Source organism: Sciurus carolinensis, chromosome 15 (genome assembly GCF_902686445.1).
Source record: "Sciurus carolinensis chromosome 15, mSciCar1.2, whole genome shotgun sequence".
NCBI lineage: Eukaryota > Metazoa > Chordata > Mammalia > Rodentia > Sciuridae > Sciurus > Sciurus carolinensis.
In genome coordinates this window covers 859355-931443 of record NC_062227.1, presented here as the reverse complement: position 1 = coordinate 931443, position 72089 = coordinate 859355, and the positions used below count along the sequence as shown (strand labels likewise).

The window sequence follows — 72089 nt, the reverse complement described above, 5'->3', positions numbered from 1 at the left end:
GCCGCTGTGGAAGGCCGCTATTAATATTCTGACCCAACCCTTGTGTTCTTCAGCCGCATGCTTTCTGTTTGGTTCTTTGTTATGGTTTTTGTCTCTTTGCTGAACTTTCAATTTAGTTCATGCTTTGTTTTCCTGAATTTATTTAGTTCTTTATCTTGTTCTTTTGCAGTTCACTTAGCTTCTTAAAGACGTTGATTTTTAAATCTTTGTCCAGAAGTTTGCAGACCTCTGGTTCCCGGGGGTCAGTTTCTGGTGCTCTGTTTCCTTAATGGTGTCATTTTCCCCAGATTATTTGAGATCTTTGTGACAGTGTGTTGTGGTCAGAGCATTTAAAGGCACGGTCTCCTCTTCCGGTCTTTACAGACTGCTTTTGCAGGAAAAGCTTCACCAGTCTGCACGTGCAGAGATTCTGAGCAGGCCAGCTGTGGGTCTGCAGTGGGTGGCCTGCAGCCTGGGTCCACGGGGCCTGGTCCAAAACCTTGGCTCATGATTGAAACCCAGAGCCTGGCACCGTAGGAGCCAGCCTGACGCTGGCCAGCTGAGTCTACGCAGGCAGGCCTCCCTCCTGGGGCTGTGGTGCCCGGCCAGGGTTCACCGTGAGGGGCCTGGTGCTGGGTCCATGGCAAAGTCGGGAGCTCGCTTCCGCTCCCTCCCTCACATGGAGAGCTCCCCACCCCACACATGACATTCACAGGCCTGGGGGTGCAGTAGTGGGCCCCCCACCTTCCTCCGCGCTTGGTTCTCCTTCCTTGGCTGCACTCTCTCGCACACACAGGCCCGGGGTGCACTTGGTTTCATAGGAGCACCACAGTGCTGCAGCAGGGTACCCCTCCCGGTCTTTGTGGCCATCAGTGGTCAGCAGTCCCATTACTGGCTGGCCAGGCCCAGGGCTATGCCCCTGCTGGGAAGCCCTGCTCCAGATGTTAACATCAAGAGCCTCCAGGTGGATCCAGTTCACACACCAGCAGCTTGACCGAGCTGGTGGATGCCGGCCACCCTCTCTGGACGTCTCCGATGAGTGATCCAGAGCGGCAGAGGCGAGCTAGTGCAGCTGGGGCTCCCTAGGCAGAGGCGGGCCGGGCAGGGACCCTCACACTGCATGCAGCCGGAACCCTGTGCAGCCCTAGGGGAGTCCCGAGCCTTCAGAGGGAGGACGTGCAGCAGACCAGAGTGTCGTGAGGAACGGTCTCGGGCCTCCTCCCACCAGGCGACTCCCCAAGCTGTTTTCAAAGGGGGAGGGGGGTGTGTGAAGTAGATGTTTATTCCGAAGGGGGGACTTCCCTCTCTCTCTCTCTCTCTCCTCCTCTCTCTCTCTCCTCCTCCCTCTCTCCCTCTCTCCCTCTCTCTCTCTCTGTACGTGCGTGTGAGAGTGTGCATTTTGGGTTTGTTTTGTCCTGTTTTGTTCTTTTTGGGGGTGCTTTGTTTTGTTGTAACTTTAAAAAGCTTTCAGTGATGTCCCTAAACTGCATGGGAAGGACCAAGACATCAGGGCAGCTGATCGGCTGACCCCCTATTTGCTGTGGGGTCCAGATGGCTACACTCTGGCCCCAGGTCGGAGCCCTGGAAGGAGACCCCAGCCCCACACCCTTGGCTGCTGGGACCCTGCCCTTGGTCAGTTAGGAAGCAGCGGCCCCCACTCACCCAGAATGCCCAGCAGGGACTCCCTCTGCCTGGCTGTGGAGGGCAAAGCCAGGGAAGTCGGCCGGCGCTACCGGCCCCTCCACGTTTGTGTGCGGCCAATGTCCTGAAGGATGGGACATCTGTTCCCAGCCACAGACGCCTCCTCAGGAGCCCCTGCTCCGTGGAAGGAGGCGCTGGCTGCCTCCAGCTGGTACAGGGCCGGCTTCCCAGCAGGCAGGCCTCACGCCAGGGTCAGGCCCACCACGGGCTGGAGGGTGGGCAGAGGATGACCTGGGGGTGCACAGGCAGGGAAGTCCCACACGTCGACCAAGAGGCTCCTTCGGCATTAGCCCCAGAGCCCGAGTCCTCTCAACGGGCTTAACAAATTCCACTTACACCCGCCCGGATGCAGGTGTGCCATTTGGAAGTCATAAAGCCTGCTGGCTAGACAAGACGGTGAAGCCACCTATTTCACCTTCTTGCTGGGACGTGGAAAGGCTGGGTTTGCCTTATTCTCACAGTGGGGCTCTCCCTGCAGGCTGCACATCCCTTCCTGGAATGCCTGGGACCTCAAGCGTTCAGGATTCCGGGTTTGGGGGATCTGAGATACCTGCGTAGACGTAATGAGATTCCCGGGATGGGACCCAAGGCTAAGCGCAAAGCCCGCTTCTGTCCCACACTGGCCTTTTCCAGGAGGGATGCTTGACTGTGGCCTGTCACAGGAGGTGGGGTGGAAGTCTCCTGGGGCTTCACAGCCGCCTTCAGGGTGCAGGATTCTGGACTGTACTGGATTTCTGGCTTTCACATTAGGAATGATTTGTCTGTACCTCCCAAAACTCACACACTACCCCAGCTGGGGCTTCCCTCGGATGGTGGCCCAGGATCCCTGACTCAGTCCTTGGGACCAGGCACAGGGGTGCAAGCCCATTCTCAGATTCCACAGTGTCTCAGCAGAACAGGCCCCTCCCGGGCTGGGGCTGGGGCTCAGTGGCGGGGTGCTTGCCTAGCACACGCGAGGCACCACAAAAAAAATAAATAGACTAAATAAACAAATAAAGGTATTGTGTCCATCAAAGAAATAAAAATGAATTTCCAACACACGCCCCTCCCGCCCACCCCCTGGGGCAGCACTTCTGGCCCACCTGCCCCCTGCTGTCTTCCCAGAGCCACCCCAGTGTGTCCTCGCCCTTCTCAGCAGAGGCCAGACTGAGCCCACAGAGCTCTGCATTGGCCCCGGAGCCAGGCCTGGCTCTGACGCTGAGCTGTGCTTTCACGGAGCAGCCGCCGACTTCCTGGCTCCTGGCCCCACAACAGCCCCTGCTGAGGACCATGCTGAGGACCAGCGGTGCTTGCAAGCAGCCTGGAGCCCCCCACTAGGTGTCACCACCCCACCTGGCCATCGGCCACCGGTCTTCTGGACCTGAGAGTGAGGCCCTCTGTGGGCCAGGTAGCTTAACCTAAAAGCAGCAGCCAGGACACAATCAAGTGCCGGGCACACCCAGCACCCCTGCCAAGAAAGGTGCCCCAGACAAGAGCCATGGGCAGAACAAGAACAAGCACCGACCAGTCCAGTTGGAGCCCTGAATCGGAGTCCGTCGTTAACCCAGCCCCTGGTTCCGGGCAGCCTGGAACGAGGGTGCCATCTACAGCAGCTCTGGTGGCAGCTCTGGTGCCGCCCGGGGGCCACGCAGCACGGGCAGGGCAGCCACCAGGCTCTTCCTGACCCCCACTCGCCCCTGGTCTGAGGCCCACCGGTGCCAGGAGCCGCCCCTCGCCCCAGAGAAGCCCCAGGGCGACTCCAGCCCAGCTCAGTGTGAGGACAGGCGCTCACGCCGTTTCCCCTTGATTTCCAGTCTGCCAAGGACAGAGCAGGCAGAAGAGCAAGACATCCTGAGCAACACGGGCCTCAGAAGCCAAGCCTCCCTCAACACAGGACAGGACTGCGACCGGGCAGGGCGTGCACTGGTGGACGTGGGCTGCCGGGGCCTCCCAGGCCCCCAGGGACTCCGATGCCTGAGCCCGGCGAGGGGCAGAGAAGGCAGGCCGCCAGTCACCCTGCGAGCTCCAGGGAAGGGGCGGAGCCGCAGCCCTCCCAGCCCTGGGCCCTGCCCCGCGAGGCGGCACCGGTACCGATGGATCACCAAAGCCGGCTCCTCCAAACGTCCCTCCCTTCCTCAGTACAAACGGCCCACCCCGTCCTCTGGCGGCCTCCCTCCTTTCACCGGCTTTGACCGCCCGGAAAGCAGGGCCCTGGGCTTCCGCTGAACATCGCAGTGACCGCTGTTGCTGCTGCTCTGGGAGGGGCTGCGACCAGAGGCCCCCGCGCCGGCCCCCGCCAGTGGAGGGCGCGTGGACGTCTCCAGCACCCCAGGCTTCTGCCGCCCCCGTTCACATGTTATGCAGCTTCCTTTGAAAACGCTCAAGGCAACCGCATCTGTTTCCTTTCATTGGGACTTTTATGTTCTTTCAGCCAAAAAAGGAGAGGATAAAGTTCATTAACTTGGCACAGCGATAATTACAACGTCCACATAAATGCTGTTGGTTTTGTGCTTTTGAACATGGAAGTATTTACTGCCCCCTTACCCTCCTCCTTTCTTAGTCAAGAAGCAAAGAAGGCAAGAAAACTGGAAACCCTCAGAGTGAGGCCCCTGAGCTCTGGGTGTGGCCACCGAGAACTGGCCACAGGCTTTCCAAGTGGACGGTGTCTCCCAGCCTGCCACTGGGAGCCGCCAGCGGGCCCAGGGCCACTGTGTGCCTGTGCGGTGGGGGTGAGTCGTGTGCGCTCAGCGAGACTTGGACGCCTCACGTTTTATTCCTTGAAGAACGTAAAAATCTGCCTCTGGTGAGCAGGGACAGGAGATGGCAGAGGAAGAAGGCAGGGAGGGGACGCGAAATCCACCCAAGCTAAGGAGCTCAGACTTCAAGCCACATCCGTGGAATCCACTGAAAACTGCAACCAGGGAGTGACTGAGATTTTCATTTTATTTGGTGCTGGGAATTGAACCCAGGGCTCTGACACTGAGGTGCGTTCCCAGCCCTGTTTGTTTTTATTTTGAGACAGGGTCTCACTGGGTTGCCCAGGCTGGTCTCCAGCTTGCAATCCTCCTCCTCTGCTTCCCAGGTCACTGGGGTTACAGCGTGGGCCGCCACCCCTGGTTTAGACGTGCATTTTTTAAAGACCATCCTAGTGACAACGTGGATAGTGAATTGAAAACTGGCAGTAATAAAGAGAGTCAGGAGCAGGTGCAGTGACCTGGGCAAGGGCTGACCGTGCCTGGGGTGGGTGTCCCAGCAAGCAGACGCCTGGACAGAGTCAACGAGACTTAGGAGACAGAATTCACAGGACTCGGAGATTCATAGGGAAGTACCAGGGAAGGGGAGTCAGAAAAGATGTCAGTCAAGGGCCACCCCAGGATTCTGCACGGGGTCACTGGGTGGAGAGTGGTCCCATTCTCTTGAGATAGGAAATAGATAAGGAAGAGTGAAGTTTAAAAGCTAACCTTCTGAAATTTTGAAACGTTTTTAAATTTTCGATTTTGGACACGCTGAAGTTAAGGTATCACGGGGCTGTGTCCTGATAAACACATGGTAAATTGAAGATAGGTCACGGCACGCTGCGCCTCGCCTGCGGGCACCCCAGCTTGGCCACAGCACACTCTGGGGTGTCTGCAGTTTGCCCTCGTGGTCCAGAGGCTGACTGGGGGCCATAGCTGACCGCTGCCACCATCCCGCGTCAGAGACGGTCAGACACAGTGCTGGCCTGAGAAAAGACCCAATTCAGAATTCCACCTGCAATTTCCACTGGATTTATATCACTTTCACACCGTCCTGAAGCTAAACAAGTGAAACCCCGGATTTCAGAACACCCATGTGGAGAAGAGCATCTGCAGGGGGCACAACTTGCTGGACCACGTGGTCAGTCCCTGGGGGACACAGGTCAGCTTCAAGCTGCTCGTAAGCTGAGCAAAAAAGAGAAGTAGCCCAAAGACTGCAGAGGAGCTGCAGGGGCCGTGTCAAGAGGAGGAAGCGCCAGAGGGGACGGGCGTGGTGCAGAAAGGAAGCTGGGACAGTTTCCCGAGCCAGGGAGGTGGGGGTCCCTGGCTCTGAGGCCGTGGCGAAGCTCTGGTGGCCTGTAGAGAGCCAGGCTGGTGGCAACAGAATCTGGATGAACCAGAGGAGAGGAAAAGCCACGCTCTCAAGACGGCCACCCAGGAAGGGGCAGGGCCAGAGGAGGCGAGGACCCAGGCCCAGGAACCTTGTTTTCAACTTAGGAAAGACACCTACCTGAGTGCATCTGAATGCAGACGGGAAGGAACCTGCAGAGCCAGCAGAAGACATAGGCAGGGGAGGCTGACCCGGAACAGGGTCTCTGGGCAGGAGCCACGTGTGCTGGTGCAGGGGACCCGCTCTGGAGGAGGAGTCAGGGAGGAGTCCTGACAGAGTTCTCCCAGGGACTGTCTTCTCTGCAAGGGAGCAGCGAGGAGGGTGAGGGAGGGCGTCGAAGACCTGGGAAGAGCGTGGACACTTCCACATAACGTAAAGGAGGCACAGCCAACAAGAACCGCCGGTGAGGGAGACAAAAGGAGCAGCAGCCAGGTGGTCTCCAGACTGGACCCCTGCGGTCTGCCTGCCAAGATCCCTTAGAGACCACTGTCCCCTAATGGCTTGCTCTGTGGTTAGGTGGCTCTGCAGAGCCACAGCCCTGAACCAGGCCTACTCAGAGCAGTCCTGGACCAACGGCGTCTGAGGATGCAGGCAGCTACCCACCCCTCTTCAGCCCCAGCCTGGCTCAGCGCCAGCGTTGCAGGATCCCTCCTTCCCTAGGGAACTTGCAGGTGTGTTTTTACTATAACAAAATGCCTGAAGTGAGGCACTGGAAAAGGTTCACTGAGCTCACAGTTCAGCAACCAAAGGCCCAAGACCAAGCAGCTCCACCTGTTTGGACTCTGGTGGAGACCCTCACCCATGCTTCACAGCAGAGTGATGCCACCCCATGCATGGGGGTCCAGGCACGGGCACCTCGCTGCATAACAGCCCCTGGCAGAAAATCAGTGCACCCTGATGCCAGCAGTAACCCCTTCCCAGAGCCATGCCAAACCCCCCTCCACCAGGCAACTCTCGAAGGTCCCTCCACCTCTACAGGCCACGCTGGGGTCCAGCATCCAGCACATGGACCTGTGGGGACAACACATCCAAAGCAGCAGAACTTGTTTTAATGTGCTCATTTAGGCTGAGAAAATCTCTTTCTCCAAATGTGTCAGCTGCTGGAGCCTCCTAGTTGGAATGACACGGACCGACTTCCTGTACTGGGTCTTAAGGCTCAGGATGGTGGTTTGCAAGGCTCTGGACTGAGCAGACACAAAAGAGGCCACCCTGAGCGGCCTCCGGGCTCACCCTCACTGGTGCTGAACTAGAGTTCAGCAAGGCCCACACAGCTGCCTCTCTGGGCAGAATGAATGACCTTCTGTTCCCACAAGTCGGCTGGGGGAGGGCTTCCCACTCGCTGCCCAAGAACGCTGCACTTTGAAGGAAAGACCACCCCGAAGCGAAATTAAACCCCGGGTTGAAAGAAGCCCCGAAACTGAAGATACAAGAGGTAACAGCAGACTCAGGAGGCGGGGGCTGCCGGGTGAAGTCAGGGGCCAGACGTGGCCACGTGCTGGCAGGTGGGCGCAGCGACCCCCTGATCTGCCGTGGCCTGGGGCAGGTCACGTAACCTCCAGGCACCTCTGCTTCCGCATCTGCAAAACGGGTCGAACCGCCCAGCCATCCCTCGGTATCCGAAGGGCTCTGGTTCCGGCCCGCAGCGTCCGAGGACGCGTGAGGCCCACTACGAAGCAGGGCGGATTTGCGCATGACCTCACGCGTCCTCCCGCGCACTCGGAACCGTCCCGGATGAGCTACGCTGCAGACACACGCGAACGCCGCAGAAGCGTCCAGCGGCCGTGTCGAGAGCTCCCTGTGCGTTGGGCACAGATGCCTTTTTTCAGATAATCTCATCCTCGCGGATGCAGGGGGTCAACGGCACCAGCACCCGGACTCACCACGGGCCACGTGAGGAGCGTGGAACAGCGCCGCCACGCGGCCACCCCCAGCTCGCCCTGCCCGCTGGGCAGGCACCGCGTGCCCTCCATCGCTCCACCGGGCGGCCCTTCACACTCGGGAACAGAGGGCCAGAATCACCAGAAGTCCTCGGAAGGCCATTTCCAAACCCAGATGGGGAAACCGAGGCTAACGTCATCAGGAGAGCAGCACCAAGGCTTCTCCCAAGCTGGGATGCACAGCCCGCAGGGGAGGGGGCCTGGCGCCCACTGCGCATCAGGAGCGCAGGAGAACTTTGCCCTGTTCTTTCCAAGGAAAAGCACAGTGCCCCCCCACGTGCCCACAACACCCCAGCTTTCAAATTAATGCAGGGTGTTAGGAAATCTCCCGAAGGCTCAGATCAGGGTTGCATTTGAGCAATCGACTCCCAAAGTGCTCAGCAACGGAGGGCGGGGGTGAGGGTCAGGGCAAGCCCCCTTCACCACGGCTATAGTTGTCCTTGGCTCCAGTTTCTTCCGCGCCTCCTGGAGGGTGGGGCTTGGGTGGGGTTTCTCTGACTGCCCCCCAAGGTCAGCTGGGATTTCCAGTGCTCTGTGTGTCCACGTCTCTGGACGCAGGTTCTACACATCTGTTCTGCATTTTCCGTGCCTTGGATCCTGGATGCTGGGTCAGGTGCAGCGGCAGAGACCAGCGAACATCCATTCCATATCATCACACACATCTGGAGTTCGAGCAAAAACAGACTAGTGACACTTTCATCAGATTAAATAAGCAGCCAGGACTTGGGGCGGGAATAAGGGCAGAGCTTAAAAGGGATAAGCACTTCCCAGGGTCCAGAAGCTGAGCTGTCCTGAGGACCATTTCCTGCTCTTACTGCCTTCTATCTATCTGCCCTGCAATGGCAAAACGGTTCCCGTGAAGACACTTCCTGCCAATTGGAAGGACAAGACTTCATGAGAAGGAAGTTCCTCAAGGTGGCGATGAGCCTCCTGCTATTTTTCAATAATCTCCCTGCAGAAGCCTCTGTCCCTGCGGTTGGGAGGGTGGGTCTTGCTAATCTTGGCTGAGAGCGCTCAAAAACCGCCCCACCAGAGCACCTGTGCCGGGACAGAGACCCCTGGCGTGGCCCTGGGCCTGATTCCTGAGGCCCCTGGAGGCCAGGCAGGGTGTGAAAGTGGATCGTGGCGGGTGGGCGTGGGAGGAAGTCTCTCCTCTCCGCCAGAGTCCACGTGTCCACGGTTGGTTTACCTCCCCCGGCCTTGTGTGCCCAGGGGGCAAGCCTTGGGACCGGTGGCACATCCGCGGCCCCTCCCCAGCTCCGGCTCCAGGGCCCATCCACAAACAGCGGGCTCCTGTCTTTGTGAATGTGAAGAACTGGAAATACAGCTGGGTGTGGTTTTTTCTTCCCTGCGTCTAATAAGCTACGTGGTATGTTAAAAAATAAAAAAAAAAAAGTGGCAGAAATAACACTTTGGACAGTTAAATGTGACCCAATGACAGTGTCCACAATCTGGCCAGCTCCAGACCAAGAAAGTCCCCACGCCGGAGTTCTTTTGGTACAAAACACACCACACCAAGACAGGGTGCTGGGTGAGTGCAGGGGCCACGCGTCAGGTGCACGGGACAGTCTCCGAGGCCTCTCCGGTCTGCTCCTGGGAGCCCCTCAGGCCTGTGGCCCAGGGTGGAGCTGATACTGTGCAGGCCCCCGAGCCTGCTGCCCCGTGTATCCACAGGTCAGACCGCCCAGCAGGACACTCCCAGGCCCGCCCGGGCAGCTGCAGGCGGACCTACGGACAAGCACTCCTGATGAATCTGGCCAAGGGAATGCAGCCAGGCCTGTGGCCCCCGCCTGAGGAGCCAAGAGGGCCCTTTCAAATTCTGCTGGGCCTCCCAGAGGGCAGCACCCAGGGTGGGAAGGCCCACCGGGCCTCCCACTCCTGACCAGTGGGCTCTGGAAGCCACTCACTTCCTCACCTTAGCGGCGGCCTGACGCCCGAGACTGATGTGGCCCAAGCTGGGCCCAGTGAGGGGTCTGCCCGGAGAGACCCTCCACCCTCCCTCTCCAAGTAGACCCGTCACGACCTAAAGGAGGAGACGAGCCAGGAGTGTGGGCCACTATAAATGGGTGATCTGTATCAATAATGATAAGCATCATGTGTAGATATACAGTTTTGTAAATATAAATTGTATTAGGGATTTTACATCTATAATACATGTATATATACTCAAATTACAAATTATGATACGATGATCATGTTACATGTTATATATAAATATATACCGCACAAGCTATATGTAAATTTATGTAAAATAAACAAACTGTGTTTATGAATATTTATTTATGTATAAGCACTTGCTTCGAGCATGTCCTGCGCACCACACTCCTAACAAGCTGTCCCTATCCCCATCTTACAGGTGAGGACACCAAGGAGAGAAACCTGCCTCAAGCCCCACAGCCGTTCCAACCGCGGTGGGATCTGGGAGCAACGCCCCAGCACCCGCGGCGGCCAGCAACCCCAGCTCAGGGCTCCCCAGCGCACCACCATGCAGAGTGGCCCCTCAGGAGCCGGGAGGCCCCACGACCCTGGGTGGAGCCCACCAGTCTCTCCCCTGCCCCCCGCTGGGTGGCATCACCAGCCCCTGCTGATGGTGCAGACAGCAATCTGCCTTCAGCTCCCCAAAGCACGCTCCCAGCTCCCCTGGGATCTCACTGTCCCCGGCCCGTCCCACACTGCATCCCACGCCATGCCCTTTCCCCTGGGCCACCCAGGAACGCCCTCCCTCCTGGCTACTCCTCTGCAGACCTCGGAAGCTCCCCACCCACCCCTCCCTTCCCAGAGCCCGTCATCCTGAGGTCCATCCGCACAGCCGACTTCTCCCACTGCACCCAGTGGCTCAGGGTCCCAAGGCCCTGCTTCCTCTCAGTCACAAACTCAAAGACCCCTTTGTGCTCCTTTGAAACGCCTGACCCCAAGAACTGACCTGTGCTACTCTTCCTACTCTGTGGGGTGTGAATGTCCCCGCACGCCTCCTCCCAGGTGGCTGCTCCAGGAAGCCTCAGCAGCTAGCTCCAGCACTGGGTTCTGCTTTTACTCGACAGCAACACCCCTGCCCCAAGATGAGGCACCCGACCAGGACACAGGGGCTGGGCGACAGGCCTTCGGAGGCCGCGAGGGGGACGGGCGCCGACTCCCAGAGGGTCCTGCTTCCCGTCCTGCACCCCACCCCTCCCAGGTGCCCACGTGGTTCTTCCACCAGGAGGTGCAGGCTGCGCCCCGAGGGGCCGGCCGTGTGGCTGGCCTTACCAGGAGCAATGCTGCAGAAAGAAAGGTGGCCAGCCGGCCAGCCAACCCCACACAGGGTCCCACCAGGGTCCCCGGAGCTGCACCTGGCCCCCAGCTGTCCCCGGGATGCAGGTGTGAACCCAGGCAAGACCAGGAGAACCACCCAGCAGGCCACAGACCTCAGCATTGATAAGGCCATTGCTTTAAGCCCCTGGTTTTGGAGCAATTTGTTGTGTGGCAGCAGGGAAGTGGCGCCCTCTCCTTCGGCCCGAGACTGGAGGGAAGACACGGTCACTGTCCACCCTCCTCACATGGACGGGCCCTCTTTGCTGACTGGAGAGGGTGCTCCCACAGAGAAGCAGAGGGGGGTAAATGCACACATGAATCCCAAAGGAGTTCACACCCGGCAGAAAGTCCCAGCTCGGAATCACCTACTGTGAACCTGCCCAGCCAGTTTCCTCATCTGTGAAACCCGCACAGTGACCCATCTCGCAGGCCCATGGGAGTCGGAAGACGCGTACAGACAGGCGAAGAGACGCTGCTTCTGGCCTACCCAGCGCCTCCAACACCCCTTCCTTGCTTGTTTCTGCTCCGTGTCCATGGAGGCTAAGGGTTTGTGGCCCAGCCTCCCCTGCAGGCAGGAGCTCAGGAGTCATGTGACACAGATCTGGCCAAAAAAGCCCAGATGGGGTCAGCTGCAGGGACACCTGTTCTCCACCCCTGCCTTTCCACACGTGGTGGTGGATGCAGCTGCAGGCCCTCTCATGTCACAAAAGCTGGGTCCTTGTCCCCAAGGTCAATCCAATAATGAGGACACAGTTTTGAGAAAAAGGAAAAAGAAGTTTTATTGCTTGGCTAGCAAAGGAGAAACCCAGGGACTCCTGTCCCAGAGGCCGTGATTCTGCCCATCAGCAGGAACAGGGCTTTTAAGGGAGCTCTTCAAAGGCCACGTTCCAGGTGCACCATGACAGGGGGTCCCAGGGCACCAGAGGCTGTGTTAACACTCACTTGTTAATTTGGGAGATACTCACTTCCCGGATCCCTGGCAGACATCTCCGTCCTGTGGAGCAGGTGCTCAGGGTACTCTTGTTCCCTGCCCCAGGTTAGGGAGGGGGAGAGGGAGAAGAGAAGAAAACAGGTCCCTGTGAAAAATGAGCCTCCGAGCTGTGTTTGAAAGGTGACGTGGACCACTGTCCCACTTAGGCCAAGGGGGAAAGGCCCAGAGAGCCCCTCAAAGGTGGCTCTGCACAGAGTCAAACCCGGGCCAGCAGCTGCCTCCTTCTGACTCGATGCTGCACAGAGAGCAAACTCCAGCGTTGAAAATGTCCGGTAACGCACTTTCCTCACTTGCAACCAAAAGCATTCCCAGTCCATAGATGTCAGTAACATCGTCAGTACGTTCTTCCACCATCAACCAAACAGACGCTGACGGCAGCGTGGGCTAAGTGGATGGAGCCGGAGACCCTCACGCTAAGTGCAATAAGCCAGTCCCCAAAACCAAAGGTCAAATGTCCTCTCTGATATGCAGATGGTGACTCACAAAAGACCAGGGTTGGAGGCCACCTGATCGGACAGGGTGGGGAAACGGGAGGGGCAGGGAATAGGAACAACCCTAGGATGAATCGACGTCACTTTCCTGTGTCCCTACATGAACGAACACAGGACCAGGGTGACTCCACACCACGTCCAAGCACAAGAACGGGAAGCCACTCTCCACCTATGTGTGAAAATAGGTTCTACTGCCAGGTATGACTAAAAAGAACAAATTAAAAATCAAAAATGTATATCCCGTATGTGGAAATTTCTCATTCGGTAATCCACAGTACCTGGTGAGGGTCAACAGGTTGACACCCTGTGACCCTTAGAAGCAGCCAGAATTCTCTAGAAACTCTCCTGCAAACCAGGGTTACCGAGAGTGTCGACCAGGTGTGCCAAGCTGAGTGTTGGGCAGAGCCTGCTTCCTCCTCTGCTGACCTTGAAGTGGAGGATCGTGCCAGGCGATGGTCTGAGATACAGTCCTTTGACATCAGTGCAAAAAAGCTCTACACCCAGTAGAAGCCAGGCTTTGGATTTCCAATGCTGAGGTCCCCAGAGGTCGATTCAGCCCACCCTTTCTGATGCCAGCAGCTCCCACACAGTCCCCCAACCCCAGGGGACACAGGTGTGCCATGCTCCTGGGTAGGATGCTGGGAGGGTCAGCTCCTTCCATGCCTCTTGCACCCCAGGACATTTCCAACTGTGACAGCTTCTCAGGGCCAACCCCAGCCCCGGAGGACGCACACCCGTGGTTCCTACAGGAGCCTCTTTGACAGAAAAGAACCCTGGGGTTAGGGAGGCTGGGGATCTTGCTAATGGTCACATGGTGAGAAAGGGCTAGATCTGACCTTGGGTCCCGGTGACCCCACAACCTTTGCCCTTTCACCCACTGTGCTCTCCCCAGAATGGAAGACCCACTGCGGAAAGGCACGGGAATCAGAAGGTGCATAACCCACCAAGCACGGGAGGCAGGAAGGTCAGACTGACAGAAATTTCCATTAAGGGACAATTCATGCCTCTGGTAGGCTGCTAGGTCATGGCGGAGGAGGCAGAGAGAACGGGGGTCAGGGCTCCGGCCTTGGCCCAGGTGGGCAAGCAGATCTCTAAATCCCAATCTTGCAACAAACGTTTACAGAACTGAGCCCCACGGCAAGAGCAGAATTCAACTTCCCTGACGGCCCCAGGGGGCAGTGGCCTCTGTCCCCCACTAGCCCCAGTGACAGAGGTGACGAGGCACAGTCAACACTCCAAAACCAGGAGTGGGTCTCGCACTCGTCCCAGTTCATCCTCGAGTTTGAAACGTTGAGATATGGAGACGCGGAGACAGGCGTCAGCAGTGCCCCTGGGAAGGATGCCCAGCTGGGCCTCCAACAGCCCGTCCTGGCAAGAGCTGGGGTTCCGACCCGTGGGCTCAGGGGCCCAGCCTCTGGCTTTGGCCCTTCCTGGGCCCCACGGCATCTCTCCAGAGCCCCCAAAGCCCTGTCGGGCAGGCAGGCACCGCAGGGACCCGCACCCAAGGGCGGCCCAGCGGGGCCAGGAGGTCGCTTGGTGATTTCTGCCGCCGGGGAACTCAGGCACCATGGCCCGCTGTGGCGTCTTCAAGGCCTCCTTTCTTTCGTCTCCCTACTACTTTTAGTGCTTATCATTCTAAAAGCTTTATTTTCTCTCCTTTGATGAAGAACAGGTGATCAACACGCTAATAAACCCAAAAACGACAGGAAGAAAGAAAAATCCACCTAAAACCCTACCATCCTGGCAGACACCCCTAGCAGTCCGAAAACTGTCCTTGGGCACGAGCCTCCAAGCCACATGCACGCGCACAGTGCACGCATGAGCAACTGGATCCCACCTGCACACGGCCTGTGACCGAACCTTTCTGGACACAGCTCTGGGTGTCGGGGGCTGTTTTGTTCTTGGATTTTCTTCTTCCTTCTCGTTTCCTGCTCCATCCTAGTCCAATACCATATTTTTTTATTCTGTTGGCTTTCATGCATTCTAATATTTTGGTGAGTCAATCTATATATACAACCTCTTTTTCTTTTTACTTGTTCTTTCAAATTTTTCTTGGATATTCTCACTTTGTTTTCTAAATGTAATTTTGGAAAGACTGAATTCTTATGACCTTAAGTCTTCAGGGAATGCCTTTTTTAAATGTTTTAAATTTGTTTTAATTGGTTATATATGACAGTAGAATGCAGTTTGATACATCATATATAATGGAGCATAATTAGAGGAGAAGAGAGGAGAGGTTATACATGATGTAGAATCCCACCAGTCGTGTAGTTATATGTTACATGGGTAATAATGTCTGATTCATGCTACTATCCTTCCTATCCCCATACCCCCTCCCCTTGCTTCACTTTCCTCTACCTAATCTAAAGTAACTCTATCTTTCCCTAGCACCACCCCCATTGTGAATTAGCATCCACTTATCAGAGAAAACATTCAGCTTTTGTTTTTGGGGGATTGGCTTTTTTCACTTAGCATGATATTCTCCAGCTCCATCCATCTACCAGCAAATACCATAATTTCATTTTTCTTTAAGCCTGAGTAATGTTCCATCATATATATTATATATATATATATACCACATTTTTTTATCCATTCATCTGCTGAGGGGCATCTAGGTTGGTTCCATGGTTCAGCTATTGTGAACTGAGCTGCTATAAACATCGATGTGGCTGTGTCACTGTAGTATGCTGATTTTAAGTTCTTTGCGTATAAAGCAAGGAGTGGGATAACTGAGTCAAATGGTGGTTGCATTCCAAGTTTTCTGAGGAATCTCCATACTGCTTTCCATAATGGTTGCACCAATTTCACCAATTTGTATTCCCACCAGCAATTTATGAGTGTACCTTTTCCCCCACATCCTCACCAGCATTTATTGTTATTTGTATTCTTGATAATTGCCATTCTGATTGGGGTGAGATGAAATATTTGAGTGGCCAAGGCAATCTTTAGCAAGAAAAGTGAAGCAGGAGGCATCACAATACCAGACCTTAAACTACACAACAGAGCTATAGTAATAAAAACAACATGGTATTGGCACCAAAACAGACATGAAGACCAACGGTACAAAATGGAAGACACAGAGACAAACCCACATAATTACAGTTGTCTCATCCTAGACAAAGGTGCCAAAAACATTCACTGGAGAAAAGATAGCCTCTTCAACAGATGGTGTTGGGAACACTGGAAATTCATATGTAACAAAATGAAATTAAATCCCTATCTCTTGCCCTGCACAAAACTCAACTCAAACTGGATCAAAGACTTAGGCAGTAGAACAGAGACCCTGGGACTACTGAAGAAAAAGTAGGCCCACATCTTCACCATGTCTGCTTAGGATCTGACTTCCTTAATAAGACCCCTAAAGCGCAAGAAGTAAAATCAAGAATCAATAAGTGGGATGGATTCAAACTAAAAAGCTTCTTCTCAGCAAAGGAAACAATCAATCACGTGAAGAGAAAGCCTACAGAGTGGGAGGAAATCTTTACCACACACGCCTCATATAGCTCACTAGTCTCCAGGATAGATAAAGAACTCAAGACACTTAACACCAAAAAAACATATAACCCAATCAATAAATGGGTTAAGGCACTAATCAGACACTTCACAGAAGAAGAAATACAGTCTATCAACAAATATATGAAAAAAAATTCATCATCTCTAGCAATTAGAGAAATGCGAATCAAAACTACACTGAGATTCCATCTCACTCCAGTCAGAATGGCAATTAACAAGGGAATGCCTTTTGCAAGGTACTCCAGCATTCTTGTTGATGTCCCTCCTACCCACTGTAGCGTTCTGGCTGCTGTGATGAATACTTTGTTTCTAATGCTATTTGGGAAACATTGGAGCTTTATACACACCGAGTGCAGCTATTGGTTTTTGTACAATAAAACTAATTGATTCATCTTACCAAGTTGCAAATTGCCCTCAAATCCTAACCATTTTTACTAGTGTTTCTTGGATCCTTCTGGGTACGTAACTACCAAAAAAAATTTTAGTTTTCTCAATTTACACCAATTACTTCGACTGCTTGTGTCCACTATTAGGTCCTCCAAAATACTCTTATTAACCAGCAACAGGTGTGCACCCTACTTGTTCCTGTTTTTAATTGAAATGACTTTAGGATTTCATTTTTTAAGATTATATTTGCAATAAGATACGAGTAGGTAAAAGTATTAGTCAAGTGCAGAGGTCAGCAAGCAGTGGCCCATGAGCCCAATCTACCACCCACTTTTGTTAATAAAACTTTATTGAAACACAGGCATGTACGCTCACGTACATGTGACCTGGAAGTGTGGTGCTATCATGACAGAGGCCACGTGAGGCACCAAGTCTCAACACCTGGTCCACTGTAGAAGTGTTCCAGCAAGGGCTGGTCAAGGCAGGCTCCATCACAGTGCCAGGCACTCCCAGATCTCAGCCGCTGACACGCTTGCTCCTCCCTCACACAACCAGCTGTGGTTCCAAACAACCTCCAGGCTTGCTGTTCCCCGTGAGTGGCACAAAGGCTGGGGCTCTGCCATCGCAACCCAGAGTGCCACCACGGTGAGGAAGAGCACGTGGGCTTCTCATACCCACTCTGCATACCTCCATAGCAGCAGGGTCACCTCTCCTCCTGCCCCCTAATCAAAACAGCTCACCCACCTCCACCAGAGAGACTCAGGAAGCCTGGGAGGCACAACCAGCCAGACACCTTGGAAGGAAACAAAAAGCAGACACTGGTAAGCACCACACAAGCTTCAGTATGTTTCAGTAACTTTTTTCCATTCCTATTAAAATGTTTTATGTGTTTTTTAAATTTTCAGCATCTATCACTATGTTCCTGTGGGCTTTCTCCATAGGGAATGTAATGCAATAAATTATGCTCATAAACTTTCTGTGAGGAAATTTTTCATATGTTTGCTTCTAGAATAGTCTATTTAGTCAAAGTCTGTGATTTTTTTATAGTAGTGCATTCTGAATATGAATATTTTTGCAGCTACATTAATGAGTGAGATAAAGTAACTGAACTATTATTTTCCCTTTTTGTGCTCTTGATGTATTTCATGTGAGGGTAGGGCTCAAGCCTGGATCTCATTAGAATCACTAGGAGAATAATCACAGAATGCTGATATCCAGGTCCAACTCCTAACCAAGTGGGTTTTCAGCCTAGATAGCAGTGACTTTTAAAACTCTCTGGTGATTCTAACCATGCAGAACTTACTAAGGTTATATTGATTCATATCATTTTTGTAAGAAGAGAAAATCATTGTGTACCTCAAATTACCATTTTTCATATATAATGTTTGTTATTAAAATTATAGTAATCAAGAAATTGGGGGAAAAAAACAAGAAAACCAACAAAATAGAAACAGTTCCTTTGGATTCCAAATAATTAAGGCATAAGGACAGAATTTTAAGTAACTATCCTTAATGTGTACAAGGAGATAAAAGAAAACATTTTAAATCTGGTCAGATAAGTGGAAACTGTTTTAAAAGGAAGTTGTAGAAATGAAAAGTATAGCACTCAAAATTAAGAACTCAGCATATGGGCTTAAACACAGATTAGATACAGATGAAGAGAGATATGGTAAAGTAGAAAGCAGACCAGAAGAAATTGCCCAAGAATAAATTATAGAAAGACAGTGGAAGTAAATTAGAAAACAGAGGTTAAGACACATAGGGGATAGACAAAATGAGATCTAGTATACAAATAACTGCCTCATCAAGTGAGAAGAAAGAGTAGGGTACAAGCTTTATTTGGAAAGATAATGATGGCAAATTTTCCAAAACTGATGAAAAACATTGTCACAAAGTCTAAAGCCTTTCAATCCCCAAAATGAATAAACAAATAAAACTTATATTTCATTACATTGTACTAAAACTGCTGAAAACCAGAAACAAAGACAATATCCTTTTAAAGCCTTAGAAAAATGGACAAATTCTTTTAGAGGAGCAATAAATAAACTAAAATCTGACTGCTCACATAAACAGTGAAAACCAAAGATAGTAATTTTAAAGGGATGAAGGAAAATACCCAACAAAAACATCCTTCAAGAATCGAGGTGACTAAAAAGAACAAAATTTTAAAAACACATAAAATAAATATATAAATAAAATACATTTTCTTTTCTAATTATTAAAAAAGAATGAAGGTGAATTACTAACAATTTCAGATTTTTAAAATTAAAAAGAAAAGACTAAACAAAGGCAGGTTATGAACCCTCACCCTGCTCTGGTCGAGTTGTCTACAACGGCCTGTGGTGGGTGGCCGGCAGAGTTTGCTCTTCCCTCTCAGCTTGGCCACGGAAGCAGGATGGACACCTGAGATTGACGGCAAGGGGTTGGAAGGACCACAAGAGAAGTGGCGCGAGGTCAAGAGGCTGGGCCTCCTGCAAATGTGAGCATGTGGCCACTGACGTGTTTTCATAAGAGTAAAAGGTTAATCACACTCGTTGGGAAATGGCACGTATGAATCTGCACCACGTAAAATTTAAGGTGTCACTTCAGGAAATCAGGGCTACTGCGTCCCTCACTGGATGTGCAACCTGAAGGAACACAACAGGAACTGACTCAAGAGCTCACGTGTGAGGAGGCTGAGAGCTCTGTGGTCCTCAGTTCCCAGGCTGTGGCCTTCGAACGGCCACAAGAGGTAGAGCCAATCCAAAAAAATAAATAAATAAATGAAAGGAAAGAAGCTCATGGAGAAAGTACTGGAAACTAAAACAGGAACACAAGTCTCCCGGAAGCTCCAGCAGCCGTCCCCCGAGAGTTCAGAAGAGGACCACGTGGCCTCTGCCAGTGCAAAGGAGGCCCCAAAAGTGACTTTTTAGTGTGCAGAGTGCCACCCCAAACAAAAGCCGGTTCCGTCACGAGGGAGGGAGAGCTGGGAGCGGCAGGGGGAGAGGAGCCGCTGCTCAGGCAGATCCCTCCAGGGGATCCATTACACCAATTCCTTATGCAAAAATGGATCCTCATTCCTGCTTGGACTTGCAAGCTGTCTTAAATCTGAGTGGTGAAAGCCTTCTTAGAAATCTCATTACATTCTGTAAAAGTCTGGATGGTGGTTTTTTTTTGTTTGTTTGTTTGTTTTGCTTGCTTGCTTTTTGCAGATGCCTCCAAAATAAATTTGAGGAACATGGTTTGGGCACCACAAAGATTGTTTTATTCTTTATGGTCAATAAAAAATGTTCTCTTAGAAGTCAAAGAAGCCGGGCGCAGTGACACATGCCTGTAATCTCAGCAGCTGTGGAGGCTGAGGGAGGAGGATCAAAGCCAGCCTTAGCCAAAGGGAGGCACTAAAGCAACCCAGTAAGACCCTGTCTCTAAATAAAATACAAATTAGGGCTGGGGGTGTGGGTCAGTGGTCGAGTGCCCCTGAGTTCAATCCCAGTACCAAAAAAAAGGAAGAAAGAAAGAAAGAAAAGAAGTCAAAGAACATCATTAGAAAATGGCATGTTAGGAATAAACATAAAACTATTCTCCCAAAGAAGTTAGTCTTCTTTTCTTTTCTCTCTCCTTCTAGTACCTGGAGGCACTGAGGAAGGCAGTGGAAATGTGTTTATTCCCTCGCCCCAGGCCACGCCATCCAGTGCTGCTCAGGAACTCCACCCAGCCTCTCTGCCTACACACAACTTGGGAGAGGCCGGGCCATCCTCAGTCCACCCGCTGCAGTGCAGGCAGCTCTGGCAGGACCGCCTGGTTCGGGAAGACCGGGGAATTCCCACCCCTCCATTACCTGAGGGAGACACCACGCCCCGCCATGCCTGTGCTGGGACCAGACTGCCAGGCTGGAGACCCCAGCCTCAGGCACTGCACCTGCGAGTAGGTGGACCTGGAGGACAGGCCAGCCTCCGGCCCCAGCTTGCTTCTGCGGCAGACACTTCGGCAAATGGGGCAGCCTGGGTTCTAACAGTCCCTCTAAAGCCCGGCGCTCTGGGGTCTCCAGGCTCATGATCCCGAGGCCACAGAGGGGCAGTGCCTGGCCGTCGGCAGGACTCAAGGCTGAAAAGCAGGTAGGTTGCGATGGGACTTGCAATTTCATTTAGCTGTCAAAGATCCGAAGTCGGAGACTTCCTCTCCTTGCCAGCCCCTGCCAGTCATCATGACTAGGCCAGGGCAGGCCAGGGGCAGGGAGGACAGAGGCCAGACCACAGAGCGCAGCAGGGAGCAGAGCTGGGCAGTAAGGGGACACAGGACCAGAGGACTCTGGGACCCGGGGGGAGGGGAGGGCAGACCCTGGGAGCTACCCAGGCACAAAGGTTTCTTGGTGCTGGCACAGGCTGCACTGCCCGCGGGGAGAGGTGGCCAGCTGCGTGACCCAGCAGAGCCCGAGGCCCTGCGCACCCCACACCAACACCAAGGCCCCGCTCTGCCCAAACCCCTCTGGAGACCCGCCCCACGCACACTCCAGGCCCCGCCCCACGCACACTCCAGGCCCCGCCCACACTGCCTGGCCCCGCCCCAGGGCCCTCCCCAAAGGGGCAGCAGGAAACCTCGGTGCGCAGCGGAATGGGACTGCTGACCCCACCGCCCTCAGGTCGCCTAACGCATGCACCGTCACTGACGCGGTGCAAAGGAGGCGACGAAAACGGTGAGAGGTCATTAACAATAAAATACAGCACCGTGTGAGGGATTTTTAAAAGATTGTTAGCTGAAGCTAAATTTCAAATCACACAGAACCGAAATGAATCTCCCCTCCTCTACCTACCAGGTGAAAAATATCACCGTACGCACAGAGCAAGGAGTTGCACGTTCTCGCTGGTCTGCGCAGGTGTAGACCCGGACCTCCCTCGCAGCGCGGCGCGGCACCGCTTGGTGTCAGGCTCCACTGCCGCTGTCACAGATCACCAGCACGCGGTCATCCTCCTGCAAGCTGGGGATCGCAACTCACACCGGTGTGCCGGGCTAAAGTCCAGGTGTCAGCCGGGCCGGGCCTCTTCTGGAGGCTGCAGAGAATCCACTTCGGCCTTTTACAGATCCTAGCGGCCACTGCGTTCCCTGACCGCTGCCCCATCCTGAAGCCACCACGGCCGGCGAGGTCTTTTCATGCAGTTGCCTCTCTTGCTCCCTCTTGTAACCGGGAGGACCCTTGTAATGCCCGTGGGCCACCCCGGCAATCCACAACTGGCTTCCACCTCCGCCCTTAGGTCCGCTGATTCGTCTCCGCGATACTGCTCGTGAGGCAGGCTCCCCTGCGTTTGGGGAAGAGGTCATTGTTCTGCCGACAGGCCTTGCAAGCCTGCCTTCTCCCCCCGGGGAGGACACAGGGGTGTTGGAAGAGCCACATGAGCTCAGGTGAATGAGCCAACAGTCCCAGAGGCCCACGCAGGCCCCTGCCCCTTCATCTGCCCACCCACTGCCGCCGGCGAGGCTGGGAGACCTTCTCGCCAGGTGCCATTCGGACAGCAGCACTGGGTCCTCTGGGTCCCTGCCCTCAGTGGGGCGCATGTGGAAGCACAGGTGTGGTGCTTTGGTAGCGATTCCGTCGCAGGCTGGGCTAAGCCTGAGGGACATGCCTGCTGACAGCAAGGTTAAAGCCAAATTGCGTTTCCAAAGTACCAAAGTGAATGAGGCTACTCTCATTAGAGTTCTAAGGACAACACATATGTTCTTAGCAAAAAAAAAAAAAAAAAATGCAGAAGCTTTTGCTTTAAATGACAGTTATTGTGAATGAAGCCCTTATTCAAGCTTGCCCCTGGTCAGAGGTTCCCCTTGGCAACTGAGGGACAAGACAGGCCATGTACGTGATAGCCTGGGGGCAGGGGTTATGAGATGTATGGACCCAGAATCCGGCCAATCATTAAATCAAAGTTAGTCAACATGGAGGGAAAGACCAAGATAAACACATAATACCTTACATAATTAAAAGGCACCATAAAAAAATTAATGCAACAAAATAAATTTCACAGATGAAAGTCGGTAATGAAATTAAAGGTGCTATTCTATTGTATCTTTTAATCACAAGGGTTTGCTCACATTAACACTGTAATTAGCCCAATTTTAAATTGGAAAAACAAACTTTGTTTCAACGATCTGATAGCTTTCTTCTAAGGGAGGGGGACGTTTTATATCTATCTTAGGATCAAGTCGAAAGCTTCCTCCCCGTCTGTAATTACAGTTTGATTTTGTTTGAGTTTTGTTTGAGATGTGGGTTTTGAAAGGTGTTTACCTTTGCAAGATGGAACAAGCCATCTTGGGTTGCCTGGGTCAGAAGCTTCCAGAAATGAGATAACACTGCCACCTGGTGGCAAGATCGAGTTTTACAACAACTGGGGTTTTTTTGTTGGTTGGTTGGTTTGTTGTTTTTTTGCCGTGCTGAGGATCGAACCCAGGGCCTTATGCTTCTCTTAGTTTATTTTGATGGACCAGCAGTTAGAGAGAAAAGTGTGTTTTAACTGGGTACAGTTTAACTTCAAGAAAAATGAAAGAATCTGGAGGACCAGGCTTTGGAGGCACTTGATGAAAACAAACTCTTAGTGGCAAGAAAATCCACCAGCCCGATTCCTTCTGCTCAGCCTAAGTCAATGAAGATGGGCCCAGGGATGGAGACCGACACTGGGACCTTCACCCCGGCACTGCCGGCTAGCTCGGTGGAGTGGGGGGCCTGTGAGGTCAGCAAGCCAAGCACAGGTTCAGCAGCTGCCTCGGTGGCCCTTCTTTCAGAGGTTTCAGAAAGGAGCTTACCAGTCTGAATGTTCCAGAAGTAAGCGACTCCTGAGTTTCAAGCTGCCTGCAGTTCTCAGTAGCATGATGAAATCCCACGCTGTTCCGCTCCATCCCGTGTGACCCAGGTCCCCCTGTGTCCAGCACAACCCCACCCTACATGCCGGTGCTGAGGGGCTGTCACACGCGCTGTGGAGGTGCCCATGCTGTGTGTAACCCACTCACTTAACCCGACTGAGTCATGACCCCAAAGCACAAGGGGCGGGCGCTGGCAGTTGGGGTTTGCCCGAGGACAGTCACACGCGTGTGGCAGATACCTTGAGGCCACGTTCACACGTTCACATAGCCTTTATCACAGAACACCTGAGAAAAGGTGACTTAGCAAGCTGCCAACCACGGCTGCGCCAGGAGAGAGGAATGCCAAGCTGTGTGCTCCCTGAAGGCCCCCAAGTGGCCACCTCGAGGGCCACTCTGAGTGTGGCCCATCCACTCAGCCCTTCCCTCAGAGGACTGGAGCTTTACGATCCTAGAAAAACTGAGTAAGGTGGTTCTTATTTGTAAACCAATGAAACTTCCACAGAGCCGTAACTGTAGAATGTTGACCCCGTGATCCAAATTAGGGTCACAGGTGTTTCCAAGCACCACGTGGCGTCCCCAGGGATCCCTGCCTCAACACTCCCACGTCTGCAGCAGATGGCTCTATGGCCAGTGCCTCCGCGCCCGAGGCTCTCACCTGCTGTCGCCTGGGGACAGGTCCTGCAGCTCGTCCCTGCAGCCCCAGCCTTTTCTGCACAACTTCCTAAGCAGAGAGCCGGACTCCTCACAGATGATGGAGCAGTTTCGAGGGTGTCGCTGGGAAGCGCTGCCAGCCCAAGGTCTCCCGGGAGTGCACCCACGACGGTCCTCCCCAAGGCCCCAACCCTGAGCTGAGGCCTTGCTGGCAGGGGCCGCCCTCACCGTCCTCCTGTTGCTTGCCAGGGGGACCAGAGCAGACAAGTCCCCGAGGGCGGGGAGGACCCTCCAGGGCTCTGCCACCCCATCTCCCCTGCGTAAGAGGCCAAGTTCCGCGAGACACAGGCCAATCCCTCCCACCCCAGCTGCCCCAGCTCCCTGTTCTGTCCCCTGGTGCCCAGGCGGTGAGGAGCTCCCTCCTCTCCAGGGTCCAGGCCTTGCCCTCTTTCCAAAGGACCACTTCCCAGGATGACCAGTAGCCACACCAGTACCTTTCCAGAAAGTCACAAGTCCCTGTGGTCCCTACGGTCACCGAGAGCCAGGGTCAGCTCCTCATCTATGTGCCACCACCTCCGCTGCCACCAGAAGACCCAAGCCCAGAGGAGGGAGCCTGCACCCTAGTGCCACTGCTGAGGGACTGCTGTCAAGGGACAGTGGGCGCATCGCATGGAGGCAGGCAGCCAGGAGGAGGCTGTTCTCCAGGGGAGAGGCAGGCTTCTGGGTGAGGAGCTGAGGCCTCAGAGGACATCCTGCACAGCACCTAAGGACGCACACTGGTGGGCGTGGGGGGCGAGGGCACGCTCTGCCCTGTGACCCATCACCGAGGACGGGTGGCTGGAGGAAACGGCCTGGACAGGCAGGAGCCACGCCTGCTCTGCAGCCAGGAGAGAGCAGGCGCAGGAGGAGGCCCAGGCGGGAGGGGCGGCCCTGCAGAGCAGAGCAGAGCGGAGGGCCACAGGGCCGGCTGGGCGTGGTGGACCCCGCGCAAGTGGAGGGGGAGGTTTCGGGTCACCGTGGCGGGTTCTGGAACTCTGGAAACTAGGAAAAGCAGCACGGGGGACGGGCCGGTGGAGGCAGGGCTTTCGCCTTTCCCTCTGGCCACAGCCCATGTGGAGGACGCATCTCCCCCTGCGGCAGCCCACTGTGCGTCCCTCCTCTCAGCTGAGACTCGCTGCGCGCCCACGGTGTGCCGGTGCGGTAGGGACCGGGGCGCATGGACACACCACAGGAGAGGGCTCCGCGGACAGATCTCACTCCGGGGAGAGCGAAGGAGGGGCCGGGGCAGCCGTGCAGAGGCGGAGCCTGTGCAGCGCAGATGACTGTGCGAGGTGTCCCCCAGTGCCCAGGAGCAGCAAGTCGTCCGGGGCACTGGTGGAGGGGGACAAGGAAGGGACCTGCAGAGCGGGCAGAGCGGAGCAGGGCCGGAGACCAGGTCCTGCAGGACTCCGGGAAGTCTCCACTCCACTCGCACTGAAGCGGAGGCTGGGGCATGTGGAGCGCAGGAGTGCTCCAGCTTCGGAGCAGGGCCAGGCTGGCGAGGAGCAAGGAGTCAAGACGAGAAAAAGAGGGGAGCCAAGGGGTCGGTGGGGTGATGGCTCCCTCGTGCACTTTACAAGCAAGTTGTGTTGTGTGGCACTGGGATTGGACCCGGGCACTCTGCATGGGGCCACGCCCCAGCCCCGAGACAGGAGCCTCAGGGAATGGCCCAGGCTGGCCTCCACTTGTGGTCCTCCTGCCCTAGCCTCCCATAGTGGTGGCATTCCTGGCATGTGCCACCATGCCAGGCTCTAACAAAGATGGACATGACTGGCTGTGCCCTGTGAAGGAGTCCGAGTCCAGTTTGGGGCACAGCCACCCTGTGTGGGGGGTATTGGTTCCAGGACCACCTGGACCCCCAAATCGCCAGACCTCAGGTGGCTGAATGAATGTGCATGGCGCTTGCAGGCGACCCTTCACCCCTCCATCATCCGGCGGGTCATCTCCAGGTGCTCGGAGGGGCTGCTGCAGAGGAGACGCTGCAGTGTTAGGGAATGGCCCCCTCCGCAGGGGCCTGGGGAGACCTCCTGACAGTGCACCCTGCACAAGGTGAGCAGGGGTAGCCTCAGAAGAGACGGGTGGCTGGGGCGTTCCCCCGAGTAAGGGAGAGAAGCAGCCCGGGAGTGGGAGGAGAAGGCCCAGCCCGGGCGGCCTGCAGTGGGCTCTGGGGTAGGGGTGAGGAGGCCCCGGGGAGGGACCCAATCCTCAGAGGCAAGGCTGGTTCTGATGCCCACTTGGGCTTTGAATTGAAGGAGACCAAACCAACCGGAGACCGAGTGAGCCAGAAGGACTGGGACCTGCTTGGGGGTGGAGTTTTATTGGGCTTCACTGACGACTTTCCGGTCCCTGAGGCTGGTCTGAGGCTGGTCTGAGGCTGGACTGGCCAGCTTGGATCTGGATCCTCTGCCTCCTCCCCGCTGGACGTGCAGCCCAACACGAAGAAGCTCCAGAGGGGTCCCCGCACCCCGCCCGCACCCCAGACCCGTGGGCAGGAACCTGACGCCACAGCAACTGCAGCTGGATCAAGCCAGGGTCGGAGGTGGGGATGACCCTGTGCCATCGGGGCCAAGTCGCTGTATATAGATAGGAGGGAGGCTGGAGGTCAGAGTCAGAGAAGGCCCGGGAGGGTGGACGCAGCCCTGGAGTCTGAGCGCAGGCCTGGACGCTGGCTGGACAGCCTCTCGTGGCTGGACGAGGAAGGCTCCAGGATTTGTCCCCACGAGTCACTAATGTGTGTGTTTAGTCACTAATGTCCGGTCATCTTCTACAGCTGCAATAGGAGAACCAATCGCTTCCCAGAAGGAAAGCAGAGCAGACTCCGGGAGGAAGAGGGAGCGAACGCGGGCGCCCAGCCCAGCGCCCCACGCCCGCTCGGCTGGCCGCATCCGCTGCTGCAGGGCCAGCCGCTCCCCCTCCAGCTCGCCGTCCAGCTCGCCGCCCTACCGCGCCAGCCTCCGGAGAGCCGCCGGCAGCGCAGGCACGCCCCGCCAGGGGGTGCTCGTGAGCAGGCGGCCGCAATCCTCCAGGACCTGGGGCAGCCACCCTGGGGGTTTTCGGAACACAATCCTCAGGGTGCTGGGCTTCACCCCAGAAAGTTCGACGAATTACGATCACTGCAACTCAAATCCCTTCCCCAGACAGGTCGGCTCCGCCATGAAGAGTCTCTAGAGAATGAGGCGGAGAGGGGAGCCAGACTGCTTTCGGCACTGCCTGTCCTGCACCTGCTCAAATGCTGAAAGCAAGCCTAGGACTCCGCTCCCCCTGCCAGAAAGAAACGAGGAGGAAGGACAGGCAGGTCCTCAAGGGCCAGAGTTCCACACACACACTTGCAAGACCACCTTACGTAACGGGAAACCACATTCTATCTAAACGCCTGGCAGTCACCGTGAAGATGTGGAAGTGGCACCATTATACCATGCTTCACGTATTTTCTACAAATGTTCAAAGGTTTATCTGTTTTACAATCCCTGGGTTCGGAATGAGCGAGTCCTCCGCCACCTGTCAGTACAGCGCCGGCCGGCAAGCACCTCTCCAGGCGGGAGAATTCAGCCCGCGGCGGCAGGGGGCGCCCCGACGGCCTTGGCGCCGTGATCAGGAGAGGTCAGCACTGGTTCTCAGGACCTACCTGCAGGAGCTGAACTACGCCCTGGCCGCGTCTGTTTCTGAGACTTTACCTTCATTTCTCAACGAGAATGGTAGTAAGTGCATCGCCAGGAGAGGAAGGAGGGCAGAGACGGCCAGTTCACATGGTGCTAACCGGTGCCCTGGACATGAATGACCCAGAGTCAGAACACCAACGTCCACCAAGGGTCTGCAGCACACTCGTGAAGCCCCTTCCACAGGTGAGGCGATGTTGAAGGCTATCCCGGCAGGCCTTCAGCCAAGCAGACTGGCTGCATGAGGGGCAGGGAACCTCAGCGTCCAAGACATGATACCCGGAGCAGGACATACCACTTCTGCAAGTAACCCACTGAGGACCAATTCCAGAGTTTAACCAGGAGGAAACACCAAGCCCAACGAGAATCTCCCTATGGCACAGGGCAGGGATGGGAGATGACCATATTCTTCAAAACCACCCATGTGATAAGGCAGAGGGCCAGGTGCAGTAGCCAGCCTGTGATCCCAGGGACTTGAGAGGCTGAGGCAGGAGGACTGCAGATGAGCCTCAGCATCGTAGCGAGATCCTATCTTGAAATAAAAGTCAAAAGCACTGGGGAAGCAGCTCAGTGGGAAAGCGCCCCAGGTTCACTCCCCAGTACACAAAGAACCAGGAAGACGGGCTGAGGAACTGGTTCAGACCAGGCGATCAGAGACGGCCCTGACCGGCTCCTCTATTGCAGGGACAGTGCTGCGAATGGTATCAGTCACCGTGGAAATGGGTGACAGATCTGGGGGCATTTTGTACGGAGGCTGAGCGCTGCTGCTGCCATGGTCAGGAGTAGCCTCCCACAGGAAGGGCAGCCTGAGGTGGCCGGGATGACAGTCGTGCCGCCTGACACAGGAGCACCCGGACGTCCCAAGAGAAGGTGTGCACAGGTACACACACCTGTGTGGGCGTGCGGGCGCACAGACGTGCACACGTGCGTCGGGAGCGGGAGCGTCGGGGCGGGGGACGGCCAGGACCCCTGGACTGCTTGCCCTGGGTCTCAACAATCTCGGGAACTGTTCCAGGTGAAAATGGATTCTTTTAATATCATTTTACTGATGCACAGAAACGACGGCTTTGCTTTCACAGCTGCTCTCTTCACCATGCTGTCCGGTCCGCACCTGGGCCTGCTTAAGGCTGTGGTCGGCTCCGGAGTGGGATGCTGGAACCCTTTCCTGTCATTAACTTCCCACAGCGCCCTCCATTATCCAGGAGGAACGTCCCAAGGCCCCGCGGAAGCCTGAAGGCACTGTGGGTGAGCCTAAGCCCAGAGCTGCTCCCAGCTGCTGGGGTGGCACCCCACCACGCAGTCGACCTCCAGGCACCCTGGCGTGCGCCACTGTGAACACACTCAGGACACCTGTGCTCGCCCGCCTTGGCAAAAGCATCCAACAGGGCCCCTTTAAAATCGAGGGCTAAATGTCTCAGGTACTTTGCTGGCTACTGAACTCCAAAGCACAGCAAATGAGAAACACTCGGGCACCACTGCCAAGTCCAAGGCCACTGGAGTCGAGCCACCCTAGGGCTGTCCGCCCTGCAGCGCTGCCACGGGGCCAGAGCTAACCAGCCTTCCACGGTGAGTGCCCTGGGCCTCTGTCACTGCTCCATGATTAATAAGGGCCGGCTAGGGAAAGCCCAGGGTCACACCTGACCTGGTGACCAAGATGTTCATCAGACAACTCGCATGGGCAGGCAGTGTCCACAGCATGCTGGACAAAGGGGCAGTCACCTCCCAGGTGGGGCAGGGTCACACAGCATGAGATTGCATCATGCTACTCGGAACTCGGCAAACTTTTAACGCTGTCACTTCTAGAATTTTCCATCTCATGTCTTCGCACTCCAGCTGACTGTAGCTGGCACCATGGGAGGTGAATCCATGGCTTAGACCAGACACCTACTAGAAAGACTCAAAAACAAAAGCACATTCTCAACACCAGGCGCCCGACTGCAAGAATGCCTCCACCTCTAAACAGACTGTGACATTTCTAGCTCAAGGTCATCCTTCACTGATAAGCTATCAGGCTTCTAAAATTCTGATCCTGTTCTGATTAAAAGACCAGAGTAAATATGCCATTTTTTCATCTCTCAACTCTTTGAAACCTTACAAGTTTCAAGTGGCGGGGTGGGGAAGTGTGCTTTGGAGAGGTCCATTACTTGGTGACAGGCAGAGTCCAGCACTGAATCCAGTCTGCCAGTCCTCCGAACCTCGAGCTGCTTCTCCTGCTGCCTCTCACAGGTACTCCCAAAAGCCCACTGTGTCAGTACACGCTCTCGGCTGAGGAACCACAACGACGTCAAAACTAAAGCTAGGAGTCCAGAGCCCACTGTCTGTGTATCCTACTTTAACCCAGATAAACTGGACAGTTACGGTTTCCCACTTCATTCATACAGACGTCGAATCTCTGCTTTGTGCGAACACGGACTGACCTACGAGGCGTACGTTGTATGTATGCACTACGGATCAACCCAGGACTCCCCACGGCCAAGGGCACGCTGCACCACTCAGCTGCACCTCTTCAATACCTTCCGTGTCCAGTGAATGAGGGTCGTTACCTGCTGTACAGAGGAGGAAACTGGGACAGAGAAATAAGCTGCCCAAGGTCATGACTAGAAAAGTGATGGCAGAACTGCAACCTAGCTTCACTCCAGACAGGCTTCCCCGCAAGGCGCATGTGCTTAATGACCAGGCCTCCTGCCAACTACCAGGGTAGAGCCTGCTGGCAGGCCAGCTCCACAGCCTCGACCTCAGACACCAGAGCCGGGGAGAGAGCTGCTCGTGTATCCAAGGAGCCTCAGTGCTGCTGCAGGCAACCCGACTCCACTTCCTCAGCCAAAGGCACCAGTGCTACCAGGCTCTCCAGCTGCTGAGGGATGGCAGCCTGGGCCCTCGCCTGGAGGTGCAGACACTGGCGAGCTCTGCAGCTCAGGCTGGAAACCCAAGCAGACTCTCCGGCACGCCTGCTACCGCCCCAGTCCACTCCACCACCTCTTTTTCTCACACAGCATCCACTCAGCAAGAAACCATTTCCTAAAACAACGTAGGGAAACCTCCCCCACCCCACTGAGGAATTCCGAGTCCCAAATCAAAGAGCATTTTTCTTCAGAGGGATGAGAATTCACTTAATTGATACAGTAAACATGATCAATGAACTTTTAAAAGAAAATCTGAACTTGATTCCATGTATCTCATAAAAATTTTTTGATGGCCAAGTACCCTAAGAAATACTTTGCAAAAAGACTTTGGATTCTCAAGTTTATTTATTTGTTCGTTTATCCATACTGGGGATTTAGCCCAGGGGGTGCTCCACCACTGAGCAACATCGCCAGTCCTTTTGCTAAGGCTGGCCTTGAATTTGCAATCCTCCTGCCTCCGCCTCCCAAGTCACTGGGATGTCACCACAACTAGGATTTTTCAAGCGACATTAAGTTTATATTTATCTGTTTTCACAGTTTGATATTCATATCCTTATATACAATTAGTAATACAGGTTGAATTACAATAGCACACAACAGTTTGCCCTGGCTGTATTAAAACTTCCTAACAGACTTCTACTTATTGAAACAAGGAATGCACGAAAATTAAGAAGGCATACTGCTCCAGAAGGTAACACAGATTTCCACTGCCTAACTTGCACTTTTTTTTTTTTTTTTTTTTTTTTTTGCGGTGCTGGGGATCGAACCCAGGGCCTTGTGCTTGCAAGGCAAGCACTCTACTGACTGAGCTATCTCCCCAGCCCTCAACTTTTTTTTAAAGGACTTATATTGTCAGTAACTTTTCTTCCCCAAAATATACATTCCTATGCTGTTGTTCTGAAATGCTATTACCTATCATTTTTTTGTTACTACATGCAGTATCTCAACTGTGAAGACAGCTGTTTAAATATGAGTCACTTGGCTTAAATCGTCGTTAAACCCTGACGGACATGTTCACGTTGGCTTTTTGTTCGGGGCCGAGACTAAGCAGTGCTTTATTCCTGCTCACTACTTCTGGGGAGAAAAGGGGAGAGGGAGTCTGAGAAGTCTAACCCTAAGACATCTTAAAGATGTCACAAGGAAATACCTACTCCTCAATGTAGAAACAAAGGCACTGGTCACCGCACTCCTTCCCTCTGTAGACATCTGCCTTGGACCGCGCACACACAGGACTTCCTTCCTTTGGCAGAGGACCACAGCCCCCACCAGCCCACCTAAATCCTACCCCTTCCCATGACTTACAGCCCTGAAAGTCCCACTCCTGCTGTCCCACCTCCTGAGATCCGGGAAGACCAAGCAAACTGAGCACCTTGAAAACCACCATCAGTACTGAGAAACAGAGAAGCACGCTCAAATTCCTAGGTGGACAGTCACTTCAAACCCAAGTTCACGAACGTTCTCAGAGTGCTTTCTGATTTCACACTTACAACTCACTTAGACCTTTAACACTCCTCCAGGCTGCCGCCTCTGTTGGACTCAGAGCTCAGGTTTGTTGACACAGCAAAAGCCTTTTACCACTGTCCTGGCAATCCCAAGTTCACTGAGGCAGCTTTTACCCTGAGCAATGCATACAGGTGACTCCTCCAATTTCTTTTAAAATAAAAAGTTCCACCACATTATAGGACTTAAAAAGTCTTAGGTGGGTATTACACAGAGTAACAGCTGGAAAACAAGAACTTGAGTCCTAAAAGGAAAGTCAGGTAATAAAGTGATATGTGTGACCAGAAGGTCGGCCAACCCAGGCGGCCACTGTAGAATGTCCCTGACCTTAAGCAAGAAAGTGACTAAAAAGAAAGCAGAGCACTTTCATCATCAGTTACCCTTGGCTTCCAATAAACCGGAAGGACGATTAAGGAGAAAAGGGATCAAGTGGTGTGTAACGTGTGCTTTTGCTCAGTTTAACATTACAGGGCAGTAAGATGCTCACAGCAAAGACACCGGAGGGCAGAACTTGGCCTTTTAAAAATTCACTTTCCAAATTTGCCTAAAACGCACACTACGCTGCAATCCAGCAGGCAGGAAGGCAAAATGCCCTTCCTCAGGGATGGCACCAAGTCCCAGGGGCTGGACATTCCCCAGGTGTCACTGCCCCTGCAGAAAAGTCCCCAGAGCAGAGCTCCCCGCACAGCAGGCCCTCGAATGGGAACTGAAAACTCAGCTGCTCTCACTTCCTACCCAGAAGCACCTCAAGGGCCAGAGCACTTCCGCCCTCAGCCCTCAAGGTCCAGGTGGCGCCTGTCCCTCGACACTTAACAGAACAGATACACAAACCATCATGCTGTGTGGAAGGAAAACCTTGTGTTATGAAAAAGAAAATGACACTTCACACTTTTAAAGTTTATATGTTCACACAACAGTTTACTTTCCCTTGAAAGCTACAAAATAAACTGCTTGCTGACCTGGTTTGTTTCCCATACTGCAGGCACTGATCTGTCTCTTCCCCAACCTGCATAAAGGTCGATCGTTTATGATCTATGCACGCACCAAAATCACCAAGGGAACTGTGTAAAGCTCTGGGAGAGCAACTGGTTCAATGTTCGGATCAAAATCTGGGGATAAGTTCTATAAGATGTTTTTTCACCTTATTATTAAACTTGTTTTCAAAGTGGTATTATTTCTAAAGATTATAGCCCCATACAACTTCAGAACATCTGAAAGAGAAATTAAAAATCACATTTTTTGACCCAAATTCCTAAATTCGACGCTTTTTTTCCTGAAAGGGTCGTATCTTTCGTTTACAGGCCAACACCACACACTCGGAACACAATTCTTACATTTGCTTCTTGTAAATACGAGAAAGGGCGAGTCAGAGCAGGAGAGCAGCAGGGCAGTGCCAGGACCCAAGGCCTTCGTGCTGGCCCTTCCGCACCAGCAAGCAGGGCTCGGAGTCTCACCTGCAGTCACCCCTAACGCAGCTGGACTCCTGCGGAAGGACCACCACTGGCAGTAACCCAACTGACCACTCTTCACAAAGCAAGGACAAGCACGGAAATGAAGGCTCCTGGTCGGCGCTCGGCGAAGGGAGGCCCTGGAGCAGCCCCTGTGGGCTTGAGGACGCAGTGCAGGCTGCAACCCAGCCCAACCAACCACTGCGAAGCGTTATGCAGACTGCAACTGGGAAAGGCTGCCAGCCTGCACGCCGAGTACCCGACGGAGCCCAGGCGGTCTCCCCACAGGAAACCTCCCCACTCACCAGGACAGTCCTCGCAGAGGGACCACTGTTTCCTAGAGCCACCTCAGAAGCCAGCCAGAGCCAGGCGGCCAGATTTCCAGTTACAGCTCTGCCTCTACCTACCTGAGACACAGGGAATCCTCTTAAGCCTGGTAAAGCCCCAGACTCCTCAGCTAGAGGCAAAGGGGCCAAACACCACAGACCCCAAGGAGCAGTCCGACAACATAGGATTTCGCTTAACTGTTGAAAATTTAAAGCCTTTTTAAAGGCACTTGTGAATTATCAAGCTTGAGACTCACCAGCTCTGGGCTGATCACACAGAGCTTTAGGCCAAGGAATGGCCGATGTGCATTTAAAAGATCTTGAAGGTGTCCAAGACTTTTTTCTCAGCACTTTCCCAGTTACCAGAGGGCCTGCGTGTTCACATGACGACCAAGCAGACAGCAGAGGAAGCGTGGCCCCGCACTGCTTGTTTTTAATGGGTCTGGCACACAAGCAAGATGTGTACACAGACACCACAGAGCACAGCGACACGTGACCCAACCACCCAAACACATCTGAAATCAGACAGCCACTTGAGAACCTTTGGCTTTTACAAAACGTACACAGAGACCTGGGCCACCACAGTTCCCCACAGCACATGGAGTCCCGAGCCCCCTTTCCCCTCATGTCACAGCATCTTTTATACCTATTTTCAGGATAAAAATTCACTTGTATTATGCTGTACTCAGTAGGAAGCTGACCATCTTTTCTCTGGTTCCAAAATTTATTTTGGAATAGTACCAAAAAGTGAAGATGTAGGTGCAGAAAGTGTCAGACCTGATAGTGAATGCCCAGACTGAAACCGTGTTTCACGTGGTTAACAGATTTGGCAAAGGAAACTCACTTTTCACGAAGAAAATTCCTGAGGCTTACTTAGTAATACTGACTTTCCACAGCGGAAATCTGCGTGTCAAACTGGGCAGGAAGAAATCCCCCAGCCACTACGATGAAGTCTGTTATAAAGTAACAGGCACTACAAGGCTGGCAGGTACTCCTGAGAGAGACCACCTAGCGAGGGGGTAAAGAAACAAACCTGGCCAGCCACGTGGCACACGCACGCACTCAAGTGATTTCACTTTTATTCTCATGGCATTTGGTTACTTTATTATTCCTGAAAAGATGGCTATCTTCCAAAATATCAAAAGTAGCTTGAAATTTTATCAATTCCTTTCCTTAATAAAACGAAGACTATCAGTTACAAACCCTGCAGTATTGGGAAGGGTTTCAATGCCAGAGAATGAATCTCGTCACCACAGTGGACACTCTGCTCCCCCTTCCAATGACACCACAGACACAAGCAGGCTATCGAGCAAGAATCTGTTAACAGTTTTATTTTTTTTATGTTAAATACCATGGGACAGGATTGTAAGGATGAAAAACTCAGTCAACAACTGCCTCACGAGGGGTAAGAAAAGTTCTGCCATGATATTAGCAAAGGTAGAGGGAAATTTACACTAAGAGGCACCACTTCCCACAGAACACCTCTTGGCGCTTCCTGAACGAGTGGGATTAGCAATCTAAACAGATCATGTTTCAAGAGGCAACAGCAACAGATAAAATTTAAAGGGATTATTAAAATAACATTTACAAGACTCGGAACAATTCTTGAACTCTTATTAAAACCACAAAGAAAGAACAATTCTTTATTTATGAATTTCATAAAGGACTGAATGTGCAACTGACATCTGCTAGTGATGATCTGGTAATGTACAATTTGTCCAGTAGCCGAACAGTTTGTTTTTACCGTGTTTCTAACCGTAAGAGATCAATAAAGGCAAAGCCTATATGACGCTGTACACACAAAAAAATGGTCACCGCGGGCCATACTACCAATGAAATGGTAGGCAAACAGATCTTTTTCTGGTCAAGAGAAAAAAAAAGAAACAGCACTCCGCATGCTTCGCTCTACAAGATGAATTTCCCTAGAAAGAATCCAATGAAAATGGCTGCGATCACAACAAGAAGTGAAGGGAGAGGACTGGTGACGTTATCTCTGAAGGACGCGGTAGAGGAGGGTCCGGGTTTATCCGAGTGTGCTACCTTCCTGAGCCTTAAGCCTTCATCCTGCGGAAGAAAACACACAGACAGGTTTTAAAAACAAACATAAGCAACTGAGACTAGCAACTGAGAACAGGGAGCGCAAGCCTATAGAGACGGAAAGCAGAGCAGGGCTCGCCTGGGGGCAGGGTCCAACTGCATGAGGACACTTTCTGGAGTGACAGGACATTCAAACACTGGAATACAGTGATGGCTGTGCCATTTATAAATCTGCCAAACATCACTGACAAACACTCCCAAGGCCTCAATAACACAGGCACAGTGACACAAGCCTGTAAACCCAGCGACACAAGAGGCTGAGGCAGAAGGATCTCAAGCTTGAGGCCAGCCTCTGCAACTTAAAAAGACGCTGTCTCAAAAAAAGAAAAAAAAACCTAGGGGTGTAGCTCAGTGGCACAGTGCCCCTGGGTTCAATCCCAGTACCGCAATCAATCAGTAAAACTGAAAAAAAATATACTCCTTAAAAACCAACTGTGTAAATACATTTATTTCTAAGATGGTCCACGGTCTTTAAAAAAGGTTACACCAGTCTTGGCCCAATCAGCTAGAGACTGCAGGAGCACACCTGGCAGGTCTTCTGATTCATTACAGCTCAGGGACCCACACGGCAAAGGAACTGGAGGAAGAGATGGGCTCTTACAGGACGTCAGAGCAGGGGGAATTTCCGTGTGAAATTTAAGTGTCTTGATCCGCTCAAAGCAGGGCCCGTAGTGTGTAAAGGGTGAGCACCAGGTGTGGGTTGCAAAGCAGAAAGAATCCTATTTCTTTAAAAGTCACACATTAAGAGAGAGGTGGGATGCTGCACACAGAACACCTCATTTGATGCTCTGCACCTGGACTGGAACTGAGTCTGTTCCTTTGTGTCAAACTGACTTGGATCCAGGCAGGAATACGTGGCTTCCTTCCAAGTGAAATGGTTTCTCACGGCCACGTGCTGGACAGTCTGTGTATCAGGGAACAGGGTTTCTCAGGACAAGGCAGGAGTCGCCTAAGGCCTGAGGCAGTTGGGACCCCACGTGTGGTGCAGGGCACACGCAGGGAAACACTGACAACTGCCAACTACTCAGGCTGGCTCTCTGTCCGTCTCAAATGCAAGCTGATCTCTCACGCGATTGCTCTACTGTTTATAAACATGACAGTTCAACTCACAACTTTCTGACTTTAGGGTAGTGTGACAGTGATATGCATCCAGTATAGCAACATGGGGCACAGTCCCCTCTTGCCAAGCCGGGAAGCCACATGACCACGAGGGAAGGCCACAACACTGTACGGTGTGCTTTTTTTCCCAAGTTGGAATGCTTGGTAAATGCATTAAATCCATGTTTGACTTTCTGATATTTTCAAATTATGAAGGGCTTCTCAGGATGCAAGCACATACAAAGTCAAGGAGCATCTGTGAACACTAACGAGAACAATACACCTAAGAGCACACAGTGTTATCTGCCATTACTGGATTTTCTGGAATTGGCTCTTTCTGTTTTTTGGTCTTATGCAAAGCAAAATGTTCCAGGTAAAAAGAGCTGTAAGTCCAGCTACACAGCACACACTATGAGGAATTTTCAACTATTCCCAGCGATTCTGACTCACTAGGTCTAGGGAGGATCTAGTCATCTGTATTTTTAAGAGGCCCACTGGGTGCCTGAGATGCAATCTGGATTAAGTATCAAAGGACTAGAGGAATCCAAAGGGTGATGACCAGCTCTGACTGAGGCAGGATGAGCTGGGAAGGAGATGTCGAAGGGTCAAGAGTCACTCTACAAGCCCGTTGTCTTTCAGGGTCAAAAAAATCTCACACAGAACCTCAGCAGGTAAGAGCAGAAGCCAGGAGTGAAGCCTCACCTGCTGCCGTCCCTGCTTCCCCACCTGCTTCCCAGGGCCGCTCCGCCCCTGCCACTCCTGTCAGTTCCATTTCCTCCCTCCCTGCTGAGAGCTAAGCAGTGGCCTTGAGAGTAAGTCTAGGGAGCATCTTAAGGAGCACACTTTGCACCAAAGAAGAGCCGTTGCAGCAGATAACACACAAAGCCCGTCATCCTAAAACTCCATGGCCGGAGAGGCTCCTTCCACTTTATGGGGGGCACTCGAGGGGGTGCTATGGAATATGAAGAGATGGTCACAAAAGCACAATTCAAAAAATACATCAGGAGGTCACAGATCAATGCACGACACTGTGCCTAGATTCAGGGTGTAGTTTCTAAGTACATTTAACAGGAGGAGTAATCAAATGTTGACTGACCACCAGAGTTTAATGATTTACTTACAGACATTTTTGGGCCGTCTGTTTTACTGTGGTAAGCCTACAAGAAGATTCACAAGAACTCAGGTCTCCTGCTGGGTAATTACGTGCTGAAGGCACATTTTCCACCAACCACACACACGCGCAGCTCCAGCCTCCTTCACCAGCCCACCTGCTTGCTCACTCAAACACATGAATGATCACTCCATGCACGTGCTGGGAGCACAAAGCAGCACAGCACCCATCCCCAGAAGCACCGCCCCTGGGCACAGTGGAAGCAACAGGCCCTGACTACACTCCTACTGAAAGGAGAGAAGACTACACTGAAGAGGTGCAGGTGTGCACATGCGGGTGCTGTGAGGAAAGGCAGAGGGTCGCCTCAGTTAGAAGCACTGCTGAAGCACAAGCGGGGGACAGGAGGGACTTCATCAGCACGTTCTCGCCCAGATGCTGCCCAAGGCACCCTAACGGGAGCTGCTAATGTGGGCTGCAAACGTGAACCACATGCCTCTGTCAATTTTCCAAATGCACATTAAAAATACAGACTGGTAAATTTTAATAATATATTTTATTCAACCCAGTAAATCCAAAATATTATATCAGTAAATGACAAAATAATAAAGAGATTGTCCTTTTTTGGTACTCAGTCTTCAACACTACTGTGTTCTATACTCACAGCACACCTAACTTGAACTCAAATGCTTGACAGCGCCATGTAACTAGTGACTGCTGAGGGACAGCAACAGGCCTCAGGCAGTTCAGTGAGACACAGAATGCCAAGGTCAGCAGAAACAGGAGGTGAGCAAGACACAGGCAGACACACATGACAAGGACATCTGCCGACTACAGCCAGGAGAAGCCAGGGCGAGACCTGGAAGAGAGAGGGTAGCAAGGTGGGGCAGGGGCCAGGACACAATCCAACTGGGAGAAAGGAGGGAGAAGCAACCTTGGACACACACCAAGACAGCCTGGCCAAATGGATGGACAGCGCATCTCCCACACCTTGGGTCAACCAACTTACCCTCAGGTGTCGATTCTCTTCTGACAGCTTCATCATCTCTCCCTGAAGTCTTTTACACTCATCCATGAGTCTCCTTGTTTCGGTGTCACTGAGTGAAACACTGTGCGGCTTTGGCACGGGTCCATCTTGTTTAGATGCATTCAGTGGAGCAGCTTTGCTAGGTTCCGGATCATTCTGTACAAAGAGATCAAGAATTTTTAAAGTAAACAACAATGTAAAATTCTACATCTTTTCTTTCCCAAAAATTCTTGAAAAGTTTCAACAATTTTCAGATTCATTAATAAGATCTTCTTTAGATACCAAATATTACAATCCTATGCAAATGATTTTAGAAGGACTAAACAGTAAGCACCAGCAGCAGCGAAGTCACTCAGCGGCACGCTCCACTCCACGCCCTCAGCACTTACCTCGCCACAGCACTCACCCCACACCATAAGCACAGATCTTTGAAGTTCTTTGCTACGACACTTCAAAGGCTGGGGCGGCAAAAACCACTTCTCTTGCATTTACCCCGAACCCCAACACTTTGGTTATTCAATGAAAATAAATGAATGATGTCAAAATTCAAATATAAAGGTCATTTTTAGTGCTCAGATTCTGCACAATGAGGGCCTGGGATATCATCCTAATCCTTACAATGAAATTAGGAACTACCTAAGCAAAAAAGATTCAAAAGAAAGTGCTTCTGTTAAAGGGAACAGGAAGTGAAGGATTTAAATAGTGAAATGGAGGCAATAAACACAAACTTATTGCTGTAGGGAAAGAGGGAGTTTAAAGTGTCTCTGATCTGAAAGTCTGCAAACCCTGCCTGACACTGTGCCAGCTCTGATGGGTGCAACTCTCCATGGAACACTAGTGCGTAGCACTTGTCCTTCAACACCGAGGCCACGCCTTCCTCCCTGCCAACACTATGACCACTGCAAGCTGGTGAAAGGGCTGGAGGCAGACACCCGCAACACCTTCACCCCAGGCCCTTTCCACCACCACACACCACTGGAGCAGCAGTGGGCAAGTCTTCCTTTTCATCTTAGCTAAATGTTCAGTAGTCAGGCCTTAAAGGCCTGGGGCTGTAGCTCAGTGGGAGAGCTTTTGTCTAGCAAGCATCATAATGTCCTGGGTTCCATTCCCAGCAACAACAACAAAAAAAAAGAAAGAAAGAAAAAAAAAATTTTTTTTTTAAAAGGTAAACCTTTTAGACAAAGCCTGCTTTACTCAGCTATAAACTGCTAACAGAGATATTTGAAAAAACAATGCTATGCTGGGGCTGAGGCTGGGGTCATGGCTCACTGGTGGCGCACCTGCCTAGCATGTGTGAGGCACGGGATTTGATTCTCAGCACCACCTAAAAATAAATAAAATAACGGTACTGTGTCCATCTACAACTAAAATTAAGGGAAAAAAAAGAAATCAATGTTGTGGCACTTCCACAGAACTCATTTACAACTTTCCAGAGGCTGCAAGAAAACCACACCACCGCTGCTGTCCGAGGCGGGCCGAGGGTTCGGCCGAGGGTAAGGAGAGCGCTCGCCCGAGAGGCAGAATGGAGCTTCCGAGGAGGTGCTGGCTGCACCAGTCTAGACCGCGCAGTCTAGAACCCTGCAGGGCAGAGGCTCCAACGCAAGGGACACGCTGCTCCTGTCCCGAATCATCTGCTCTTCTTCTGGCTTCACGGCTGAGAGGGGTTTTCAGAAGCCTACTTAATGTCCTGGGGCTTTTCCCTTGCTAACCTTCTTGTTCTTCACCCTCATCTCCCCAATGGGCCACCAATCCCACTTCCTCTATTAAAGGTCCATTTCAGATAGACTTTGCTCTCAGCCAATGTTCTTTCCTGTTCTTTTCTCTAATTAAAATTAACTTCAGGGTTGGGGATACAGCTCAGTTGGTAGAGTGCTTGCCTCCATGCACTAAGGCCCTGGGTTCAATTCCCAGCACCACAAAAAAAAAAAAATAATAACGAAAATTAACCTCAAAATAATTCTCAAAGTGTGCTCACAGGGCGTCCTAGCACAAATCCAACTTCCGATACCCTCTGTTCAGGAGGCAATGCTCAACAATTCAGCAACTAAATAATCTTCAGGTTCTGGTGAAGAACTGTAGAAAAAATCATGGTCATACCAGGAAGCTGACTAAAACATTAGGAGCACACATATGTAGCCAACAGTGAAAAGAATTAAAGAAGAATCATCAAGCTCTTCACCACTGGATTTTTATTTTTAAATAAATTTCTAAAATTCTCAAAAATTTAAAAATCTTGAGAAAAGGAAATCATCCCCCTGGTTGTCTCATTAACCCAGCACAACTATACTCATGGTATCTTCCAGCATTTTTCACACTCATTTTATAAAATCACCAGGCATATAACAACCCTGCCTTGCCTTATTGATTTATTTCTGTATCTTTTAATTTTCATTTTCATTTTAAATGACACATGTCATTAAATATTCTATTCTGTGCCTTACCAACATTTTGCTTTTGTTAGGAGTTTGATGAGTGGCTTCCATTCTTTGGGATTTTAAGTAACTCATCAATGAATGATCCTCTCATGGGGATGAAATCAGATTTTGATTTGTCATATTGAAAAGTTTTCTTAATGAAGTTATATTGCTTTTATAGCTATATATCTCATACCCACTCTGTGGAACATAACCATCAAGACTAGAATGCAAAGGACATATAATGAAGATTAAATACACTTTCAGTAAGCTAAATACAACAAGCTACACAGAAGAGTTACATCACATACTATTTAAGCCCCTACAAACCAGTCAACATACATAGCAGATGCAAAGAAATCTAATTTATTTATGTGTATTTAATGTAGAAGCATAGATAACCTAACTTGGCTGGGGATATTGGGGGAGGGCTGTCATTCACGTAGTGACAATCTGAAGAGCCTGATGGGAAACACTAGGCAGATGTGACTTTAAGTAAATGCTTCCACTCAGGAGCTCCATTAGTGAGGGTGGCTGCAGAACAGCATGTTCCTTGAGAGTGCTTCAGACTGGTCCAGAAAGAGGAGACTGGCTGTTCTGAGAACCATGAAACAAGCAAACTAGAAGGATTCAACATGCTGTGACTCTTAAACCGAATAGTAGTCATGTTACATTAACATTTAACACTGCAGCAAAGAAAACACTGAAGGCCAAGAGTGTGTATTAACTAAGACAACATATCCTATGCTGCATTCTTCCACTACTTGAACTGCACAGCCTATCTGCAGAAGTCCCTCTCCATCTGAGTTGTACTTCTGCACTCCTTTACAACAAGGATCAGAATTTGAATTCCAGTATTACAAACAATTCTACTGAAGGCAATCAGAAAAAGAGGGAACCCCGGCCTGAAAACATAAGGGGAAAGGTCAGGTGTGAGGCCCAGGAGTGAATGCAAGCACTGGGAAGAACCAGGTACTGAAGGCCACCTCACTAATGTATGGGACAGCAGCATGCAGGGAGTAAGGCTGATGGGGCGCTATGGTATGAACATCAGGATTAGCACCTCAACCCTGAATTGAATAACAAGGTTACTTGATATGGTTTTTCCATTCTAAACAACCAATCTACTATTTCACTAGGACCATTATTCCAGAAATCAGTGTAACTCCAAATCACAAAAAAGCATTAGACATTTAGATAAAGGATTATAATTTTCAAAGCCACAATAGCATGCAAATCCTCTGCTAAGCCAAATCAAAGTATAAACGATCTGTTAAAACTGTGGGTTTTCTGCCACACAGTGACACATGCTTGTGATCCCAGTGATTTAGGAGGCTGAAGCAGGAGGATCACAAGTTCGTGGCCAGCCTGGGGAACTTAGTGACACCCTGTCTCAAAATTATTTTAAAAAGGAAGGAGGTGTGGGCTGGGGATGTAGCTCAGTGGCAGAACCCCCCGCCTTAAGTCCCCAGTACTACAAAAGGGGGAAAAAATTCAAGTTTCTCAAGTTTCCTATAAGCAAGAAATGACAAAGGGAATCATACAACACCCATTCTACCAACAAAGTCACCGTTAACCTTAGCGGTAGGGTGGCATTTTACCTGAGTATATATGAAGTATGCACATATGCACACACACAAATATTAATGCTAAATTATAACTAAGGTCTTGAGGCTTTAGCTACAAATTCTCCCAACTTGGGGTATTGTAAATCATCAACATTGACAGTTACAGGGAGGTTGCTGTATTTGTACTTGATAACAAAATATAAAGTGTAATTTCATTTATCTTTTTTATATGAACACAAATACTTTTGGAAAGCAGTGCCTGCCAGCTCCCACCTTTACATCTACACCGCTAACTCGACTCCAACAAGCTACAGAAGTCTTGTTTAGCACATGCTTTCCAAATCTCATTCCCAGGGAAAATTACAACAACTCCATAACGTTCACTTACTTTCTCCAGCTTATTACTACAATTTTATTAAGTAATAGGTTTTTTTATTTTTTATTTTTTTAAAGAACAGAATTGTTGGTGTACATGATTTTTAAGTGCTCTGTGGTTCTATTATAATCTTAAACAGTTGAAAAATTCAATTCTATCTATATCATATAACATACAATACCACTTATCTGCTTTGACTTGTAGCACTAGTAGACTCCTAAGTCTGTTAGCTCCCTGTGACAAACCTTCTGCTTCTCCTGTTTGAACACATTGAGTCCCCTGGGGTCACTCTTCGTGTGATAACTGCCAGGTGTTGCAACTGTGTTGCTGATGCTGCTCACTGACGTGACAGTCGGAACCATCCCTGGTGGAGTTATGCCCTGAGATGGCATGGGAAACACATTCTCAGATTCAACCAGACTGACTTCTCCTGTATGACACTGGGAACGACTGACAGACAGTATTAGCTCTAGAACATTCACATTTTACTCTGTAAAAACGTGTTACGTACAAGAAACAATAGTAACAAATAGCTCTGTGAAAGCAAAAAAATACAAGTTTCTGAACTAGCTTTTTATATTATTTCCCAAATAAAATTACCTATGATCTATCAGTACTATGATCAGTTATTAACTGTATACGTTCTATGATAGCTTCATATTGTCCTAAAATGAACACCTTCTAATAACTTTGTGGCTTTTAATATTTTTTAAAATAATTTATACTTGTCAATATCTGAAAAAAAAAGCACTTCCACATTTTCTTACCTTTGATAACACTTAGGTTGAACATTTTTTCCCTTTGAAGTTCAAAAATGTCATGATTTATAAACTTTTGTACTCAAAAACTCAACACACACACACACTCTCTCCCCTCAAACCCCAGAACAATGAACTTGAAGTTAGCATATCATTAACTCCCCAGTTCTCTATCTTCTCAAATTCCTCTGGTACAGACAAAAATATGATTATATAAAAGGGCTAGAACAGACTCTGGAATAATACTTACTGGTATCCAATCTGTTTTTCTTAGAAAATAAAGTACATTTTTAACCATAAAATGTTTTTCTATATCCTAGAAGAAGTTTTATGGCCCTAAAGTCTTCATTAAAATAGATTCATTATTTTTTTTTCTAGACAATAATGTCATCATCAGCTATTAGATGGAGGGCATAAGTGAAATTAAATATTTAAGAAATCTGGAAAATGCCAAATAAAGAAAAGGCCACAACATTTTTTAAAAATTAAAGCACTAGTGGGCTGGGGAGATAGTTCAGCTGGTAGAGTGCTTGCCTCGCAAGCACAGGGCCCTGGGTTCGATCCCCAGTACCGCAAAAAAAAAAAAAAAAAAAAATTAAAGCACTAAATAGGTTATAAAAATTTCACAAACAACGTTCAATCCTGGGGGGGGGAAATTATCACTAATTGGACATTAGATATTACATAATCTAGAACTGACAAAAATCAGATAGAGCCATGACTAAGAAGCCGTTTTACACAACAGTCCACACTTCAGGGTCATCTGCCTCCAGCTGCAAACCGCCAGGGAGCACGCTGAACTCCAGTGCTAGCACTGAACACACCACACCCAGTGAGCTGAAATACACCCAGTCACACACCCGGCCACTCCCACGCACCAGGGCACCACGCCCCCTAGTGTACGTAAGGTCAGTATTAGTTTATGACTGTTCAGAAAGTCACAATCCTAATTCATTTTATTCTAAAACAAAAGTGTTCTTGGGTTTCCTTGGCCATCCTAGCTATGATCCTAATTAGCCACGTCCCAAAAAGAAACTCACCCTGTAATGACGTGGTTCACGTAAGATCTATTTCATCACAAAACATAACTTTCTATACTGTTAAAATGAAAACACAGATTCAACCACTCTAAGGCTGCTCCTTTTATACAAGATGATCACAAAAGTTCAATCATTTTCTAATTTAAATAGTCAATGTTCCAAATTTCTAGAGAAATCAAAAAACAACTCTCTTCCCACTGTTTTCAGAGTGTGTAAATGCCCAAGAACTATCAGCACACCTAAAAAGATCGTGATTCTCAAAAAAAGCACCGTGTGCTTTCATTGTCACACTTAAATGCCTACAGACTTCTTTTGGGGGGCAGGAATTTGGTGGGGCAGCAAGGTCAAGGAGTGGGGTGGGGTGGCTAACCAAAGAAACAAACCAAAATCACCTAGACCTGTGCCATGTTTGAGAAAAAAGCATCAGCAACTGTTACAGCTACTACAAACTCCATCTGCTCTCCAAAATATCCAAATTTCTCTAAGTTGACTGTGAAGATCAAACTCTGATAATAGACTCTATTAAAGTAAATGACCACAAAAAAGAACTGGTAACTGCGAGGTGACGGGTGCTAGCTTGACTATGGCCATTCTTCCATGATGTGCATGCATGGGGTTACCAACAGAACACAGGCTTGTCCACTGCTGCAAGCAATGAGCAGAGCTGAACATGGAACACACGTGCCACCAATACGCATACATCAGGCCACAATGAGAAGGGCTGACACACTTACATGACATGCTGGTTCACAAACAGAAACAGGATCAGGGCGTAGATCAGTGGCTCAGTTCCCGCCTAGCAGCAGGCCTGGGTTCTAATCCCAGCACTGCGAAGTTAGCTAAGTTAACTAACAAAAAGTCAAAAGATCTCAAAGGATTTGCTATATCACAATCATAACTACAAACGAAAAGGCATGTTTTGCACTCTATTCTTTTACTACATTTTCCATCAATCTTGAAGATTTAGAAATATATTTTCTTTGAGTAAGGGAATGTGATCTTTAATTTTTTCTAAGTCAGAATTCAACTTTGTAGAGCATTTTAACAATCTGAAGAAAACTGACTAGGCCTCACACTATCCAATAATGCCCAACCTTCTCAAAAGACAAATTTCAAACTAAACCTAAGCTAAACGAAGAAGGAGGATATTAAGTAATTCTATCTATGACAGCTAGCAAGAAACCAAAAATGTCAAATACAACTTTAAGAAGTTTCATCAACCTCACATATTGGCAATTATGAACTCAAAGTTATCAACAGGGTCTAATTACACATACAGTAACATGGAGATGTTTTGCATATAACTTGATAGTCATGAAGACTTCAGATTTGGTGCTTCAGTTTCACATTTTCCATAAAGGATGAGATGACTTGATGACTTGACAGTAAGTCATTATGATCAACCAAGAGACAGAACTGGTTTGTGCCAGGCTGTCCTGAATCTATGTACATTGCTTAGTAATTAACATTTCTGGTAGAATCTGGAGCTTAATAGCACAACAAGAATGAGTTTAAGCAGGAGTAATATTTTCAAAAGTGCATTTTAAATTTTTAAATGCTGGTCTGAACATATTTACTTACTGCAGATCCTCTCAGAGCCTGTACATGCAAATACACAATGTGATTCCTTTTGGAAGACATGGTCTTTGCAGTACTTTTCTAAACTCAATTGACCACAGAACTCTTTCAGACTAATAAGTTTTGGGGAAAACTGTCATATAAAAACACAACTGTGGGGAAAAAAAGGGGGGGGGGGGGCAGGGATTGTGGCTCAGTGGTAAAGTGCTTGCCCTAGCATGTGTGAGGCACTGGGTTTGATCCTCAGCATCAAATATAAGTAAGTAAAATAAAGGTCCATCAACAACTAAAAAAAAAATTAAAAAAAAAAAAAAAAAAACACAGCATAGTGGGGGGATGTAGCTCAAGTGGTAGAGTGCTTGCCTAGCATGCATAAGGCCTGGGATTTGATCCCCACTAATGCCAAAAGATAGAAAAGAAAACAAAACGAAAACTGAAAAGAAGTTGTATTTAATCCCTTCTTCTTAATTAAGGTTACCTCAAACCTGCATACAATATAGATGCAATTTTCATACATTTTATAAATTTGAAAGTGATCTCATTTTATATGAAAACTTGAAAAGTAAATTTCAACAATTAAACATGTCCATCAAAAATCAAAATAGCAAGGCTAATGAAAGAGTCATAAATCCTATCTACACTATTGCTATATCAAAATACTTCAGCTGGTTCATACAAGTACCTACCAATTCTTCTTACCATCAGTAGTACAATTTGAATATTCTGAATTACTTAAAATCTTCAAAAATATATCCTACCCATAAAATGCAATCATTAAAGAAACAAGAGGACCCATGTGCTATTGACATGATTTTAACCACTAAAACAGTGCCATGTGAAGGAGCACCTTCAAATGACAAATGGGTCTCTTCTCTCATCTTAGTCAAAATCCAGACAAAATCCAAAACCAATCTCACCCTAGACATGCCATCTTGCCCTGAAAGGGCCCAGAGCTCCTTGAAGAACAGGTGGGCCTGGAAAGACCTTGCCATGCTAAACACCAGGAAAGTACCCAAGACTACTAGGGTCAAACAGACTTAAGAACCAACTTGAAAAGCCCTCCAACCAGCCAATCTGAGCACCAGAAACAACAGAAAGGAATCAAAACCCAAGTTTATTTAAACCCATGAGTTTTAAAAATATAGAAAGTAGAAGGGGGAGGGAAGGAGAGAGGGAGAAGATTGTACATCACTACACACAAGAGATGCTTGTCAATCAACTCATTTTTTTAAACCTGTAAATGAGAGACTCAAGCATTTATCCCGCCCTTATAAACTCAAATCACTTAATCATCAAATGTCAGACGAGCACCGTTTCTCATTACAAGAATTCTTAGCACATCAAGTGGGAACAACAAAACATCACCCTTATAGAACCTGGAACGAATTAATACAATCTCAACTTTATTGATGTTTTGGGCAATTCCTTGTCACAGCAGCTATCCGTGCACTGTACAAAACTGAGCAGCTTCTACACAGATGCCTGCAGCAACTCTTCCCACCTCTCAGTGGTGACAAGCTGCCTGCATTGGCGGGGTGGGGTTAGGTGCTGCTGGTAAGAACCACTCTCACCAAAGAGAGATGCTGTGCCTCCTGGAGGGAACAGCACCTTCAAGTCCTGCCCCAATCCTACCCTCAGCAAAACAAATCTGAATTTCATCAGGCCACTAGACCCAAGTTCCAATTAAGGGAAATGCCAAGGACACAGACAAAGTCAAATGAGGCCATGAGGATGCAACAGCAGAGACTGAGTACAGGGAAAAGTCTAGAGGCAACTAGTTCACTCACTAGTTCTGTAAGACAAAAAGAGAGGGAACCTCAAGATGAAGAGATGTAAGAAACAGGTCATCCATATCATCTAGTTTTACTTTTACTCCAATTCAAACAAACTGCACAAAAAAATTGGTATGTAAACCAATTGTGAATGCTGCCTGGACAGTTTCATATTAATGACACGAATTTTAAAAGCATGATAATGGTATTCATGTTTAAAAACATTTTAACCTTATAAAAAGTCCTTTGAGCAATATGCATTAAAATAGTTACAGATGCAATTGTGATTTGCCTTAGAACAACACAAGTGATGGGCAGTAGGAGGGCTTAAAGAAATAAGATGGAGTACAAACAGGAAATTCCTCAAGAGGACCACAGGCTCACGGGGCTCACTGTCCTGAATCCTGCTGGCTTTCCTGACTCCTAGGTTCTCGCAGTTATACATTCAGATTACTGGTTTGGTTTTGATCTTCCTAAACACACCTACCAACTCAGACCTCAACAATTTATTTTCTTCATACTAATAAATAAACAATAAGAAATTATTTACTAAAGAATAAAATGACATGGAATTTGACCAAAAACAAAAGTGAGCACAATACTTGGGAAAGGTCAAACCTAGCATAAACTATGATGTATCCATGTAAATTAAATTCTTTATCCCAAGACTGCCAAAAAGTAGTTTATATCCGTTCCTTAACTACACTTAAGTATGAATGCATCTCATTCTAAATGAGAACTAGAAGTGGCGTAAGTGGCCAAAAGTTAGAATTAAATAAGTCGTCCCCATCCTGCACCTTGGATTTAAGAAGTATTTCTTTTTTCTTGGATGAACAAAAGGTTATGAAAAAAGTATATCAACTTTTTCTGAACTTAAATGAGCACTAGGCAGATTAGCCATAGCAATATATACCTTAAAGGTCAAAAACAGAAGCCAAAAAATTATAAAAGGTCAACGAGGTCCAATTTTCTTACACTTAACTACTTACCAATTTATCATTTTCATTCGGCATTTCAAAAACACATCTCAATTTAGAATCCATTAATTCATCGGGTTTTGCCTCTTTCCACTAAAAACAAACAAAACCAAACATGAGACACAGGAGGTCAGAGCTCAGCAGACAGGTATTACCTAAGGGACAACTGAAGAACAAGCGCGGTTGGCTACCTGGAGTGGGGTGAGAGCATGCGCCTCCTCAGGGAGGACCACTGCACTGCCACACCCCGTGCTGACCCCTGCCAAGGACACCTGCTAACCTCACAGGGACCTCAGATGATCCCAGGCCCGCCATGGCTGTCAGGTAAAATCACACTGACCTCACCAGCAACCACAGGACTTTCTTCCTGGCAGCTGCACTTCTAAACTGTTTCTAAGAAAACCCTTAATCAAGATTCACTCTTTCTTGAGACTAACCAGGACTGTCTGTAATAAAGACTTACATATTTATTATTTTAAAAATCAGGTTTCCCTGTTGACAGCTACACAAAACCCACAATGTAAACTATATTTACCAAAATAAATTCTGTAGAACTTCTTCCATACTTACCACAGCTTCCATATCTGAAGTGTTTGGTGGAGCAAAAATCGTCTGCACCATGAACTTGTGTTTACTCTTTTCATTGGGATCATAGTCAAAGGGCTGCAGCATCACTGAAGAAAAAAGGACAGGTTATACTGCCCTCTGCCTTGGCCTGTTCACCACTCCCTCCCAGAGCCTCAGCAAGAGGCCAAATGGGCAGCAAACCAAACCCAGTATGGTTCAAGGGCCCTCCCACTGCATTATTTACACGTGGCATCTAGAAGCAACTTTGTGGATTCTAATTATTTTTAAGTTGTCCACTTTTCTGATTTGCCAAGTCTTTGATAACCTGCAAATTAACAAATAGCTGTTTATGAAAATGACTCTACGACTACCACCTCTACACTTAAGTGTGTGAAATTTTCAAAACTTTGCCAACATTAACCCCTATTATGTTTATGGTCAAATTAAACCTGGCAAATTATTTATCAACTACTTACAATATGGATTAGGTTTCATTTCAATATTCAGTAATAATTTTAAGTTGGACAACTGGGATATTTACAGAAGAAATACTCGGTGACTTTAAAACTCACCTTCATATATTGTTTTAATATAACTAATATTTCTAAAATGGATTTTAAATACACAGTTACTGAGAAGTATTTTTGAAGCACTTATGATTTGGAGGTGTCAGGTAGTTGTAAATCATGCTAGCTTATATATCCAATGTAAGAAATCACGAAGACTAAATCAACTGGGGGTGTAGCTCAATGGTAGAGCGCTTGCCTAGCATGCATGAGGTCCTGGGTTCAATCCCCAGTACTGGAATAAAAAAAAGAATAAATCAACAATTATAAAAAAAAATGTGTAAGGTATTATGTAAATTGTCTCCCTACTAATAAATCATTTCTAAAATCTATAGCAATACTTTTTAAGTTTTTTATTATTTTTTTTTTAATTCACTGTACACGAATGGGGTATGACTTTTCATTTCTCTGGTTGTACACAAAGTAGAGTCACACCATTTGTGTAATCATACATGTACATAGGACAATGATGTTTGTCTCATTCTATTATCTTTCCTTCCTTAGCCCCCTATAGCAACTTTCAAAAAGACAAATACAAGAAATATCAATTATATATGATAAATTTATCTATAAGGTATATCTACCAAGTCCATTAAATCCTTCATGGTTACAAATTTTTTAAGGACCAAATCCATAGCAGCAGAAAATGCACCAAATAAATGCCTCAGAGTCCAGACAAAGCACAATAAAATTCCATTTATATCGGTACTTCACCAAGCAAGCACTATAGGCTCATCACGAGAAACCACAAGTCCACAGATAAAAAGAAAATGTAAAACCTGGTATAACTTTACAATGGCTATGCTCTTAAAGAGTGCAGACCAACCCAAAAAAAAAAAAAAGAAAGAAAACAATCTCAAAAATCCATTTAAGTGTATACAAATCAAAAGAACAAATTCACAAAATGAAGTGCTAAAGGGACAGAATGGGGAAAAAGAAATGAGCATGTGGGACAAGGAGGCTGCCAGAGGAAGCAGAGGTGCGAGTGACTGGAGGAAAGGCTCTATGCTCAACCCTGGAGAAGCTAACTTCTAGCTGGAGGGAGGAATCAGAAACTGGTACAGTTGTAACCACTTCAGAGCTTTTAACAAGTCAGGTGTGAAGAAAGTCCTCTGGAAGTATCAACTTTCTTAAGAAGTATTAATACATAAGACTCCAAAGATCTGAGATCCCCCAAAGAAAAAGACATTACGAATAGTTTTTAGGGATACATAAGGATTAACTGCTCTGAAGAACCATTTTAACATGGACTGAAATAATTCCAGCTTCTCCCAACGTAGCTGGCGGCTACAGAAGTAGAGAGCAACGTGCAGAACTCCTCCTCCTCACTCCACATCCACCTTTCCCATGACTCTGGGTTTGCTTACGCAAGTACACCTGAAAGCACTCCTCTCAGGACACCTTAACCCAGAGGCTAGGAATACCAGCTGCAGAGTCTCCCTGAGCTTGCACCTTGGGAAGTACCTACTAAGGGAGGACTTGGTGTCACCAAGACTGCCTGTTACTGCCTTGCAGGAAGATTCTACTGCCTTGCAGGAAGGTCTTAGTGGGTCTGCTCCAGGCTTTCATTCTTGGTGTAACTTGCTATTTTTTAATCTGCTGTGGGCTTGAAAACTAGAACATCAATATAGAATTCTCAGTATCTTAGGAAAATTCTTCAGGATTTACCAAGTTTTTTTGTTTTGTTTGTTTGTTTTGTGTGTGTTGTTTTTTTTAATTTATTTTTATTGTAAACAAATGGGATACATCTTGTTTCTCTGTTTGTACATGAAGCAGAGGCATACCATTTGTGACCAAGTGACTTTTAAATGCCCCTAGAGGTGCTCATCTGGGAGAGGGTAAAAAGCCATGTGTGCATCTATGACACAATGGGAATTGAGCACTGCTACAAAAGAAAAAGTAAAGGAATGGTTTCTCAGTGTGAGGCTCGAGAGGCTCTGCACCACGAAGATGTGAGTTTTCACACTTACTTCCTGTTTCCCAGGGTGCCAGAAGGTAGGGAAGGAGCACTGTCTTGGGAAGTTTAAGGAAAGAAACAGTTCACAGAGGGTATTAACCATGGCAACAGCACACATTTCACAGAAGGAGTAAGTGACCCATATTGGGTGGGAACCAAGTACACTTTCAAACAGTGAAAGAGTAATAAAATTTCCAAGTGCAAGACAATGTTGACACAATGAGAGGTGTAAAGACTCGTGTGATTGAATATAACAGGCAGAAAAGAGGCACTGCACAATTTTAAGACAAATTCTTAAGTGTTTAAGAATTAGAACACTTCTAAGATTGCACATAATATGTAATACAGAGTGATCTAGTTGCAAAAATGGTGTCATTTTTTGAAAGATAAAACAAGGGTAGCAATGTGGTGCTGGGTTGTAGGAATAAAGACTAGATACTAAGTGTTAAATTGTCCAAATTATAAGTCAACTTCACAGCCTCACACACAAGGTGATGATGGGAAGTTTTCTATAATAGTTTTCACACAGGAAAGTAAGGGAACATCTTTAAAAACTATGTCCCTCCCTCCAGATCAAACACCACTAGATAAACCAAACTCGACACGATCATAAAATGTGACGTTCACAACTGCATGGCTCTAGGGCGAGATTCCCACCTGAAACAGTCACGGTGGACCCTGGGTCAATGATCCCACTGTTGGGCCGCACACAGTACCGCCGAGGTGCCGTAGTCTTCACTTTGAAACACACCTTCCTGTCCGACGGATTTCGAAGTTTAAGGTTTGTAGTGACTACGTCTGTGAAGGGGCCTGTGAGGAAAGTAAGGGGAAATAACTTGTTGAATTCACAACAAAAGCAGTATTCAAAACTGAATGAATGTAACCTAGTTTATGAATTGATGTCTGTACACATATAAATGTTACCAAACAGCCAAGAGCACCTTTCTTCAGGTGGTAGACTTACAAATCTGTTTTCTTCATTTCTTACCTCTATTTACAAACCTACAGTGAACGTAAATTATTTCTATTTTTAGAAAGTCTTTTAGAAGCTTCAATCCATGAAATAAGCCCACAACTGCATTCTTATAGTATGTTCTGACCCCATGAATGAAAACATCCAACTTTTCGAGTGGTCCTCAAACCAATGCCAATCTTCAGTTTACTTTGGCAGGCCCACAGCAAAACGCTGCCCTACCCGAACAGCGCTCCAGCTCCTCCCCCTCCTCCTCCGCCATCGCCCAGCCCTGCCCAAATTAAATCAGCAACCCCCATCTCCAAGGGAGGTAAGGTAGAAAGATGACATATATTGTGCTCTTACAGAAAAGCCAAAGGCATTGTGTGGAGTAATTTAGACAGCAAAATTAATTATTTGTTAATTTGGGGTCAGAAGATAACCTTAAAAACGTGTCCCAATGGGAAGCTATAACCACACACTACTAACTACTTCAAAAACAAGTGTAAATGGTTTTAGTAGGAATCAGTTGAAGTGATGTTTTAAAAGTGGGGCAGGTAGCAGAGTGGTAGAGCCTGTAGCAAACAAGAGGTCCTGGATCCCCATCACCAAGAAAAAAACAACAAAAACCGAAGGTTAGAAGACTGAAACAAAAGACAATTACTACAAAGGATATCTTTTCTTCATCTAAACCATAAACAAAAATAAGCCTTTTTTAACCACTTTAAATATTCATATTATGGAACTCCCAGATTGAGGAAATTCTCAAACTATGCCATTTTGTGGAATACTGGAAGATTATCTAAGACTTACAGGGAGACAGGAGGAGGCATCAGAAAGAGAGTGAACACTAACGCCAAGAGCTGCCTAGGAACAGGAGATGAAGCCGACTTCACAAAGGAAAGGCCTTAGAAGTACTGAGTTTGTGTTCTAAGTTATGATTTCATCCTACGCTTAGCTTAGTCTGTGAGTTAAAAAAAATACCTTCTAAGAAACAAAGATTTGGAATAGGGATAAGAGGGGAGAGAGAGCAATGAGAAGAAAATGTAAAAGGCAGAGAACTATTTGAGAAAAGAAAGCATTCTTACATAAAATCCATCTGATAGAACAGGCATGCTTGGTTTGTATATATATATATATATATATATATATATATATATATATATATATCCTACACATATGAAGTAGAACCTTTTGAACTGCTGGCTGAATTATATGGTCAAGCTAATCATTCAATCTGCAGACCATATCACCAGTGCTGTTCCTCAACAGCTTGCCTTTTTTGCAAAGCAAATGTTAACAGCTCCACTCTTCCACTGGTTTAAGAGTAAAGAAGGAAATTCCAATCTGTTCATTTCACTACGTGAATCCACAAAAACGAACGGATGGAAACATTTTGAAACTTTTGTAAATTTTATAACTAGGGATCTTAAATTCCATTTCTTTACATTCTCAAAGCCAGTAGGTCACTACAGATGATCAAGAGTACTAATTTTTGCAGCACTATTTTAACTAGGACTCTAATATTAGCAGCAAGCACAGAAGGTGGAAAAATCCAACTTCTCAGTAAAAGGACAAAAGAATCATTTCAAAAAAATTTAATTTTGAACAATCCTATATTTTATAATTGCAAGTGTAATTTATGCTAATTATCCAAAATAAGACAGGTGATTTGTTTAAAACCACCATGTTATTTTTCATCAACTCCATAAGAATTATATGTATTCTTCAACATCCTTAAATGCTATGATACTGTCCCTCAGGGATTATAAATCTCCAGGGATTATAAATTGTGGCCTTTCTAGACAAAAAATGAAAATCAAAAAAGTTAATACAAAATTCTTAACTGGACATGTTAACCTTACAAGTCAAATGTCAAATGATTTATAATACAACCACTTAACATTTGAGACTTTCTGCTGCACTATGTCCCTGTAAGCAAGCCTCACCATGAGGGCTGCTCCCAGCAGACAGTTCATGGTCTGAGCCCATTTTCCTTGTTAAAATGGAAATTTTCCAAGTATTGATCAACAGGAGCATAAGAATTATGAGGATTCAAAGCTTTAAAAAAAAAAAAAGAAAGAAAGAAAAAGAGATCTTGGGGAAAAAACATCTGATCCACTTGTGAGTAGCAGAGATTGGTGAGAATCTGGGAGAGCTATAGCCTACCCCAGAAAATCACACTCAGGCACATATCCATGAAAGTCTGACACTCAATTCTGTGGGCAGTTCAGAGTAAGATAAGGAAACTAGGGTAACGGGGAAAGCTGTGTCCCCCCTACCCGCCCCGCTGGAGAAGCTGGTTAAAAAGACCTGGCAAAACCTGCCTATATGGAGCCTCAGAGATGAGAAATTTCATGACTTAATGAACATGCCACAAACATAATCCTTCAAATAATAATGCCACTGAAAGGTGTTTTGTTTGGCTTTACGACTGGGTGGTACAACAGGCAGGCGGAGGAACTCAGAACAGTGGAGACTCTGCAATGCCAGGGCAGGGCAACACGACGCTATGTCCCCATGCCATGAAATCTTCAAACCATCTTCCTGCTGGAGCTTGGATCTGCAGTGTCCCCCAAAGGCCCTGTCCCAGGCATGGTCCCAGGATAAGGAGCTCTTAGGAAGTGGGCCTAGGAAGAGGTCTCGAGCTCACTGGGATCCCTGGTACTCCAGCAGGCACTCCTGCCACCTGCGGCCTCCTCACAGGCCCGAGGCAACCAGGAACCTCCAGAACTGTGAGTGGAAATGGAATTTGTCTAAGTGGATTACCTCAGGCATTTGTTTTAGTAGTGGAAAGTTGACTAACATGCTCTGAAAATTCACAGTGGTTGAAAAATCTTTTTCTAGGAATGCCTTTATTATATAAAACAGAAATTTTTGTTTTCTTCAAAACTTTAAAAGCGAAGTTCGCCATTACAGAAAATCATTCTACCAGAACAGCAATGCCACTCGTGATACTTAATTCACCAATACAACATTTCTCTATTAGCAAACATTCACAGGTGACACACACACAATTCCACCAATATGCCCTTATAGCAACATTAAAGAAAAACTGTCAGCACTGTTCAGTAACCTATTAGCCCTCTCTTAAATCCCAAAGTAACCTAGTATAAGTAGGTGAAAGCATCTCACTACTTCAATGTGTCTACTACTGTGGTCATGTCCAAACATTTACACATTGAAATGCATTTTTCACTGAAAAATACTTCCTTTTTATTTCTCCCCTATATTATACTTGGGGTATTATATTAATAATTTTAATTATATCAAATTTTAATTTGCTAGGTAATTTTGCATATGAATTCCACTTTGAGATAACAAAAGGAACACTATGAAATACAAACTATAAAAATGAAATATGGGGTCAAATGTTAAAGAGCCTCTGCATTAAGCCAATAATCTCCTGCTTTACTAAATGAATGCTCATCCTTTGCAATGCTTAGGTGGTTCAACCATCAGGAAAATCAAGGAAGTGGTTACCATGAAAGTTCGAATGATGGTCAGCTTTAGAGCAGGAAGAGAGGGTGATCAGCAGGAAGAAAGTACAAGGAGAGCTTTCTGCAAGGCTGGCCAAGTTTCTAATCCTCAGCTCTGAAAGGTGACTGTATATCTTTTGATAATTTCAACTCTACAGAGTTTCCTTAGGATAAAAGCCTATTCTTAGTGTAATTTTAAAAACTGAAAAATACATAAAAGAAATTTTGATGAGAAAATGAACATTTGAAGCAATTTATGTAGGAAATTAATATTAATGTTTTTGAGAGTTTCTGAAACTGAATTCCTGTAGAGGAGGAAAACCCTGTCATTTGCCCAAAATGAATGTTTTAGTTTAACCTTTAGGAAACAATTACTAGAACAGTCCATTTTAAGATCACAGGATGGCATCCAACTGGACTGCTGTCACCACCATGGAACTTGAGGTGGGTGAGGAAGACCAACCTAAATATAAAGCTCACACTGCTTTCAGGATCATGAATAATCTTAGACTCACTTCCTAAGAGCTCTAACTCAGATGCCTCATATTTTCTACCAACATCCAAATTTGCAGTCCCTTCACAATTCTTGACAAAGTCAAAGTTCCTGCTGATGATGTGCAGGCTAAGCCAGTGGCTCTGAACACCTAACAGCACCAAGAGTAATAAACCAAAGAATAAATCTAAGGAGAAATATGACTGACCATACAACTGGCACCTAACATAATCTGTACCTATCTCATGGTTTGTGTCATTTTCTTCCTTCATTATTGTCTTATGTCCTTCTACTTCATTGCTCAAGAAATAATCAATTCATCCAAAAAACTGGAATCAGGAACACAGGCTTTAACATACAGTAACTGCTCAGTATCCATTTGCTGAGTGAAAATACACTAGCAGTAGGACTGACTAGTCACATGAAATACTATTAATTAATATGCAACAAAATTAACAAAAGTATGCATGCTTTGTTTCGAATGTTATGACTCTAGGTCTTCATTAATCATTTATTCCAACCCTTAGATTTTTACTCTTTCATCCTACCTTTACTGAAATAAGAATGATAAAAAACCCTTATGAGAACCACCAGATGCTCAGCTCCGATACTTAACTTACACAGCTGCACCATGCAGGTAAGGACTGCTTCCCATGCAATCTGGCAAATTAACTATCACTCACCAAACAGTTTCCCAGTTCCACAACAGTTATACTGCTAAGGAAGTATCATACTATCTTTAACCTAAAACCTCATGCACTATGAAACATACACTGTGTAAAAATACATGGAATATCTACTAAGAATTTCCACAGTAACCATGGGAGTGGCAAAGGCAACAGCTGTAATAAAAATTTTTACAGCAACTGGCATTTATCATATATCACAAATTGTGTATGAATTATGTCACTGAACTTTGTAACAAGTCCATGAAGCAGACTTTCCATTATTTATTAAACCCATTTGACTCAGATTCAGAAGCTAAACACTAGTCCAAGGTCATAAAGCTACAAAACAATGGAAGCGAGAATTCAAATCCAGACTGACTCCAAGGCCTGAACACTCATACATTTTTTATGAACTACTTAAGTTTACTTATTTTCTAATTAATAAGAACAACAGCGGCATTTCAGGAGCAATAAAGCATGAAAGTACAGTCAAATTAGCAATATACTAAAAAAGATTTTTAAATGGGTATTCCCTTGTCCTAATAGGTAAATGCTAAACATTCCGTGAAATAAGTATAAAAACTGAGAAACATGAGCCAAGAAAGCTCTAAAACATTTTCATTACAAATTTTAAACACAGTCACTGTATTTACCTTTCCTGTATTGCACTGAATACCAGGCTTGGTGTGAGCAAGCCCCAGAAGGCCACAAGACTCTTCATGACCACATCCCCAGCAGTGGGAATAGTGCTCACACCCAAGCAGGGATGACACACACTGTCGTGCAAAGAAACAGCACCAGCCCTGAAAAGACAAATGAGCTCCACTCCTATTCAGAAAGACAGGCTATTGAAGTACTAAAAATACCTTTATGAAATTTCACTAACATTATTACAAAAGCATTGGTCCTGAGAGCAAAAGCACAACTGGCTGTTTTTCTTAACCTGCTAGTATTTAAAAGCTTTAAAGGGCTTACTGCCCATTTGTTCACACTGTATTATTCAACCAAGAAAGCTTCAGAATTTATCATGAAAAAAAAAAAAATCTCCAAAATCCACTTAACAGAATGTCTTCCAACTCTACCGATCTAAAATCAGAAGCAGCTACTCAGAGGCAGGGACCATGTCCTTTGTTCCTTTAGCACCCTTTCACATGGTATAACACTGTCTGGGCATATAGTAAGAAACTCATCCATCACCTTCAACATTAAGGAAGATCTTTTTTTCTTCCCCCGCTATGCGGGGGATTGAACCCAGGGCCTTGTACTTGTAAGCACCTTCACATTAAAATAAAAGGACTTAAACCAAAAGTTACAACTATTATTCTCTTCATTTCTTTGGAAAATTTTTGGAGAGGGAGAAGCTAGCTTCTGTAACAGCATAATGCAGTGTGCTTTAACTCTAAAACCATTAAGGAAGTGACTGATCTTGGGCAAATCACTTAACCTCTCTGGCCCAATCTAACCTTTTCACTTTGGGTTTAACAGGCAAAATTGTCCCTCTATTCTTTAACCTTCTAAATGAAAAATATGTACACACACCAAAAACTTATTTGAAAAATCACAATGTTTGTGTTAAAGACTGAGCATTAAATGTGAATGATAGCTGACTACCTCTAGTAAAATAAAAACAGGTGGACCACAATGAAAATTTAATTTTTATGATCTAGATAGGCAGGATATAAGAAAACAGAAGGAAATGGATATTTTGGGAGAATGTGAAGGACACATTTTTATCAATTTATAATCTAAAGCTGTTGTTAGAGGCAAATATTTGTAACATGAGAAAAAACACAGAGTTATGCCCAGTAAATAACAGAAATGTATCAAAACGTAAACAGTAGTTATTTCTAGGTGGTACCACTGAGTACTTTTTACTCACTTTATCTTTTCAACTTTCTACATTAACATGGTTTTACAATCAGAAGGGACTTTTAAGCCTGTACACTTATTAACTTAATTTGCTCATAAAGTCTTTAATCTATAAAGTCCTAAAGGGAAAATTGCAAAGATTTAAAAAAGGAGACCTTCTGAAGATTGTTTTACTGAAGATTTTGGCAGTGGAAATGAGACTCAGAAAACAAGAACAACAGATGCTTCTTTCCTATAGGTTTTATGAAGGAATAGTAAGAGTTCCTTCAGAGAAAACAAGCCATGCAGGAAACATACTATGAAACTTACACGCACTCTCTGCCTTCCAAGTGTGGCCGTCACTCCATTCATGTCAGATTGAGTGTAAAAGTATATATACACACATGGAAAACAGACAGCTACAGAATGAAATGCTATCAAGGTCATGAGCAATGTGCCTACTTGTATTATGAACTGATTCTCTTTAAGCCCTTTCATATTAGCAATTGTTTCTAACATCTTTTTATTCTAATAATTCAATCTAATCACATCCTTAAAAAGATGAAATACATGGTAATTAAACTTTACCTTCCATTAAACCTAAATTTATCAACCATTCACAACTTAAGTTACGAGAAACATCCCAAATGCCAGAGAAAAGCAAGTAAGCAGGCTATTGCATATGAATGCTACATAAGTTATCAAAAATAATGTTGATAAGCATGGTTCTTTTACAAAAAATTCAAGATATTGTTCTAGATTATTTTTTATAAAGTGAAATGTCACAGAATCATAAAGTTGAATGTATTTTCAGAAATTATGAAGTCCAATCTTATTCAACAAAGAAATGTTTTCATCATGAAGAATTGAATTGTACTTAGAGTTTATTATAAAGATGGAAGCAATTTCAAGGGCACAGGAAATGAAGCATAATGACCTCAGAAAGAAGCTGCATTCAAGAGAAGGTAATTCCTGGGACCACGGATATCTTTGCCTATTTTTCTCTGCCTGTCAACTGGATGCCTCCGCTTGCATTGGCTCAAACTGGCCACCATCTCAAAGTCTATAGGACCTTAAAGTTCAGTCTCCCACCACCTGACAAGAGCTGTGTTTAAAGATAAGGCGTCACAACTTCTACCAGTCACCAGCATTTGCAGTTGCTACACTTCACCTCCCTCCCGCTGAGACTGCTGATATCATTCATTCTCACTCTATCCACAAGGGAGACTGGTTCCAAGACAAGGTGATGAAGTATTTAACCTATGCGGGGCTCCCCCTATTTTTTAAGTATGTCTACTTTACAACACCAAATACAATGTAAATGCCATGTTAATAGTTGTTCCACTGTTAAGGAAAAATGTCAATTAAAAAGTCTGTGTTGGTTCAATACAGACGTATTATTTTTTAAATATTTTCAAGCAGTTGGTTGAATCACAGATGTAGAATATGTAGATAGAGCTGACTTTTTTTTATAAGCCCTTCTAATTAAAAAAAAAAAAAAAACACTGCTTAACAAGATTGGACTTCATGATTTCTGAAAAATGTTCAACTTTATAATTCTATGACACATTTCACTTTATAAAAATAACCTAGAACAAGCTGCCCATTGAAGCAATCAACAATGTCTACATACAGATCTACCAGCCTCTTTAATAGAATCCATTGGCAGGGGTCATTCTCAGAGAAGTAACTATCCCCCAATCCATCTAATAAGGTTCCCTCACGGGACCACCAATCGATAGCAAGGATCAGAGGCAGACACATTTATGTAGTTATGACTCAACTGTTGGAAGTATCTACTAGGAAGATTTACTTTCACCTAGACTTAGCTCTGTGAATTGCTATGGATGTGTCAACCTCAACAACAGATTCTCCAAGATTAATAAATACATTTGTAAGGGGCACTGCAATGGGAACATTCTGGCCATAATAAACAATGTGTGTATTCAAGGGCACTGAGACAAGCGCAAGTTTTACAGGCAAAATAAGGAGGATTATATAAATTATTTTGAAACAATAATCCTTGGCTACAAGTGTGGATAACAAGGGTGGCAGCAGTTCAAGGTTGGACAGGCAGCTGCTGGGCAGACACCCTTCCAAGTGTTTTCTGCACCAGGCCACGGTGGCCTGTGGGCAAGGTGTGCTCTGGAATCTCCAGTGATGTTCCTGTTAAGGAGCAGGAGATGCCCTCCTTCACAGCCTCCTGCCTTCTACTGTGTAGTTGTTAGGGGTTGACAAAAGTGACCCCATTATGATCCCAACAATGTTCACAGATGGCTGTAAACATTAAACGTGTTTCCTATTTACCTTTATATACCCATATTACAAAAGGCTTCGGGCTGTGTAATATTTGTTAAAGAATATATAACAAAACTTCTGCTTCAATCTCCCAAAGTTATCAAACTGAGTAACTCAATTATCTTGTTTATTCTTATAAGCAGCACTACAAATTCATCGTAGAAACTGGCTAAAACACAGAAAAGTAAAATAGATAAAAACAAGACACCCTAATCCTAAAGTAAGGCAAAAGACTGCTAACACTCTTCTTTCCTACCTTTCTTCTCCACATAAAAAATGGCTCATATTTAAGCTGCTTTCCAACAGGGGATAAGGGTGTCACCACTGATCAGCTGATCACCAGTAGAAACATGAAGCAATACCACCTATGAAGCATTTTTGCCACAAAATATTGAAATCTGAATCAAACCCAGCCCTTGAACCTTCCTCAAAACGTTTGAGAAATGCGTGATCTGGAATTTGAGTCATTCTACTGGACAACCAACAGGGTCTTTTCAACAAATCAAAGGTGTAATTTTAAAAAGGAAGTGGGAGGCACTACCTAAGATTATAATTTAGACACAATACAACCAAATGCAATGCACACTGAAAAACAGAAACAGGAGCATAAAAAAAACTCAACAGACCTATTAAACAGATTCTATTAAAGAATTAGTGTAGCAGGCCTTTTAACTCCAGCAGCTGGGGAGGCTGAAGCAGGAAGACTCCAAATTCAAGGCCAACCTGGGCAACTCAGCAAGACCCTGTCTCAAAATAAAAACAAAAAGGGCTGGGGATGCAGCTCAGGATAAAGCACCCCTGCGTCAATTCCCAGTACCAAGCAAACAAACAAAAAAGCTGGGCCCGGCTTCAGATGATAATCACACAAAGAAAATTTCCCATTTTTTATTGTCAGAAATGCAAACTGAAAGGAACAAAATGTTTAGGTGATCCAAGATTTGTTTTATTACACAAACAAAAACACACAAATAAGCAAGTATGATAAAATGTTAATGATGAAATTTTAATTATCTTTAAATTAAGGCAGATGTTTTTATAAGTTTGAGTAATTTGAGTCACATTTCAGTTCTAACAGATGTAGTAAACAAGCATTTGCAAATAATAGTACTTTTATGTTTAATTTTCTACCCAATTTTTTCAGGCTTCAAAATCCTATCTCTGAACAGCAACTAAGACTTCACTGAATGGTTAAGACACAAAGGCAAGTTCAGAGCCAGCCTCAGCAACTTAGCAAAACCCTAAGCAACCCAGTGAGACCCTGTCTCTAAATAAAATGGAAAAAGGGGCTGGGGATGTAGTTCAGTGTCCCCGAGTTCAATTCCAGGTATCAAAAAAAAAAAAAAAAAGGGTACAAAGACGAGAAAGAGAGATGTGGAAATACCTACAAGAAAACTTTAAAAAGCATCTACTAAGAGACTGTCTCCACACATCAGCACTGCCTGGTTGAAAAGGCCTTAAAGGAAACTTACAAGGGAAAGGGGATGGAGAGATGAAAGTCAGAGGATACCAAGTACCAGAACCAGTCTAGATATAATGCACAACTGACCACTACCAATATAAGTGTTCTGTATTTAGGTAGGATTGCTGCTAAATAGGTAGATTTCAGCAGCTACACACACACACACACACACACACACAAAGAAGGAACTGTGAGAGATGAAAGGGATATTAATTTGTTGCACTAAAGTATTTTACCATCTTTATGTATCCCATAGCATCATGTTATATACCTTAAATATACACAGGAAGATTTATTTTTCAAAAGAGGGGAACAGTAAACCAACAATGATATTGCCAACACTAATAATCAGAAAATACCAAATTTTGAAGAGTTTAAATCAATCAAGTTTCCCCCATCCCCCCACCCATGGGGGATATGTCCCAAGACCCCCAAGGATTACCTGAAATAGAAAAGTACCAAACCTGTAAGTTAATGCTTTTTCCATCTTAACTAAGCATTCACACACACTTTAATACTTTGTGGAATGACAGCAAAATCAGCACAATTTATTTTTCCTTCTTCAAATTTTCAGACATGATTTTTTTCTCATGGTACATCTTAGCAACCTCAGCATATGATTTTATTTTTCTATCATTAAGTCAAAAGTTTTCACCCTTCACTTAAAGGAAGTACTTTATGACCTCTCTTGTTCCTTGGGGACATCATTAAGCAAAATAAAGGTTACTGGAACCCAAGCACTGCAATATCTACACCCTGATAAGGAAACAACTACCTGGTGACTAACAGGTGGACACCATATCCAGTGTGGAGATGCTGCCACCCACAGGGACTGGTCAGGTTCCAGGCAGCAGGAACAGGACAGCACAAGACTTCATCATTATTTAGAATGGCATGAAATTTAAACTTGTGAATTATTTATTTCTGGAATTTTCCATTTAATTTTTTGGGACCAAAGTTGATCATAGGTAACTGAAACCACAGAAAGCAGAGCCACTGATGGGGGTAGAGAGAAACACTTCTATTTATTTTTCCATTTCATAGAAAAATGCCATTTTTTTCCACACAACTGTCATATAGTCACAAACACTGAATGTCAGAACATGCAAAAAAAAAATCACCTACATAAAGTACAAAAATGAAACAATCTACCTATGCGGTTTAGTCAACTGTTTATACAACACCCCAATGACTATTTTCTGGAACTAAAAAAATTTAAAAACACAACTATCTGCAACAGGAAGATGAAAAACCCAACCAAGAAAAAAATTCAAGATTTTAAAAATAGGAATTATGGGCAGAATCATTATTAGTCCAATAAACATTTACTGGGCAATTATTGTATGATCCAGATCCTGTTACTATGGATACAAAGATAAAAAGAAATGGATATATCCGCAAATAGTCCACAGCATAATCTAGGAGAGAAAATTACGTAAGCATAAATACTAAACAATGTGAAAAGTACCATTATGGTAGGTCAGTACAAGCTTCGGTTAGTGGCCCGAAAAAAGCAGTGACCACCCTGAACTGGGAGACCATCACAAAGGTGACTCTTGAACTGGAGACTGCCTGACAAGTAAGAGGGAGGCCCCTATTCCAAGAAGATCAGACACAAGAGCTCTTGCAACAGTCTTGCTACTACCTTGCTACAGTCTGGAGTGTTGGGAAGATGGTTTCTAGGGTAGAAGAAAAAGTAGGCCCCAGGGTTAGAGGGGTAGCAGGGGATCTCGGCCTTTCCCAAGCACACAATGGGAAATACCGCAGGTGTTCCTTTTTCAGAGCAACAATATCAGGTTTTCCTTTTTCAAAGAGTGGTTCTTGCAGTGGTGTGGTAGTCAAGCTAAAGAACAGGCAGTAGAGAAAAGGACCAAGACAAAAAAAGAAAATCATTTGAAATATGGAAATCTCCCCAAATCCAGATGTCTCTTCGAGTTAATATACCCATATAACCACAGGCCTACTTGGTACCTTCTCAGAGTGTCTCCAAAGGACCTAAACATATGCATCACACCTAAGGAGACCATGATCATCCTCCTACCCCCTCGCACATGCTCCCAAACAAAACACAACAGGCCTTCATCCAGACCCCCAGTTCCTTATTAGCTGGGACTAGCACCACCAGGTATGGAAGCAGAAATCCCAGAGCAAGCCATTCGTGAAGCCACCCCACCTGTCAGTGTACATGTCTAATGGACCCCGAACTTCACTGTGTGGCTTCTGAACTTCTCATCACACTCCTCAGTCCAAGTGGCACCTCTGGCCAGGACTGCTGCAGTTGCCTAATCCATCTTTCTCACTTCTGATCTTGACTTGCATTGCAAAATACAATCCGGAAGTATTTTCTTTCAGGCAAACCTGATGTTACCACTCTTCCTCTGCCTTCACTGCACCACCCACACCCACACAGTACACTTAACAAATCCATCAGTGAGTTGGGGCTGTGGCCTAGTGGTACAGTGCCTGCACAGCACATTGAGGCACTGATTCCAGTCTCAGCATCACGTAAAAATAAATAAAGGTATTGTGTCCATCCATAACAAAATATTTAAAAAAAAAAGAGAGAGAGAGAGAGAATCTGGGACTGCGATTGTAGCTCAGTGGTAAAGCACTTGCCTAGCACATGTGAGGCACTAGGTTCCATCCTCAGCACCACAAAAAAATAAAGTATTGTGTTTAAGTAACAATTAAAAAAAAAGAAAAAAGAATCCATCAGTGGCTTGAGATAAAAACAAACTCCTCATTTAGCTCATTTTGGTCATTTCCACAAATGCCACGCTGACCTCTTTCACTCTTCAAAACTCTAGTGTTCCCTCCTACCACAGGATCTTTGTACATGTATTTTCCTTTCCTCTTCCCCTAGGTAACTTAGACCAGATCAACGTCCCCTACCTTAGATTCTCAAAGCACTACATCTTCATAGCTACTTTTCATTCATCTCAGTATTGGTTTATTGTGTATCTCTCCCTTACAATCAATCCATGAAAACAAGGACTGTTTTACTCACAATTATAATTTCAATACTTTTTCATCATACCTAACACAGCAGACACTCAAATTCAATGCAATTATATTAATCAGATTCATGATTGAATGAATTTAAAAATCAATTTAGAAGCACAGATACATTAAAAGGGACAGTCTAGGTAGAAACGGATTTTAATTATTAGGTGTGCAAATTGTTTCCTGTATGAGTAATCAAGCCACTGCAAAATAAAAATAAAAAATACACAAAGCAGGGGCTAGGGCTGTGGCTCAGTGGTAAAGTGCTTGCCTAGCACATGTGAAGAACTGGGTTCAATCCTTAACGTCATATAAAAAATAAACAAAATAAAGACATGCTATCCATCTACAACTACAAAAAAATTTTTTTTTAAATATATACAAAGAAGAGTAGGTTTAGCAATAGGGAAAAAAACCTGGATGTTGATTCTGAGCACCTAAGGAATATTCAAATTCAAATGGTCAATAAATTGTTAGAGTATGTGTTCTTGCCTAACTAAAGTCTGAATTAAAATACAAATTTGGGTGTATATCAGAATGTACAGAAAAATATACCAAGGCAGAGAAAACCTTGAATTCAGAGTGAGATAAAGATGAAACCAAGTCAGAGCCTCAGAAACATCAGCATTTAAGAAAAAGGACACTAAAGAGATTTAAAATAATAGAAAAGAGCAAAGAAGAAAATTAGAAGACAATGTTATTGTAGACATCAAGAATTGGGTTAAAAAAAAACTGCAGGTAATATTAACTGCCAAAGAGAGGTCATCAATGCAGCTGGCAATCAATAAATATCCCTATAGACAATATGACTATAATTGACTGAGGAGTGGACAGAGGTGAGGAGCCAGAGACAGTGAACAGGGACTATGTGCCTGAATGCATAAGAAATGAAGGACCAAGAAGGGCTTAGACTAGCAGGAGTTACAGGTCAAGGAAATATTTTGTTTGCTTATTTTCAAAATGAAAGACTTTGGTGGCTGAAAACATGAGGGAAAATATCTGATGGAACACTATCTAAATATGAGTCACAAGGGATTTTACCTCAACCAGCAAAAAAAAAAAAAACAAAGAACCTTAGAGAAGAGAGGGTGTTTCTTTATCAGGGAAGAAACTATGGATGTTTGCAGGTGGGTAGGTGTTCCAGAGGAGGTAGTTTATATATCATACCAAAAAACTTTTATCCTGTAGACAACAGATACTTGACAATAAGAGACTTGGAATAGTAAGATGACATTTATGTTTTGTTTTGGTTTTTTGGGGGGGTGCGGGGTCGGCCCAAAGGTTTGGTATAGCCAATGTGAAATGGGAGGGTCTTCTGGAACCACCTGGAAGTATGCTAAGTATTCAGTACCTAGGAGTATTATTCTCCTCACTGTGCTACTTCTTACCCCAAGGGTTAGCTGACACCAACACAGGTCCCTTGATCCCTCTGAGGGCTTTATTTTTCTTGTTTTGTACTGTTATGGACAATTTCATCACAATGATTTTGTTCTACTTTCCTCCTCTCCCTGATAATTAAGAGCAAGAACAATATCTGGAATTTGTTTTATCATTCTCTAAAGCTTTCTTCAAACTTTCCTCTTATAACAGGAAAAACAAAATGCTGCTTAACACAAAGGAAGAAATTTTATGAAGTAAAAAATTTACAGACAAAAATTAGTTTTTCACAGAAAACACCAAATTTCAAATCTAAATCCTAGATCAAATTCCTGCCAGGGTTTAATCACAGAATTTAAAGAAAACGAGGTAAATATCTTTACTAAAAAGTGGCAAAAGATCTACTTCAGAATTCACTGTCATCGTTAAAGCACTTCTGTATATTAATAATTACATAAAACAAGTATTTTTAAACACTGAGGAATGCAAAAAACGTACTATTACCAACTTCTCCAAAATTGTTCAAAGTGCTGAAAACTCATCTCAAGATGATCATATAATGCACATAACAAAATAACCATCCAATCTCAGAATGATTCGATGAATTACTCCTGGAGAAATCATCTTAACTAAATGTAGAATCAAAATAATTAAAATAAACCTACTAGAAGATGACACTGGATTTTGCAAAACTATCTTGTAACAAACCTTCACTTCAACTAAAAAGTTATGGGTGACTTGGAGCTGAGTTTGTGGCTGGGTAGTAGAGTACTTGCCTCACATGCATGAGGCACTGGGTTCGGTTCGATTCTCAGCACCACATATAAATAAAGGAATAACTAAAAAAAATTAAAAATTAAAAAAAAAAGCTATGGGTGACTCAAGACAAGTCGGTTAAATAATTTCTATATCATTTTTAAACTGAGCACAAGTTCTGTAGATTCTGTCTCCCCACTTGGGGTTAGCTGTGCAAACACAAAGGTTTCCATCACAGCAAACTACCTTTAACTCCGAGAATAACATTAAAAATCAACTGGCACCAATCGTCAACTATCTCATCCTTCTCCCGGGCCACCACCTCCCTTTGCCCTCCACCTTTAAACACACTACTGACTCTGAAGGAAACTCTTCCCATTCTCTCACTTCAAAGTCTACTCAACTACTGCCTTTGCCCACCTTCCCCAGCAGCTGAAAAGAATCTTCTCTGAAACCTCCTAAACCAGGGAGGGCAGGGCCTGGTTCCTCAGACGACCTTGTGAACTCGTGTCATCTCTCTCCTCCGTCCCCCTCACGAGTCTTGGAGTTCTTTGTAACTTACACTGGTAACACTTCTTAGGAAAAACCTCTTCTAGAGTCCTAGCTATAGTTCTTCAATACCCAAAGTAAGTGACACAAATGTGTAAGTCACCATGTAATGTCTTACGGTTTCTTTTCTTAAACTTGCCTCATCCCCAAAAGTTACTGTGCAGGGTGGGTTTGAGCTACCACTACTTACTCCCTCATCACAACTTCTCTAGAAACTTCGCTAGAGAGAATCCTTGAAACTGGGGTAGCATTTTCCCGGTCTAAGACCAGTTTTAAAGGATTCTGAGAAATTTCTAATGACAACTCACTCATGGCTACTGGTCGGAAAAAGTTCCTCTGTAAACTCGGCCTGTCAAAAGGTAAAAGCAAACTACACTCGAAAAACTACATCTTAGAATTGCACATTAAATTCCTTGCACTTACGGGCTACTTTAATGAAAGTAATCTCATGACTTCTCAAAGTTCCGCCACAGTCAAAACTGTGAAATCATACAACACACACAAACCTGCTGCAACGAGATGCACTGACTGCACCTCAAAATATCAGAGTTGACTGAATTCCTGCCTAACAAGCTTGCTTCAGAGGAACTTGTAAAGGCACTAGAAAGCCTGAAATGTGAATGTCATCCTGATAATGCCAGCACGTAAGAGTCTTTAAATTCCTAGAACTACCTAAAAACGTTCCTATGGAGAACCACCTAGTTGTAATGCTTTTGGACGCAGTCCAACAACCATGGATTTCTTCGTGCAGCACAGGAAAAGCTATGCACCTCGCAGAGTCGTTCTCGCCCTCGTCCGAAAGTAAACCTCCACCTTCCGACTTCTAGGTGGGGACTCGCCTTACCCTCCACCAGACAGCCAGGAACCCGCGTCCTAATTCTGCCTTCGGGCTCCTTGGCGCTCCTCTCACGAGTGACAGGTAAGAGGCTGCTCCCTTCCCCTCGTCCCCGAAGTCCCCTGCGCCCCGAGGGGCCAACGGTCCGACTCCGCGAAGGTCACCGGCGCCCCGATCCTCCTCCACGCCCGCGGGCAGCGCTCCAGGCCCACGGCGGCCCGGCCGGGCACCCGGTCGCGCCCGCGGCGTGCGCGTCCCGAGGCCGCACTCGCACCGGCCAGGCGGGGCGACCCGGCGCTGGAGGCGGGAGGGCCGAGCGCCGGCCCCGCGCCCCGCACCGACCCGCCGGCTCGCGGCTCGCCCGCCGCCAGCGCGCACCGCCCTCGGCCGGCCGGCAGCCGGCACAGCCCGCACCGTGCACAGCCCTGCGCCCGCCGCCGCCAGCGCTCGCGCCCGCCGCCCACGCCCGGCCGCCGCCGCCCGGGCCCGGGACGCGCGGCAAGATGGCGGCGGCGCCTCCGCCCGCTCCGCCGCGCCCGCCCGGGCCTCGCCCGCCGCGCGGGGCCGCAGGAGAAGGGCCGCGGGAGGGCGCGGCCGGGCCGGGGCGGGCCGGCGCCGCGGGGGGAGGCGGGCGCGGCCGGGCCCGCGCGGCCCCCGGCCCGCCGCCCGCAGCCCGCCGCCCACCTTTGAATTTGAGGTCTGTGGGCGGGTCGAGGACCAGGATCTGCTCGTGCTTCGCCATGGCCCCGGAGGCGGACGCCATCGGAGGCAGCGCAGAGCGGGGGCGCGCCCGCGGCGGCGGGGTGCTGCTGGGCGGGACAACGGCGCCGCTCGGCCGCGCTAGGACGGGGCCAGCTCCGGGCGCCTGGGCCTCGACGCTTGTCGCCCTGTCGCGGCTCCGGTGGCCGGCGCTGGGTCCGCAGCTCCGTTCTCACAACTGACTCAACCCCACACCAGCCGCCGCGGCCACGCGCACTGCGATCCTCGGCACCCCACGTGACAGCCCCTGCGTGCCTACGTGCGCGCCCCGGCGGCGGCGCGCCCCGCCCCCGAGCCCGCCCGGTGCTGCGCGGCGCCGGCAGCTGCGCCTGCGCACTCTCTCCTCGCCGCTCCCGGCGCCCGCCGTCAAGGGATCGGGCGTGACAGGGGGCGGGGCGAGGCTCCAAGGTCCGCCGCGGCGTGCCGTGCAGGGCAAAGGCACAGTCCTTCGTCACGACGAGCTCGGAGTATGAAAGTAGGGGACCTGTGATGGTGGCGCATGACTCTGCCAGTGGGAACGCCTGACGCAAGAGAACGTGGTCGGGCAGCGCCGCGCACTACGACTCCCAGCATGCCCCGCGTGGGCGGACCTCTAGGCGCCAGCCCCGTGCGGGCGCGCGGGGCCCGCCGGGAGGTGTGGTGGCCGTGGCGGGGAGGAAGCGGGGCCGCCGGGAGGAGTGTCTCCCGGGCAGCTAGGGTGTGGGGCCGCTGGCGCCGACTGTGGCCCGTGGGGAGCGTCAGGTGTGCGCCGAGAGGAAGGCGTGTGCAGACTCGCCGCGGCCCCTCGGATGCGGCCCGGACGCGCTAGCCCGGCGCCCGCTGCGCCTCCGGGCTTGGTCCCCTTGCTGCGCGCGGCCTCTCCGGCTTCCCGAGGCCGTAGCCCTGCGCGAGGAGCAGACGTGCGGTCGGGGAAAGTCAGCGCCCCGGGTCCGATCCGCGGAGGAGCCGAGCCTGGGCGGTTGCCACGTCCC

The 72089-nt window shown here is 47.3% G+C and overlaps 1 protein-coding gene and 1 non-coding gene across 3 annotated transcripts; one reads left to right on the top strand and one right to left on the bottom strand.

The window, feature by feature from the left end:
* Positions 1–35042: 35042 nt before the first annotated feature.
* Positions 35043–71366, bottom strand: Vapa (VAMP associated protein A). Of its 2 annotated transcripts, XM_047526596.1 has the most exons (7): positions 71044–71366; positions 53300–53452; positions 50123–50226; positions 49565–49645; positions 43673–43807; positions 39052–39225; positions 35043–35803 (listed from the first exon to the last, which is right to left on the bottom strand). In XM_047526596.1, the coding sequence occupies exons 1-7, from the start codon at positions 71120–71122 to the stop codon at positions 35645–35647; spliced, it is 885 nt and encodes a 294-aa protein (XP_047382552.1). In that variant the 5' UTR covers positions 71123–71366; the 3' UTR covers positions 35043–35644. The 2 variants fall into 2 exon arrangements, with proteins under 2 accessions (XP_047382552.1, XP_047382553.1); XM_047526597.1 differs by lacking the exon at positions 43673–43807 and having other exon boundaries at positions 71044–71364.
* Positions 50849–50926, top strand: Trnaa-agc (transfer RNA alanine (anticodon AGC)). The gene has a single exon. It is a non-coding gene; the product is annotated as a tRNA-Ala (tRNA).
* Positions 71367–72089: the final 723 nt, after the last annotated feature.

Bases quoted from the DNA above. Each gene is read 5' to 3' on its own strand.
- Vapa (XM_047526596.1), bottom strand. From the start codon at position 71,122: ATGGCGTCCGCCTCCGGGGCCATGGCGAAGCACGAGCAGATCCTGGTC. The intron at 50,227-53,299 runs GTGGGAATCTCG...TTTTTTCTTCAG, and splicing joins GTCCACCGTGACTGTTTCAG to TGATGCTGCAGCCCTTTGAC. The intron at 35,804-39,051 runs GTAAGTTGGTTG...TTTCTTCCGCAG, and splicing joins AAGAGAATCGACACCTGAGG to GATGAAGGCTTAAGGCTCAG.